Source organism: Neopsephotus bourkii, unplaced genomic scaffold, assembly GCF_033783945.1.
Source record: "Neopsephotus bourkii isolate Nb327-2 ecotype Australia unplaced genomic scaffold, CSIRO-AGI_Nbou_v1 NB_739, whole genome shotgun sequence".
Classification (NCBI taxonomy): Eukaryota; Metazoa; Chordata; class Aves; order Psittaciformes; family Psittacidae; genus Neopsephotus; species Neopsephotus bourkii.
Genome location: NW_026901237.1, coordinates 1,140,053 through 1,210,356, shown reverse-complemented (window position 1 = coordinate 1,210,356; position 70,304 = coordinate 1,140,053). Strand labels below are relative to the sequence as shown.

General features: G+C 46.0%; 3 protein-coding genes and 1 long non-coding RNA gene across 6 annotated transcripts; 2 read left to right on the top strand and 2 right to left on the bottom strand.

Annotated features, from left to right (window-relative positions):
• Positions 1–24,819: 24,819 nt before the first annotated feature.
• On the top strand, positions 24,820–30,903 carry A4GNT (alpha-1,4-N-acetylglucosaminyltransferase). Its single transcript, XM_061354383.1, has 4 exons — positions 24,820–24,908; positions 27,483–27,703; positions 28,509–28,958; positions 29,905–30,903. Exons 2-4 carry the CDS (start codon positions 27,587–27,589, stop codon positions 30,520–30,522), a joined length of 1,185 nt encoding a protein of 394 aa, XP_061210367.1. The 5' UTR covers positions 24,820–24,908; positions 27,483–27,586; the 3' UTR covers positions 30,523–30,903.
• On the bottom strand, positions 24,849–32,756 carry LOC133212700 (uncharacterized). The gene is made up of 3 exons (XR_009725577.1): positions 32,572–32,756; positions 28,785–28,965; positions 24,849–27,392 (listed from the first exon to the last, which is right to left on the bottom strand). It is a non-coding gene; the product is annotated as an uncharacterized LOC133212700 (long non-coding RNA).
• A 1,591-nt stretch (positions 32,757–34,347) lies between these two features.
• On the top strand, positions 34,348–45,729 carry DZIP1L (DAZ interacting zinc finger protein 1 like). 2 transcript variants are annotated; one of them, XM_061354446.1, is made up of 13 exons: positions 34,348–35,330; positions 35,976–36,509; positions 37,342–37,426; positions 38,074–38,198; positions 38,583–38,744; positions 38,962–39,087; positions 40,142–40,276; positions 40,794–40,824; positions 41,605–41,649; positions 42,109–42,245; positions 43,393–43,585; positions 43,963–44,155; positions 44,921–45,729. In XM_061354446.1, the coding sequence occupies exons 1-13, from the start codon at positions 35,328–35,330 to the stop codon at positions 45,288–45,290; spliced, it is 2,139 nt and encodes a 712-aa protein (XP_061210430.1). In that variant the 5' UTR covers positions 34,348–35,327; the 3' UTR covers positions 45,291–45,729. The 2 variants fall into 2 exon arrangements, with proteins under 2 accessions (XP_061210430.1, XP_061210431.1); XM_061354447.1 differs by lacking the exon at positions 34,348–35,330 and having other exon boundaries at positions 35,388–36,509.
• A 6,751-nt stretch (positions 45,730–52,480) lies between these two features.
• On the bottom strand, positions 52,481–69,620 carry CLDN18 (claudin 18). Of its 2 annotated transcripts, none has more exons than XM_061354445.1 (5): positions 69,340–69,620; positions 57,147–57,311; positions 55,852–55,960; positions 55,376–55,486; positions 52,481–54,772 (listed from the first exon to the last, which is right to left on the bottom strand). In XM_061354445.1, exons 1-5 carry the CDS (start codon positions 69,557–69,559, stop codon positions 54,595–54,597), a joined length of 783 nt encoding a protein of 260 aa, XP_061210429.1. In that variant the 5' UTR covers positions 69,560–69,620; the 3' UTR covers positions 52,481–54,594. The 2 variants fall into 2 exon arrangements, with proteins under 2 accessions (XP_061210429.1, XP_061210428.1); XM_061354444.1 differs by lacking the exon at positions 69,340–69,620 and adding an exon at positions 61,036–61,401.
• Between the last annotated feature and the right edge of the window lie 684 nt (positions 69,621–70,304).

Here is a 70,304-nt window from a genome sequence, read left to right as displayed (position 1 = left end):
CCTGATAGCCCTGCTGCTCAGGAACCCATTTCCTTGTTTATCTAATCAATTGGATTTGTTTGGTGAGAAGTCCACTTTTCCTCATACTGATGCAGGCATAGGCTTTGCAGAGGCATGAGTTCCTCAGTTTTCCAATGAAACTGCACTTCCAGAGAGACTCAGGAGCCTCTTGAAGGCTCTCCAGAAGGAATGGTGTCAAAACCCAGGTTTAATGTAATGTAACTGAAGTCATTTCTCTCCCAGGTTTTCTGTCTCTTATGCACAGAAAGCTGGCACGTAAGCCCAAATACCACTTGAAGGCAGAGCACTTCAAGTGAAATAAAGCATTTGCACTTCTCTGCTGTAATTCCATGTAACTCTTGTTGGGGAGATGAGAATGAGAAGTCCTTTGCTCTAAATGCTTTTCCTCCTCCACTTCACAGCCCTGTTCCTTCACTGAGGAACACCAAAATCCGTACTGAGTGCAGTAGGAATAAATGGAACATCACATCCCCCTTCTCAAAAATCTAATGAGGACTCAGCATCAGCAGGACCAGCCAAAGGGTCTATTGCAATGCAACCACCAGAGCCCTACCACAAAGAGAAGACACACATGTCCCTGGTGCAGCCCAGCCCCATAGCAAGACCTTTGCACGATGCCATCAGAAGCTAAAATAATGTCCATCCCAAGCAGCAGCAGCATGTTGATCCTTACACCCAAGTGTATTCAACAGGAAGTTTTCTCTCCTGGGCCACTAGCATGCTCTAATAACTACAAGCCATCCATAGCAGAGCATTCCCAAAAGTGTCATTTCTCAACCCAGATATCTGAAAAACCTGTCACACTTTGAAAAGGGATCAAGGCCACTTTCCCCAGAAAAGATCTGAGGTAATACAGGCTATAATGCACCTTCTGATACTTCTGAGGTGCTATAGGAATGCCAAGTCCAGACAAGCTCAGGGAGGACAAGATTGTGGGGCTCACCAGAAGATACTAATTCTCTCTCTAGTTCTGGAAAATATTTTGTGAGCATTTCTTCTCCTTACAAGCAAGTTGCAAGCATGGATTCCTGTGTCTGGTGTGAGGCTTCATTAAGAAAAATTCATGATGCAAGAAGTGCTACTCAGAAGAGACCTTGAAGCTGAACAGCTTTTAAACTTCAGCAAAACCAAAGCACGATAACAAGCTGTGTCATTCATATATCCCATGTAAAGTTTTCAGCACATATCCTAGTCCCTTTCCAGCTTTCTTCTCCTGTCTGTATTCAAAGACAGAAACTGTTGCACAGCAGCCCCCCAACCCTCCAATTCCTGACTGTTGGTGCTTGCCCCCACCCAAATAAGTGCAGCAGATCAGAGTTTCCTACAGAAGAAATACAGCTAATAACATTTCACACGATGCACTGGGTGATAACAGCACCATTTTAAAAGGTGAGAAAGTGCTGAAGTGTTTGAGAAAGAGAAAAAAGGCCTTTTAGGAGCATTTGCTGTTACCCTGCAGGCTCATGGCTAGAAGCTAAACTGGAGCCTTCCATCCTCCTCCCTATGACACATTTCTTGGCACACAGCACTGGGGGCATGCCTTTCTTTTCCCCAGCAGCATTAGGAGCCACTGCCTGACTTTGTCAGCACATCACTCACATAGCACACTCACCATTTGACTTTCCTGAGAGCTCCTTCCAAGCCTCCCTCCCAGTTCCACATCACTGGCATCCATACCCACATCTCCATTACCCTGACACCCACTTTTCTTCCTCAACAAACACCACCAGACCTCCTCTCCCACTCAATCAGAACAGTGCAGTAAGACCAACCCTCATCCCCTTATTTTTTCTCTCTTTTTCAAAAGATTCTAGGACCTCTGCTGCTTTTTATTTATTGCTGTGTTATTTGCCATCTATGCTAACTCTTTTGAGGAAGTTCTGTATAGGAGCAACTGATTTCTCATGACAGCTGTCTCTGTACCCACTACTTGCACCACACTGAGGGGAGGGGAGCAATGCTTCTTCTCTAAAAGACTGGGGGTCCTGGAGACCCCCTTAGACTAGAGAAAGGTTTTTCACAGAAGCTGAAGTAACTCTCAGAACCTCCCTGCTCCCCTACTCACCATCCCAGTGCTACTCAGGAATTCCAGAGCTGCCTGCCTCTATCCTTTTCATTTTTACTGCAGCTCTTTCCAATTATCTGATCAGGCACACCTGCATTTGCAAATGAGCCCCCCCCATCATTAACTCCTTCAGGGCTGCTGGTGCCTGAGATCCAGCTTCTTCATTACAAGCCCCTGTAGAAGATTTAACCTAACTCTTTCCTCTTTTTTCAAAGGTAATATTTGCTTTCAAGGCAAAATGAAGCACTTTCAGGAGTACAGACATTCAGTAAACCTAATTTTGCACTGCTTATCAGGGGTAACACAGAGCATCTTTCCTTCATGGGTATCAGCTATGCCCCTTTGAATAGAGCCCTCGAAGGTGTTTGCTGACCATGTGTTTTTCTCAGAGCTGATGGACAGCTGTGCACAGGTGTCACCTTTTGTTCTTACTGTAACTGATCTCGGAGAAAAAAATAGTTGTCTTTTGTCAGACATGTTGCCAAAACATCACTGCAGTGACCCTTTGGAAATGTGAAGGCTGTGCTCCACCTCTATCCCTCATTCCCTGGAGAAGGTGTTTCAGAGCTGGCCAGTACCATGAGTATACAATTATACTCGTCCCCTTGGCAGATAATGGTTTAGTTGTTCTCCATGTCCTGAAATTTCAGGTTTGCTACTGACTCCATCTAGGCTTTTCTTCTGGCTTCAGGCCAGCTTTAAAGTGACAGGTCAAAGCTGAGTACTCCTGGAGGTCTGCTTGTGTGCAGCCTGGAGAGCCCATGCTGTGCTGCATGGGGATGATCTTAGTCTCTAAAGCATCATTGTGTAACAATTGACAGCCCTAAGTGGGCTTCACCCATTGATTAGTGAAATCTCTTCAGGATGATCTCTCTTTATGAGTCCTGCCCTTCTGCACCCTGGGGAGAGGCAAAAACGGAAGCAGGAATCAGCAAAAAAGAGTCTCCAAAAATGCAAGACAAATTTCTGAGGGCAGTCCATGGAGGCTGGTTTCAGCTGTAACCTCCTGGAGTTTGTCTGACCAAAAAGACACCCAGACATTTGCCCATCAATCCTGCAGATCCTGCTCCGGGTGGGGGTGGTGGATATGGGAGCCCTGGGGAAGTAATAATCTTTGGTGGCTTCCCATCACTTCTCACAGGTTCAACTTGCATCAACTCCTTTGAGGTGGTCTGCAGAACACATTTTCAATGCTTGCTGCTGCTCCCTCAGCCAACGTGTGATGGGATGCCCATCCTGCTTGCATTCAGACATCCCATGTCTTACCTTACCCTTTCATGTCTGCTCTGGGGGGGGTAATCTTTCAGTGACCATTTGGGGATTGCATCCAAAAAAAAACTCATTGTTATGCAGAAGCACCAGAAGTGCTTCTAGAATTAGCAGCTACTCCAGGTTACCCTGTTCATTTTGAAATGTGCCACTTCAAAGCCCTTCAACGGCTTGATTTGGGAAGTAAATGGGATTCAGAGCAGGTGAAACATTAAGTAATTACAAATTATTGGAACACTTCATGTTATGAAAGCTCTTAAAATAATTTTAAATTACTTTGTACTAATTGTGATCAGTGCTCCATTCATTTCCAAAGCCCTCTTCAAATGACAAACTGTGGTGTATTTTGGGAGCTGGAATCCAGTGCTTGGTTTAAAAAAAAAAACAAAACCAAAAAACCCCACAAAAAAAATCTTTTGGGAATAATAAGCTCCTGAAAAAGATGTGAAAAATGCACTTACCAGTTGCCTTTCAGAGATACTTCCACGTTGCCTGGAGCAGCATACCAAAGCCAATTCAAGGCCAGTGTGTACAGCTGTTATCCCTTGAGCAGAGGATATTCCCCAATTACACCACTTGAGGATAATTCAAAATATGAAATGGAGGATTACAGTAGAGAAGACGACCAGACAACCATGCTCCTGGCAAGAAACAGAGGCATTACTGGAGTGTGGGAGAGCGCAAATGGGATCCTTCCTAATTTCCAGGAATCCTTCATCCAATTTTCATCCAGAAAAAGCTTTTTCATCATCCAGTCCAGCACCAGACCATTCGCCATTGTCATAAACCTGCCTATGGGAACTGCTCTGGGCTTCCCCATAGGCCTCTGCAAATGGGGGTTCTGGCAAGACTTGTATATAAACCTTTGATACTGATAGGAACACTGTGGTTTGGTTTGGCTGGAGGTCTAAGCACCCTGTTGTTGTAAGAGTTGTAATGGGTCATTTCACAGCTGTCTGAGGTCTCCTTGTCTTACAGTGGGATGAATCATCCTTTAGGGGTGTTTTTCTTACACAAAAACATCAAAATCGCCCCCAATGATACATCCAATCAGATGAGACCCACAGCCTGTGTGAAGCTGGTTTAGAATTTGTCTGTGAAAGTTGTTTAATGACCCCTTAAGTTGATAACACATCTTATTTGCACTATCTTAGCTGTACAAAAGTGTGTGATGAATCTCTAATAATATTAAACCATCATCATATCTGATGAATGCTTGAGGAATTTTGTCTTTAGGTAAGTATGAAAACAGCTTATGCAAATTCATACCCAAAAGTGTTAAAAACTGGTCCTGTACTGTAATTACTGTTTCCTTCATTGCAGATTGCAAAGTCGTATTACTTTGAGCTTTTTTCAAAATCCATAACAAAGATGACTACACTGGGTGTTTCTGCCTCATTACCAAGCCTTGGATGGTCCCTGACAGACCCTTTATGGCCTGCTGTCCCAAAGGGATGTGAGTCTGTGCCTTGTGCACTGTAGTTTTGATGGTCAGAAAGCACAAGCGTGGTACATTAAGGTAAGCACATTCCTATGCACCTAAAAAATAAGGAAAAACACCCAGCATTTTTTTAAGGTTCTGATAGCTTTTAAGAATGGCCACAGAACAAAAACCTGCAAAATCCCAGTTCCCTGGCTTCTCACCCTGCCTCTCCCACCCCAGCTTCTTCTTGTTAATCTTTTCAGTACCAGATCTCTGGGTCTGACTGTCCACCCGGAGCCAACCCTGCAGTGTCACTGGGATGTTGCTCTTCACTGGAAGGCTTTACAGTAATGAATGCTTATTTTCCTGTTTAGCAGCAAAGGTCTGACTCAGGCAAAAGGGGTATTTATCCCCCTTTTCAGATGTTTTTTGTGGCACTACATGAAATGGGTTATTCATGTCCTGCCTCGCTAGGAGGGCATTTGTTTGAGTGAGAAAGCATCTTTCTGTGTCCACTGAAAATGTTAATGGAAATCACAGTGTTATGGGTCTTTCTACCTCCTTGCACCTGGAGAAACCTCCTCTCCCTCCTGCTGCTGCTCCTCTAGGTGCTTATGCACCTCATTATCCTCTCCTTTCCCAGTGAAAATGCTGAGGGCTTGTGAAGTTGATGGTTTGAAGTACCTTACCATGTCAACAGGCTCCTTACTGTCTTCCTGGGGAGGCTCAGCTCCAGGTCTTATGCCCTAGTGTCTGTCTGTACCCTGATTCAACGTGTAGAAGGGAAACCAACCCGTTTGCTCCTATTTCGAGTGAGGCCTTAAGGGCTGGAAAAGGTTCACCTTGCTAAGCCTGTCCTTGTTGGGCTCTTAATGCAGCAACCACACCATCTACTTTAATAAATAAATAAATAAATAAACAATTTATCTGGATGTTTGTCCCATGATGTGTACCCAGAACAAGTCATACAGTGATGGCACAGGCAAGCTTTGCATGCTGCAAGCTTTCATTTGGCTTCTCCACCAATGGCCCATGGGTCCATGCCAGCTGTAGGCAACAGGTACTGATAAGATAACAACTCTGAGTTTGCAGAAAGCCTGAAGCAACAGCACTGGGGTGTGAACAGTCTTCATCAACCACCTGGAAATATCAACTCTAAAGCATGATGTTGCTTTATATGTCTCCACAACACTCTTTTGGTAGACTAAAGATGCAGAGACAAATAGAAGGGAAGTAGGATGGGATGAAAGACAGCACATCACGGTTCTAAACAAAATGGAGAGAAAAATAAGAAAGCAAAGAAACAAGGAAGAAAGAAAGAAATAGAGGAGAGGAACCAAAAAGCAAACTTAATGTTTCAGAGGGGAACGGATAGGTGGGCAGAGAATGACTTCACTCAAAACATTTGATTGCATCTAACAGCCACCTTCCCATATACCAAAACACACTTCTCCCAGTCAACATTATTTGCAACTCTGCTATGAGTTGAAGGGAGAGGTCTTCATATTTATTATCACCTAAATGCCTCCATTAGAAATCCAGCTGCAGGATGAGCTGGTCAGGTCCAACAGGCTGGTGTGGGCAGCCAGCTTCTGCCAAACCCAATTGCCAAATCCTGCCACCCTTCCCCTTACTGGTGGCAGTGGTTGATGTCCTCCCCTGCCCTACTCAGTAAGCAATTTCCACAGGCTTTCCAGTAACTTAATTATCTTGGAGACATCAGCTGCACACATAAAAGTTGATTGAAATAAGCCACAGTTTAGAAAGGGTTACGGAAGAGCTTGACAGCCAGTGTGCCAACATCACTGCCTTAAGAAACCAAGCTGAAAATGTGGAGGTAAACCAGCACAAAAACAAAAAACAGCTGATTTACTAATTACAATAACAATAAAACTCGGTCATTAAAAAAGCAGTTAAAGCTGCAAATGAACAACTGCTTCAACAATTATCTGTAACAACATTTACAAGGCCTGAGTTCTCAAAACCCATGAAAATAAATAGCTCAAGTTATCATAAATTTTATACTGCTCCCATAGCAAACCTGCACACAGTATACCAGAAAATGCATATTTCATTACCCTTCAACAGCTTTAGCTTCCATGCAGACTGCAGGCATTCTTCTCCGAGTAATTTTATAATATGCACACAACTCAAAGCCTCTTTGTAAAAGCAACATAAAAATGATGCATGCGCATATTAAAGACTCATATTTATCAGTCTCAAATGTAAGTTCACATACATGCTTAATGTTACCATAAATCAGCTGCTCGCTATCTTAAACCTTATATGCAACCTTATTATCGAGAAAACCTATGTATGAACACTAGAACAAATAATCCAACCATCATTTGAAGAAACACTTGTTAAAAATGTTTCCTATCTGGATTAATTACTCAAAGGATACATCATGAAAGCAAAACAAAACCAAAACCAACCAATTAAGAATATGCAATAACTTCTGGCTCAAGGAGATGGTATTAGGTGGAGGAAGCAATCATTTCATATTTAATTAAAGAAGTGCCCTTAGCTAATTGCTCTCCTCAGGTGGGTGTTTGAGACTTTGAGGATCCTCCATAATGTCTGGACAAAAGAAAATAATCCCTGTCAAAAGCAGTTTTGATGATGTTTCAACCAGAACAGCAACTCCTTTTGTTTCTGTTGAAAATCAGTATTTCTTATAAAAAGAAGCAAACAAACAAAAACAATAAAGCCAACACACATGAAAAAGCATCATATGTTGCTTCTTCATGGGGTGAAGAGGAGGCAGGAGTTGCAGCCTGTCCACCTTTGCCCCCAAGGACCCACCTCCTGCTTCTCACACTGCATAAGAAGGACTCTAGCCATGGTGAGAAGAACACGTCTCCCTTCCCAGCCCCAGGCAAAAGCTAATGCGATTTTGGGGCTTACTGAGAGGAAAGAATAGCTCCCCACATTTCCAACCACAGCTTCTTGCTAATACTCTGCAACTGTGTGGCTAACATCTCATTAGTATTGAAATTGGTTCATACATAGTTCACTTGCAATTTAGGCTCCAATAAGCTTCCTATTTAGACCCTGCAATGCTATGAATTTATGCCCAGCTGAAATCTGTTACAATGCTACAGCACAGACATGCAATTTCATAGAGAGATAAGATATAGATCTGCTGTACTCTGGTGATTCTCTTTCAGAAGTGTACCTTGTCAGGCCATAATTTGATATTCTTTTACCATTTCTATAGGGCGGAAAAAGCCCTTTAATTTAAAAAAAGGGAAAAAAATCACATTTTCACCCTTTTGTTCAGTAATGACACAAATAGTAAAATGTTCAGATTACATCAGGGAATGGAAAAGCCCCATGGAGAAAAGACACTGACAAAAGCTTCATTTTCAGGTAAAATTGCATGAAGCTTGGGGCACTGCATACTCTAAGAGATTTTTATTTTTTTTCCCCTTCTGCCTTTCGTCCCTATGCATCCCTCTGAATGTTAATAGATTTTACAATGGGGCATTTAAAAGGACTGCAGAGAAATAGGGTTTTATCCACTCTACTGTCTTCCAGAAAACTCAAAGCAATTTACAACTGTGAATAATACACAAGTAGTTTGGTGAGAGCAGGGGCCAGCAAATCGGATGCTGACTCCAGCTGCAGCTCACATCCTGCTATAAAATCAGTTTTAATCAGGATGCTTTAGTAATATATATATGTATGTGTGTTTTCTTTTTCCTAAAGCTGCTTGATAGTTTTCACTCCTGCCTTGATAACCATCAGAGAAAAAATGAAGGGGGTAATCCAAAGGAAGATGTTCTTACCAGGACTACACCCAAGGAAAGCACAGACTAGGATTTAAGATGTGCCAAGCCAGATTTTATGCATGGGAAGGCCACCTCTGAGGACAGACTCTGCACATCTATGGTGCCTTCAAAGCCAGAAATAGGCTGTACAGAAGGGGTATGTGACTCTTCACTAAAGTCAAGAGACAACCAGTGCCTGGTTATAAAATGGGAGGGTTTTTTCAAAACAGCACTTGCAGGAAATAGCCTCCATGGCCATGGATTGGTAGGGCATCAGCTAAAGCAGAGTGTTCCCAGGCTTGTTTGCATGGTGGATGAGTATTTAGCAGTGGCCCTATGCCCCACACCACTGTGGCCAGCCTTCAGCACCAAAATTCCCATGCTCAAACCCCTTATGTTTTGACAGACAAGGGGGCATTGCAAACAGAGGGTAAATGTACAGCCAGAGTAATTTAGAGCCTGAGATAAAAGAAGGAGGAGGCAGTGTGAAATCATGAGAACAAAACACTGCACTGGGTGTGAAGAGGGGATGGTGAGAAAACTCACCCTGTACAACCTGAATACCACTTTGTTTTCATCTCTCTTGGCAGGGCATGGGGACTGCTTGCTTGCAGTAGTGAAACTTGCTGTATAGGGCTTTTTTCCATTTGCATTTGGCCATAAGGCAAACTACCTTATTTCACTTCAGATCTGCATCTTTTCAAGGAGTTTCCTTCTACCACCTGATGGCCAGGGGAACACAAGGCAGAGGAATGTGGTCTTGCTCATGGAGGCAAAGTAACTGAGAGCTCCTTGATGTCTTTCCAAGGTCATTGTGCAGGTTTGGCTTTGGACTGCAGAGAATTTTGGTTCTGGTTTGTCAGGAGGCTTCTCAATCCTCATGTTAGACTGAATTAGCCAGGATCATCCTGAGATGAGGGATATGGTAAGGGAGCAACAGCCTCTTGACTGTTGCTTGTCCCAGCTACTTTGCATGCACAAACCCTCCTGAACCCCTTCACCTTATTCCATCACAGGGTATAGCTCTAATTGGGCTTAATGAGACCAAGAGGTTATTAGCCTGTCCAAACTGAAGAGAAAAGCACGCCAGGTTATCCAAGCAGTATCTGCCTGCAAGGCCTCGTTGCACCTGAGATATTGCACTGTGGGGACCTCTGTGTTATAAGCAGCTTCTTTTTCTTCTCCATCTAGAACTTGTGATTTAGACCTTATCAATGCTGCTAAACTTTTTAATGTATATCAATTGGATAAAGTTCACAAACAAAGCAGGAATCGATTGGTGGAATCATAAAGTATTGATCATGTTGACGCTAACCGATGAACCTTCAAATCAATAATGAACACAGATCACATTCCTGTAGCGCGTTCAGTTACTGTTCACTCAGTGGCATGCTCCATGGGACGGCAGGTGGGAAAGGAAAACCAATTTATAGCTCCACGTGTCTTGCAAAGCACTGCAGCAGGCACTGCTCAGTGAATATGTTTCTCTAGGCACCAGACACTTTCCAGGCCGGCTCTCCATTTCTGTGATCACCCTCTTAGCCTTCTCCAAGCTTGTTTCTGGCTGGAGTTCTCTCTGAAATGCCGACAGGGAGAAATACTCTGTTGGCAGTTGCCAGTTCAGTGTATGAGTATTTGCCTTCCTCCACCAGGAATCCCACAGCTGATACATTTGAGGACTGCTTGTATGGTTTTGTGGCAGGATCACTTGAAGGGTTTGCTAACCTAAACTGAAAACTTGGCCTTTTGCTTTAAGGTTCCCTGCTTAAAGGAGAAAGTTTGTTTTGGAGTTTCCAAGAGAAGAGGGGCATCACTATTTTTGTCATCATAGTGATTGTACCTATATTAATAGGCACAATTGTGTATAAGCTGGACTCGGAGAGGTTTAAGATAGGAATGAGAAAAAGGTTTCTAACCATGAAGCTCAGAAGGGTTTATCTGCGCCTTTCTGGAGAGAGAAACCTCTTACTTTTGGTGTGGGTTCAGTGCAGTAAGATCCTGCTGTTGCTGGGGTGCACTATGGCTCACCAGAAGCCAGCTGTGCTCAGGAAGTGCAGGGGGACCATATACCATGCACCTCCTGCTGTTCCACAGTCCACATCACCCAGTCAGCACAACAAGGCGAGGCTCTGCTCACAGCCAACCCCCAAAGTACATGAAACTACAGTTTCCATAACTAACAGCTTGATGCTGGAGTTTATGGTCCCTGCAATCTCCGACGCCCCAGTGCAGGAGTGGCAGAGAGAGGAGGTCTACCCCAGCTGACACCCACCGGTGCTCCAGAGAACCAAGGGCATATTTCTCTCTGCCCTCTATTGCTTTGTATGAAAACCATAAGCAATTTTGTTTCCATGCCTCAGAGAAGAAAGCTGACTCCCCTGCCTGGTCCAGACATGGCTGTGATAGCAAATTGTTCTTTTTAGAAGAGAATTTACTGTTTCCAAAGGTTTAAGAGAGCAGGAGGTAGCTCATTCAGTTATTCACTTGGACTCAGAGCTGTTAGACACAGATCTTAATGGATAGTATTGATTGAAAGAAACAAAGCAGCAGTTTTCTTTCTATCAAGGGATTTCTAGCCTAAGATGAGAAGTGTTCTCTGGCTTACACTCTTAACAACAAAATACCATATTACAAGGTCCCCAAAAGTCTCTCAGGATAGCACAGCAGTGAGAGAAAGAAATGTGCAAGGTGTTAATGGAATAACAAATTAATAGAGAATAGGATTAGTGAGAGACACAGACTGGTACCAGGTCTCTGGTGTTGAGCTTTAATCCATTCCTGGCATGTCATCCTTGCTAAGAGATGAACACAATGGGAGCCCAGCTGATTCCTGGTGCCAATGGGATCCCCAATGGCAGCTGGGACAGTAATGGCATTATGAGCAGACGAAAAACAATTTTAGGGGAAATCAGCACCTGCAGTACCTGGAAGACCAGTGTAATTCTGTCCTGTAACATCTGAGAACTGTGGCGAAGCAGCAGGCTCGGAAACAGTTTTAAAATCATTATTTGACCCTCTGCTGTCCCATGCAATTTTTCCATCCATCTGCCAGTATTTTGAAAGGTCAAGAGCAAGGACATGCAAGTTCAGAGGCCTAAGACTCACTGCTGCATCTAATTCCGGTCTGCTGTCATCCACAGGGGGATGGCCCTGGCCACAAAGGCTTCCTGACCAGATCATCTCCACTGGGCAACTGCCTGGGCACTCCAGGCTTGGCCATCAGCCATCCCAGAGGTAACAACTGAACCTAAAACCATTGCCATTGCCACCTTCCTCACTAAAAGACTTCGAGTTCCATCTCCAGCTTCAGTATCCTGGACTTGAAAGAGGCTAGAACAGAGCAACCCATACCCTTTCTCATTGCCCCTGAGGGTACCAATCCCATACTGCATGGGAAAGCATGGGCTTCCTGTTTTATTCAGTTCCAGATTTCCAACCACTTCAACTAGCACTGGGTATACAAATTCCCTAGGCAGCTTTTCATATCTCAGTCGTCTACTCCAGGCACCTTGGGTGCCTTTGAAAGTTCTCCTGATTCTCATAAAACATTGATCTCGAGCCTGTTAAACCAGTGAGAGACCCCAATACTGTTCAGTCCCTACCAACATGAAGGCAAAACCAAAAGGACTTTCATGTCTACTCTGCTTTTGACAGTGAGAAGAGGGATGGGTCACAGGATGAGGCCTTTGTTGCCTTTGTCAATGACGCTGATATTGGATGGGCCATGAAAGTCACAGAATTTTTTGAGGGATAACTGTCTCCCCATTCCCTTTGTCAGCGGTGCTCAAAGTGCAATGCTCTGCAATACTTCATCCAGTGCTGTAACACCTCCTTGACAGTGTTCTGCCTCTCCATCGTGACTTTGTTAAGTCACTTATTATCTCTGCTTTCCTGTTTTCTTAAGGGCCCCCTGTCTTTCCTAGATCATATTAACAAGACAGCTATGGAGAGCTGTGGCCCTAGGGGTCTTCATTAGTTCCGCCCAGATTTATGTTCCCTGCCATTTTAATACAGTGTTTTGGGCATGGTTGCAAAATGATGGAGTAACAGTGAGTTTCCAGAGGTCAAGACCTTGATCTTTTTATTTATAGTTAAATGAAAGTGGAGCTCTATGATTGTTCAGTCATTGCAGGGCCCTAGATAGGAAAATGCTGACAAGGGGAGGGACATTCGCATAACCACATCCAGGATCTAAAGTGCTTTGGGTTTAAGGAAATGCCATAGGATGGAGCTCCAAAGGATTTACAAAGCCAGTGTGTGGTCCTGCAGGAGAACATATAGAAGATGGAGACCAAATACTCAAACTCACATTGCACAACGGTGTGAGATTAGTGTGGTCTTTTTGGTGGATTCCCTTAGAAATTGAGATCCTGGAACAGTGTTACCTCCATCCTGCTTTGCAGGTAAACATGCAGGGTAACACTCACTCCCTATTGGTTATATTCAGTTCGAAGTAAACAGCTGAGCTGGAGACCTGAACATGGTCTCCCACCTAGCTGACATACACCTTCAAGCACTGAGCTGCAAAGCAGGCTGCAATGATAACTTTCATCCTCTCCTCACTTCTTCATTTACCAGTACAGGCAGTTTTGCAGTGCTCATTTCATCACCATCCTCACACTGACTCTCAAGGGCACACTTGATGCCTCCCATCCCCTTCCGTGGTACAGCTGACCCCACCTCTGTGGGGCACTTTTGACACCATCCTTTTATTTTTCATATGTTCTCACTGCTGCTGATAGCAAACTTGCTTTTGGTTAGCAATGGAAATGCTACCACCTTCAGGATTCCCCCATAGCTTTCCTCTCCCATCAGAGCCATGGAAGCTCTAAAGCACTCTCAAACAGCAGGTCTCCTGATGAGCCCAATGGGTGATGAACAGGTGACCAGAAAAAAAGTAATTCATGTCCTGTTCCCCTACGCCAATCAAACACTCAGCTGGGAAAAACAATCATAGCTGCATTCAAATGAATATATCTTGATTTACACCACTGGGTCCACACTAATTTGGAGCAGCTGGGGCCAGGCTTGTGCAAGACTACTATAAAAAGACATTCTGCCTACCAGTCCTTCCTCTCTTGCAGCTCTAACCCATAATTTAGTAAGAGATAGATGACCTAAAGAAATTCCTCTGTAGCTGTAAAATGAGAGAGAGAAAGAAACAATTTTATTGCATAAGCTACAACTGGCAAAGAAGTGATTGCACTGGTACTAAAACCAGGGAGGAAATCGAGAAAGTAAGAAGAATAATGCATGGATTTCAACATTCAGGAGGCATAATGGCTAATGATTGAATTAAGGGTTACAGCTGACTGCTAATGCCCACATTTCTCTGAAAGAGCCTCCTTTGGCAAGTTCAATATTTAAACGCCCCCCCCCCGAAGACTTATTAGAACTGACAGAATTGTTCCAGGTTGGAGGAATAATGAGCTCCTACAAGGGTGGTTTTTTTTCCAAAGTATTAAATAAAATCATGAGTCCTACCCTTGGCTAAATCTGTGGCAGCGCAGGTGAAACTCAGCATCAGTTGTTTCCCTTTAGGTGTCTTCAGAAGCCTCTTGTTTGCTTGATCTTCTCTGTTTTACTTTAGATTAAAACATCTTTAGTATATAGAAAAGGCCTGAATGGGGTGTATTCAGCTCAGCCCGGGCAGAGCAACCCAATGCTGCCTTAATTGGTGAATTCATAAAGATTTAATGTACCTTTCATACCTTCCCATGAGAGGAAGGAGCTGGAGTGATCAGACACGATGTGCAGGGAGAAAAAGTAGCCCAAAGCATTTCTTTGGCCCTCTCCAGTTTCTTGTTTAATACTAATGAGAGCAGTTTATGCTTATGTAAGTTAGATACATGCCAAAGAAATTTGAATCAAGGTGTTAATATTTAACGCAAACACATTCCCTGCTGTTATGCAAGGTTTAAAAAGGTGATGAAGACTTATTAGGATTAAGGGCTCATTTCAGCTGAATTGATAGATGGCATTTGGGTGTAATTTAAGCTAAAAATACAGGGAAGGGATAAGCATATTTTATTTCCATATAAAATTATCTCCTCCTCTCCCTCTTTTTCTGCCATGCACACACGTTTGAACTTACCCTGAGCAACATTGCCTGTTTTGGGGTTGTCGGGGGGGGGGGGGGGGGGGGGGGTGTACACTGGGAAAAGTTATTTGGACTGGATCTGCAGCAAAGACAGCAATGCCTTGTTTCTCATCTGATGGATTTAAACATATTCCAGTCCCATGTCACCTGCACCTTTTCAGTCTCAAGACATGAAGGCTGATTGACCAGAGCCACGTTGCTTGAGCCACATAGACTGATTTAGATTCTACCATCATCGCTGTTTCACAGTTGCAATCACTGATATTTCTTGAAGTGCGTACTGCAATGTGTCCTGACAGTGAAAACCAGAGCTGAAAGAGGAGAGGAGAGGAGAAATATGCTCTTTGGTGGAACAACATTGCCATCTCATGGTGCAGGTGCCTCCCTACAAAGTCCGCAGTGACTCCCATTCACAGCATTCAAGGTCGTGTGATCCAAGCGCACCTGAGTCAGAAAATCCACCTGAGCTGCAGAAAATCCAGGTGAGTAAACAAAGATCACCAGTCTGCTCCCAGACTTAGAGATGGACGGCCTTTACCAGGATCAGTCTCAAGACAGAGGTTTTGGACACTCACCAGCAACTTCTCACCCATTCCATTTCCTCCCTGACAATCCTGCTGCTGTCTCTGCGCCAGCCCCTGCTCTCTCCACTTCAGAACTCTTCTGTTAATTCTAATTTTCTCAAGCTTCACTAATAATTTCCCATGTGGCACCATATCAAATGCTTTATTGAACTCTAGATAGATTAGATCTACCAAATTTCCCTTGTCTGGAAAACCAATTATCTTATCAAAGGAAGATGTCAGCACAGTCTGGCACAAATTGCCTTTGGTAAACCTATGTTGCACTTTATCTCATTTTTCTCAATGCCTTTAATTAATGTTTCCTTCAGAATTTGTCCTACAATCTTGTGTATAACTATAACCAGGTTAATACATCCATAGCTGGCTAGCTCATGCTTTTCATTTTCCTTATCTTCCCTTGTTTTCTTTACAATCCACTTGGTTGTACAGGTTCAAGCAGTGCCATTTGACCCACAAAACTCATTAGAAATCTCTGCTCTCTCCTCTGCACACCATGTGCCCCTTCTCCCCAGATGGGATGGAGATTTCTCCAACCTCTTAGGCTTCATCTTGGTTCCCTACAGGATCCTGCTTTCCTGCTTTCACCACAGATGTGTCTGCCTTCATTCCCCACCTCTTATTCCAGGTAAATATCTGCCTTTATTCCCCAGTCTGCAGCACCTTTGCCATCAAAAACTAATTATCTGATTAATTTAGAGGGAAGGCTTTGATTACCCTTTAGGCTGGTCCTGCTTTTGATGGCTAGATGTCCCTCCTTCTGCTTCCATTTATATTTTTCACTAAGGAAACTTTCAATTAGTTTCTTTTTCCCTTATGTGTGCCTGGTCATGCTCAGCCTTCCCCTCACTTTGAAGGCATACCTTTCTTCTGTCCTGACATTTATGTCCATCCATGCCATCTATCCATCCATTCTCTCTAATCTGGAGATCATAGATTCATGGAACACTTTGGGTTGGAACGGACCTTTAAAGGTCTTGCTGTCCATCCCCCTGCAATGAGCAGGGACATCCTCAACTAGATCAGGTTGCTCAGACCAACCTGACCTTGAAGGTTTCCAGAGATGAGTCATCTACCACCTGTCTGTGCAATCTGTGCCAGTGTTTCACCACCCTCACCATAAACAAAAATAACTTCCTTCTATCTAGTCTGAATCTACCCTTTTTCAGTCCTTTAAACCATTACCCCTTGTTCTATCGCTATGGGCCCTATTAAAAACTCCGCTGCCATCTTTCTTGTAAACATTCCTTCAAGATCTGGAGCTTATCTCAGTCCCTCATATGAACAAATTTCTGAAGAGTGGAAGCAGAAGGCAAGAAGGGATGGGCTGCAAGTTGCCCATGCACAATAGATCTCCATGGCTCAGAGACACCTCTGCTACTCCAAGTAATTGCAGAAATGATCTTTACTCTTGGGATAGAAAAGGTCCTCCTCTAAACATGACACTCCAGAGCGTTGCTCATGGGAAGGTCTCATAACACCTCTGATGTCAGTGGTCAGCAGAGCTAATGAGGGCAGCAAGTTCCCCATGAATTCTAACCACCAAAATGCAACATGGAAGTGACTCATTCCTCTGCTCTGTTCCAACAGACCAAGGGTCTCAACTTAGAATCATAGAATAGTTAGGGTTGGAAAGGACCTTAAGATCATCAAGTTCCAACCCCCTTGCCATGGGCAGGGACACCATATCACCCAAGGCCTCATCCAACCTGGCCTTGAACACTGCCAGGGATGGAGCATTCACAACCTCCTTGGGCAACCCATTCCAGTGCCTCACCACCCTAACAGGAAAGAATTTCCTCCTTATATACAATCTAAACTTCCCCTGTTTAAGTTTTAACCCATTACCCCTTGTCCTATCACTACAGTCCCTAATGAAGAGTCCCTCCCCAGCATCCCTATAGCTCCCCTTCAGATACTGGAAGGCTGCTATGAGGTCACCATGCAGCCTTCTCTTCTCCAGGCTGAACAGCCCCAACTTTCTCAGTCTATTTTCATATGGGAGGTGCTCCAGTGCCCTGATCATTCTTGTGGCCCTCCTCTGGACTTGTTCCAACAGATCCATGTCCTTTTTATGTTGAGGACACCAGAACTGCACACAATACTCCAAGTGAGGTCTCACGAGAGCAGAATAAAGGGGCAGGATCACCTCCTTCGACCTGCTGGTCACACTCCTTTTGATGCAGCCCAGGATATGGTTGGCTTTCTGGGCTGCAAGTGCACACTGAAGCTGGCTCATGTTCATTTTCTCATCGACCAGCACCCCCAAGTCCTTCTCCTCAGGGCTGCTCTGAATCTCTTCTCTGCCCAGCCTGTAGCTGTGCCTGGGATTGCTCCGACCCAGGTGTAGGACCTTGCACTTGGCATGGTTAAACTTCATGAGGTTGGCATCAGCCCACCTCACAAGCGTGTCAAGGTCCCTCTGGATGGCATTCCTTCCCTCCAGCGTATCAACCGAATCACACAGCTTGGTGTCATCAGCAAACTTGCTAAGGGCGCACTCAATCCCACTGTCCATGTCAGCAATGAAGATGTTAAACAAGACCAGTCCCAACACCTATCCCCGAGGGACACCACTCGTTACTGGTCTCCAGCCAGACATTGAGCCATTGACCACAACTCTTTGTGTGCAGCCATTCAGCCAGTTCTTTATCCACCGAGTGGTCCATCCATCAAATTGATGTCTCTCAAATTTAGAGACAAGGATGTCGTGTGGGACAGTGTCGAACGCTTTACACAAGTCCAGGTAGATGACATCAACTGCTCTACCCCTGTCCATCAGTTCTGTAGCCCCATCATAGAAGGCCACCAGATTGGTCTCAGGCAGGATTTCCCCTTAGTGAAGCCATGCTGGCTGTCACCAAGCACTTTGTTGATTTTCACGTGCCTTAGCATGCCTTCCAGGAGAATCTGCTCCAAGATTTTGCCAGGCACAGAGGTGAGACTGACAGGTCTGTAATTGCCTGGGTCATCCATTTTCCCTTTCTTGAAAATGGGGGTTATATTTCCCTTTTTCCAGTCGTCGGGAACTTCACCTGACTGCCATGATTTTTCAAATATGATGGCCAGCGGCTTAGCAGCTTCATTTGCCAGCTCCTTCAGGACCCATGGACTTGTGTACATTCAGAGATTATTCCATGCTAATGCAGGGGAAAATCCTGAATTCTGGATAGGAATATGCTGAGATTATTATAGTGTGGCGGCAGAGCAATTTGTCATCACACAGCAGCCTTAAATTTAAATTTTGCCTAGCATTTGTGATCCAGCTATCAATGGGTATTTGTTCACATAGGCTGGGGAGCTGAAGATGTCCACAGTGATCCTCTTTACTATTGTGCATGCCTAAAAAAGAACCCCTGGAAAGGCTGCATTTTCCTTTCCAGCAGTCTGCTAGTTTTGTTTTGGCAGATGCTCAACCAAATGTTGTGTTTTGGCACAGTGGGATCCCATCTTTTTTGAATCCATCCTGTTGGCCTCATGTCAAAATCTGCTGACAACTAGATTTGGCCTCTTGGAAAGTCTCATATTTTTCTAATTTTCTATATTACAATGCCGTGGTAGCTCTCTGGATGGGGGCAAAATGTTGGTCACATGAAAAGGGAGGTCAGGATGGAGCCTGACAGAGGTAGTGAGGGGACTTGCTGATCGCAATGGGACAAAAATAACTAGAGTGAAGATGGACTCATTATTTCTACAATAAACCATTCTGTGTGGCAGGGAAGACCAGACCATGCTAGCATAGTCACTGAAGTGCCTCCCAGGCAACTCTATGGCCCCTTCTGCCTTCTTTCCACTCTCCAGACTGTCAGCTAGCTGGAAGAAATCTATCACAGCCCATCCACTCTATTCACAAGTTATCTCGATTTAGCTTGCAAGTGCATAATTTATGGTCAGTTGATTTGTCTCCCCTGCTCTTTGTCAATACACAGCATTCTATGGACAAGTTTGTGAGAATAAAAGCTGCAGAGCTGAAGGTGCCCACAAACAGGGAAAGCCCCACCTCCGAAGTACATGAGCCAAAGAGGCACACATGGGCCATGGGAACAAATGGGCTCAGAGGTGTCGATAAGGGGTTTGAAGCAAACAGCCTTGTCGTCCTCCTTTGCAATCTTTGGATCAGGAAGTCATTCTGCTGAGATTTGTTTTGCTTTCCTTCTTCTGTACATAGGATAAAGCAAGCAGAAAGTGTGAAGCTCTTATTAGAGGCAGAGCTCCAAGAAATCAAGACAAATCTCACAGAAGTGTGAGTCATGTGCCCCAGACTAAATTTACCTGAAAAAACCTGGCAGTGTTATACACAACCTTATAATGACTTTATTTCTGTTATGATCGTTGCCCTTGTTCTGGTTAATACCTTTCTCACTTAAAAAAAACCTAACACAACCCTGTAGCAATCACTACAGAAATATTATTTGCTTGTACTATTCTTCAGATGGCTCCAGTGCTGGAGGCAATAAGTAGTTACAATCACTCAGTACATGCCAGAGAAATTCATTCCAATAATAATAATAATAACATTTATTATTTTTGAAATATGAATTGGATGAATTCATGAATATAGAAAGCTGTTGTTGCTGGCTGTCCACCAAATGGTAATAAAATCAAGCAGGATTTTCTGATAGACTTTTCTTGTAGATTTCTAATGCACTTACTCCAGACATGCATCTATCACTGTTCAGCCATCAGCTCCTGGCCCTGCTTTGTATTTGGATCCACTTTCCCTCAATGACAGCAGTGGGATTGGGCATGCCTCCTCACCCTGTGATGCAGGCAGCATTTTCCTTCTGGTATTGTCCAGGGTACGGCATCAGCTGCTCCGTCTACCATTGAGTAGAGCATGGGGAAGGCAGGGATCAACATGGAGCAGATCAACCTGCTCAGGGCACTGTGATAACACAGTATTTACAAACATTTGTTGTGTTATAAAACCACCTATTTTTAGAGGTAAAGCAACCACTTCTCTGGAGTTTTACCATTCTACAGCATTTCTCTTTTTTAGGATCTTGGATCTCTGTGGGGTCCAGCAAAACCAGGCTTGCAGCAGTGGGTAGGACCTGACCTGCTCACATATAAACAGCCGGCAAGTTGCTGACGGGCTCAGTTTGGTGGGGGTTTTTGCCTGCAGGACTGACACAGTCTGAATCTCGGTGGTTGGAATATAATCTGTAGCATGTATACTGGTAGTTTACACTGGCTCTGGCCAGAGGAAACAGAGCTGTTTCTAACAGGAGGAGACTTTTAGAAAGTGTTTTTGCCAGGTGAGGCCCCCAAGGCCTAATGGTGTTTGCACACTGATATACCAGCACAAAAGGCCTTCGTGATGTAAATGCGGATTTAGAAGCACCCCCAACCAAGCCATCTCCTTCTATTCTGTACCAACATCATGTCTTCAGTTAACAGCCCCTCATAAAAAAAGCAAAGGTTAACCAATGCATAAAACCCTTAAAATTAGTCAGTTCCCCGAAGTCCTGATATTACCATTTATAAAGTAATATCACAAAGGCTGACAAATTAAAGCAGAGGGAGGCTACAATAATGCCCATGTGTTTGCAGGGAGTGATGATGTCACAAGCTGGGAAGTTACAAAAGGCTTAACAAAGTAAAATGAAGCACATGAAAGTAAACTCTTCTCATAGTGCAGATATGGTGGCCTCCTTTTTAGTCTTACGCTTGCTTTATCTCTAAAGCTGTATGGACATTGCAAGTGTTGGAAATACAAATACGGAAACCTGACATGGTTTAAACCCAGAACAGAGGAGGTGAAGGGGGTCTAGTTGCTGTCTTTCCCTATTTAAAAGTTTATAAGAAAGGCTGAAGAGATTATAGGAAAGTGCACAGCAAAACTGTGAAAGGAGATAGTGAAAGCAGGGCTGTACCCAGGGCACCAGCCACAGCTCCTCAGTGCCAGGCACCTGAGTTTCATTGCTGTAACTTCCTGAGATGGTTGTCAGATGGGCTGAAACTTCCTAGAAAGAGGTCTTTGGAGCTACTTCATCAAACAACAGCATCAGCTGCCTTATTTGGAAGAAGTGTCTGTGCTTCAGAAGGGAGATACGGTAAGTGTGAGAGGGTGATAAGCCCTGGGGAACTTATTTAACCCCTGTGCTTGGCAGTGGTCACAGGCACAGACCTGAGCAGACCTTTGGTAAGGTTTAAAAAATGAGATACTCTTTAATATTATTCAATAACCTGTTATGGGTGATGTTGAGAGTATGTCCAGAAATATTACAATGTGTTATGCTTCTAGGGGAATGACAGTGCCTGCAGGGAATGCTTACCTTCAGACCCTGGCTTCTCTTCTGAATGGTTGAGAAATCATCCTTTTGAATGTTACTGGAGCCAAATCCAGACCAGCAGCTGGTAGGATTCATGGAAAGCAGCGCTCAGCCATTGCTGGAAGCATCCTTGAGCAGCCACATCAATGCACCTCCATTTTTTGAGATCTCCAGAATAGAACAAACCATGTTTATCCTTTCATGGAGCAAATTCCCAAGTTCACGAATAAGATGAACCTCATCTCTGAGTGGAGCAAGGGTGATATTGTAGGGTTACTGTCTCTAAGGTTATTCAGGATAAAGAGAAATCTAGATCAGGTCTCTGCTATGGAGAAAATGAAGGCTTGGGTGGACTCTAGATTAGAAAGCCAGGCTGTCCCAGTGAGCGCTGTCCCAGTGAGCGCTGTCCCAGTGGGCACTCTCCCTGCTGCAAATCATCAGGCAAAACGAACATCTGTATTGGATGTGCCACTAGAAGGGGCCAGCTTTTCATGTGAACCAAACCTAAGCAGGCAGACCAGGGGTCAAAGCTAGTGCAACACCTCAATTACGACCATAATGAGTCTCCCGACGTATTTAAGGTACAGATTCTGACTGCAGACTCCCATTTATTTGGGCTCCCCATTCAGCGAAGCAGAAAACAAGCTCCTGTAGAGGGCAATGCAGAGCATCACCGGGATTTTCGCTACTCCCCGTACTTCATTTTCTTTCTGGTGCGGGTGTGAAGCACGGAGCCGTCTCAGCCCAAGTGATGTGTCAGTGGCCCATCCACCAGCTCAACCCCGAGCTCCATGCACACCAAGCTCACTGGTAAGTGTGAACATACCTGTTGTTTCACTGCTGCCTTCCCAGCAGGCTTTCAGGAACTCAGACTCATGTGCTGAGTTGGCAGTGCCCAGGCAAGACCATGGCAGTGGCATCTGGCCCATCACACCATGGAGCAGAAGAAGGGAGCAGAGTCCAGGTGAGAAGCTGGCAGCTCATGGCAGCCAGGTGAGGGGCTGAGAAGGTAGAAAGAGGTTTTGCCTCAGTTCATCTGACATATTAAGAAATGGGATGAGTTCAGCCCTCAAAGCATGTTTCTGAGGCACAGATGCTCATGTAGGAGATTAGAACCCAGCCAGATCCTGGGCCTTTGCCTGTAGAAGTGCAGAAGTAGATAGAAGAATCTCCTAAGATAAGTAAACACATTTGTACCTTAAAGTGCTATCCCAAATGCTCCCACCTAACAGCCAGGGTTGTGGGCAGCCTGTATTCTTGTTCACTTTCTGCTGTACCTTAAGCTTGTAATTTTGGCTCATAGTTTCATCATCTCTGCTATATGCTGGTGATACAGGCTGCTCCAGGCTATAACTTTAAACCATCCCTTCCATAGGAGTGGGTTGCATAGAAAACTCTCATCCTAACTCCAGGGCAAAGGTTTCAGTAGCACATCAAGGCAATGGGGGGAGCTGATGCAGGAGGGGGATGCTTTCATGTTGTGCAAGAAAAAAATGTGGGCTGAAACTGTTAATAACAGCTGCTGTCTGTTCCCGTACATGCCCCTGTATTAAAGCACTCTCTAGGCTCAGCAGACACTATGCATGGGAACTGGGAAGGGATGGATGGATGGACAGATAGATGGATATGTTCATCCATGGAGGAGCTCCCTGCTTTGGAGTTGGACACTGGCCATCCTATTTCCTTGCATGTCAAAGTGCTAATGATGGACCTGAGCAAGTGTTTGCCAAAGGAGAGGGTTATTCACAGGGAGGTGTGTGAGGGCATGGGGGCTTCTCACCTACGTCATTGCCCAAGGAATTTCTACAAAATAGGAGCCCTCCTGGCATTTTCACCCAGGATGTTATCTGATGATTAAGCCCTCATTATCTTGATGGTTTTCCTTGGTACTGTTTGCTCTGCCTGGTTGCGGCAAAACTGCTCTTGCATCCTCTGCCAGCTATCCGCAGCAGGAAACACGTACACGGGAGCACAAACAAAGCCAGGGGCAGGCCCCCTGCACCCAGTAGTGGGGTGAGGTGGGGTGCCCCAGAGGTGGCCAGGAGCAAACGGGCACACCCTGCCGTTTTCAGCAGCTAGCTTTTGTGAGCAGGCATGCTGGGTTTTTGCTGCCATCACAAGCTGCGGAGGGGATGAGCTGAGTCCTTTTTTTGGTGGCTTATAAGCACTAAGTGGTTGCTGTTGGTGGAGAGAAGTGGTTTTCTGTGGCCACTGAGTGGTTTTGCCATGCTTGCATGTGAGGAACAGGCAGAGCTGATGGCACATGTTGGCTGAATAGTTTCCAGCCCTGTTGGTAATATACATACAGACCCTTGCCAAAAATCAGGAGAAGAGAAAAAGAGCAGGTGGGGAGCTGATGCTCCGGTCCCCTTGAATGGGCTGAGTGGTGCTGTTTCAGCACAGGTAAGGGTTTCAGGAGGCATCATAGATCCACAGAATGGTTTGGGTAGGAAGGGACCTTAAAGCTCATTCAGTTCCAACCCCCTGCCACAGGCAGAGACACCTTCCACTAGACCAGCTTCTCCAAACCCTATCCAACCTGGCCTTGAACACTGCCATGATGGATGCACTGGGGAGATCTCTCTGGCACTACAGCTCCACCTCTCTCTTACAAATTCTGCTGTCCCAGCACAGGATGGCCACTGAAATTCATACCCCTTAGACTCCAAGGCCAGGAAAGCTCTGGGGTATCCTACTAATTTGAAGTGGATCATCCCAGTTCTAAGGACACCTGATGATGCTCCTGCACCCCTCAAGGCATCCTCCTGGGGACAGGTTGTGAGGACAAGCAGAAGCTCTGATGGATCAGCAAACCTCCCTGCCTAATTGATCTCTAATGGGAAGCTGGTCAGGCAACCAGTTCAGGATATGTCATGTTATTTGGGATGTATAAGAGACCCTGTCATTGCCTTCTTTGGAAGTATTCAGAACATCAATGCCACACAAGCAAAGTTCTTCTTTGCCAGTAAAGTAGCCTCCGTAAGCATGGTTTCCATAGAAAGAGAGAAGACTTAATACACTGCAAACCACCCCCAAAAGATGCAAAGGGGACCCACTTTGCTCGGTCCCACCCATCTCTCATTAGTGGTGGGGCTCATGTTTTGCTGCCCCAAGCACCTTGCACTGCCTGTTCCTCTGTCCCTTACACCTTCGAAAGCACAACCCTAGCTCCTTGCTCAGCCTTATCTCAGTACACCAAGAATGCAAATACCAGAGCTGGTGGAGAACAAGCCATGAGGCTGCTCCAAGACTCAGCAAGGCAGAAGATTGTGGAGAGGCAGTGCAGCTCCTCTGGCACAGGCAAAGGGCTTACCAGCGGCTGTGGATACCTTCCAGTGTGGTTCAGCTTGGTTTTACTTCCCAGCATACTACACACTTTGCCAGCTTTTTGCAGCCAAGAGGTGAGTTTTGCTTTATCTCTAAGCATGTCAGGTTGTAGAATCAAAAAGCAGGCGAGAAGCTGTGCAGTAAGAAGCCGCTTCGTTTGCATGCATTGCTGGAGGTCGGAACGGCTGTTTAATTACAGTCTGCAATGAATGCGATATATTCTTCGACAGGTTTTCCATTTGAAAGAGGTTTCCAAATGTGCCTGGTGTTAAATCCGTAAGGAAGTTGGCTTTGAAGTGCATGCACGTGCACTAACTCGATTTTAGCTGTAATTTACTCAAGTAGATTCTGTAAAGACATGAAAATAAGCCCATGTAGATTCAAGGGATGCTGTGTGTGTTACAAACATGGACTGCCTTGGGGTTATTCCCTTCCAGGAGAAAGAAGGACAGTCACCCAGCTGGATGGGTGCAGACCCAAATGCAAAACCTGCTGGTTCTCAAAGGAAAGATGCAGTGTTTGGAATAGACAGGAGGATGAGAGTCTCTCTTTTAAATCTTGAGGGATGCTCAGGTTGATGCTTCAGGGACCGCAGTGTTAGTAGTGTCAGGCTGTGATATGCAGGGGGTGTCCAGGGCTGCCAGCACCCTGGCACATTGATTTACTCCCTTTGGTGGCATTTACTGAAAAACACCCAGTCGTATCTTCCTGCTGCACTTGTCTCATGAACACCTCAGACGAATCATCACACGACCGTAACAGTACTGTAGTGCACTGGCATTCGTAGTAATCTCTCTTGTAGTCTCCCACCCATTTTCATCCTGCACTTGAAATGCTGAAATTGCCCTGAGAAAAGAAAAATCTTTACAAGATGGGCCATCAAGCCAGCATGCCAGCTGCTGCATCCAGAAGAACAACCCACTCAGCAGGGTAATCTATTCAATGGCTGGGATTTATTTTTAACATTTGGTTCTGCAGTGCTTTTAACTTGAGCGGGGAAGTGAACATTTTGATAACAGCAGCCTCCAGGTCAAATGTGATGAGAATTCATAACCCGCCACATAGGGGTTTTGGAAAACCAACCAAGCAAAACAATTTCCCAGAATGAGACGATGAAGATTCGTGTTTCTCTTCACAATGTCATACACAGAGCTGGGATGTGTTGGAGTGTCTACTCATTCTCTCCCCACAATTTGCAAATAAAATGCCTCCTGGACTATTTTAAATTCGAATGACTATTGTGAGCACAGCTTTGCTGGGCTGCTCATAAAGACATCAGGTCTTTAGGTCATCAAAGGAGAAATATTAATCCAGTAATGGGAATGTCCTGATGGTCTTATTTCTAATCAAAGCAAAGTCTGGGTTTTCTGCTCCAAGCAAACATTGCCAAGAGAGCGGCAGCAAGATATTTAAAATTGCAAGGAAAAGAGGGAGGGAGTGCCAGTCCCTGGGCTGCACTGGAGCAACAGCACAGAACAGCAGCATGTTTAGGTCAGAGCTGAAAACAAGCAAGCTTGAAAATTGGCAAAGCTGAGATTGGTGAGAGAGCTGTGAGGAGGCAACTTTTTCTTTCTGTTTTATCTTCAAATAGCTGGAGTAAGTGAGAAACGTGTCTGAGAAAGAGGCAGGATGGGACTGTAGGAGGAAATGTTCAAGCAATGTAGTTGTTTTTAATCTCACTCCTGCTGGATTCAGCAGCAGCTATTCATGCTGCACCTGAGCATCACTGGGTCTGGTTTATCTTCAGGCTTAGGAACAAGTCGTTCCCCAACTGCTTGTATTTGCTCTCCATTCCCTGCCTTCTGTTCAAATTTGGTATCTACAAAGAGGTCCTGGGCAGAAGGTGCTGCCTCTCACAGCAGGTGCTCCTCTGCAGAGTGCTGAGGCTGATAGAAAGTGGGAAAATGACATAAAAAGTAATAATAATTAAAAAGCAGCATTCCCTTCTCTGCATGCTGCTTTGACCAGCATGACGTACCCAAAGCCACATTGGTACCTGTGGCTACAGCACTGTCACCCATTTCACCCAGGGTGTAATGAGAAGCTTTGTGCAGTGGCAATGGAAAATAACAGAATCTGCTATGCGGCACGGAAAGCTGTACTGATGGGAACAGTCATTGCTTTAATATTTAATTTGATGAGATCTAGTGCTGAGAAATGGATCAGGAGCTGCCACAGCTTCAAGTGCACGCTTAGCGCTTGCAGGGGAATTTCCACAGGGTTTGCAGTGCTGTGGACTTATCTATATTCTGCCTGGGTGATATGATAATGTATCTCATTAATTATCCGAGCACACAGAACTGTTTCCTTCCATTCCCTTTCATTAAGCAGGTTTTAAAGACTTCCTTGGACATTGGGTTGTCATTCCAAGTATCTAGCCTCTGCTGGAGCCCAGCATATGATCTCTGCAAAACCAATGAGGGCTACTCAGATGCAAGCGGGTGGCATTTCAGAAGGGAATTTTCTTGCTTCATGAACCTGTCAAACAGTGCAATGCTTAAGTTCCAGCCTCTCACCAGTAGGAACTCCCCAGTGTTGTAAAGGCTCACCAGGCATTCCTGGCAAGACAAGGAATGAAGAACTAGGCCAGGATGATGTAGGTATAAGACAGGTCTCACCTAAAACCTCTCCCTTCTTTGTACTTTTAGGTGGGTTCCATTGGTACCAAACTGTGTCTGGGACTGAGACTTAGCTTGCAGCACAGCCAGTTTTCCCCTGTGCATCAGTCTTCTGCCTTCAGAAATCCCTATGCATGTTCCAGACAGTTTGGGTGTCTTCACCAAGGAGCTGGGCTTTAAGGCAGCCTGATTACCAGTGTGTTGGCAAAGAAACAAGCTGGACATGTGGGTTTGTCAGAACCATAATCCAGGTAGGTCCTAGTTCCTTGCTTGTACAAAACCATCCACTTTCCATCCTTATACCTACCTCTCTCTGGTCCTTCTCCATCACCCACCCCAGCAGGACCCAAGTCCCTAGTGTCCTTTAGGGTTCAGCTGTGAGCAGAAGGGCCAGACTAGGAAAGAGACGTGGTGCCTACATGCCAGTGTTTTAGCTTTGGCTGACACATCCCGAACTGTAATCATGACCTTCCCCTCACTGGCACTCACAGCGCCCTTGGCCACTTTATTCCACTGGCACATTTCGTTCCTCAGATCCCCTGGACTTCTCCTGCTTGTGAACAAGCACGTGTTGGCATAATGAAGTGCTTGGGAACAGTTTGTTACACCAGCCAGCGCCAGGGATGGGCCCAGGGATCCTTGCTTTGGCATTGGGCAAGGTGATCCTTCTCACTTTGTTCTCCCTGCTCTCTCCCTTAGTTCTTCCATCTCTGCCAATCTAATGAAAGCATATATGTGCCATGAGACATAGCTGCAAGTCCCTTCTCCAAGAGTTCTCCTGATTCCTCCTGTCTGGCTGGGGGTTAGGAGGTGGGACCCCAGCACTTTACCCCAAAGGGAAGAGCCCTGTGCACCCTGGTGCACCATGCACCTCTGCACCAGACCAGATGTCTCATGGTGCACAGGGCTCAATTCCCCAGGATTGTCCTGGGGAAAAGGCATGACTTTCACCAAACTGCCTTTGTGATATGCTGTTCAAAGACATGTCTTGTATTTCCCAGCCCTGTTACCTAATAACACAGGCATATAATTTTGCTGTTCCTTGTCTCTCCTTAGCATTCACGCCCAGTGCATGACCCTAAAGGCCCAGGGAAAGCAAGAATGTTGAAGAAAATACAGATATGCCTCTGCTTCTTCTTTGTCTCGGGCATTTTGTACGAGATCTCCCTGCTGTCCAGCTGCTTTTTCTCCTACATGCCTATGCCCAAGCACTTCTTGACACCTGAGCAGGTCTTGAACCTTGGCAAAAGCATCATTTTCCTGGAGACGACAGAGCGCCTGGAGCCCCCCCCACTGGTGTCCTGCTCAGTGGAGTCTGCTGCCAGGACTTACCAGGACCGGCCCATCATCCTCTTCATGAAGGGACTTACAAATGACACAGCATTAGACTTGAACTCCAGCTATGCAGCCTTCTCGCTTTTGTCTTCTATGAAGAATGTCTTCATTTTTCCTCTCCAGATGGAAACTGTCTTCCAGGAGACTCCTCTGCTCCAGTGGTACAATCAGGTGAGCTCTATAATGAAGGGGAAATAGAAAACATTTACAAATGGGGGAGAGGAAGGGGGAAGGTCTGAAGCAGGCTTCAAATGAATGATAAAAACCAGAACTGGCTTTGTGAAATTAGTCACTTTTATGTTTTGCTTTGGAATAGATACACTCTGGCCGTGTTTTGCAGTGTATTCATTGATTTGTTTATTGAACACATTATCAGCATTTCCCCTCCGCCCTATCTGGAGAATCAGATATTTTGGCAAACGAAACACTGGTAAAAATAGACTGCATACGTGTTTTGATAAAACAGCGCTTAATAATCTGCTTCAACAGAAGCTGGTTAAACAAAACGAGCTGCCTGAGCACTTGTTAATGCTGCCACACACTGACAGAGCCTACAATAGGTAAGATGAGGAAGAGATTTCAGGTTTTGTACTCGCAGTATGCAAACCGAGGTGGGATCTTGCACCCTGGAAAGAAGTTCCTGGGAAACTGCTTGGAAGTAGCTTTTGTCAAGTTAGTTTGGCTCGATCTATGTGCAGGGCAGACACATTTCCTCCAAACTCTTCCTTCTCCTGAGAAAGAATAAATCCAAATACCAACAGTGCAAATGAAAACCCTCCAGCCTGTTTCAAAGAGCTGGGAGTGATGAGGGAGTGTGTTAAGTGGGTTGTGTCCCACTGAAATAGCAGGCAATGAATCATAGTATCATTGATTTAACCTTGTAGGTCCCACAAAATACATGTGAAAAGTTCCTGCATTCATTTCTATTAACAAAGCATTGCTCTGCACTGCCCCCTTATCTTGTACCAATACAATTCAATAGCTGGAGGAAGAGAAGGCAGTGAGCGACATTTGCAGGAGTGCAGGTGCAGTTTTACGGTGACATTTGCAGCCCAATGGATGGATGTGGTCTGTTCTCTGCCAGTGCCATCATTGTCTGACCTTTCCAACTCTGCAGGTAGTCCCAGAGCTGGAGAAGAACTGGGTCCATGTCAGCTCTGACGCCAGCCGACTGGCACTCATTTGGAAGTATGGGGGCATCTACATGGACACAGATGTCATCTCCATCAGGCCCATCCCTGAGGAAAGCTTCCTAGCAGCACAGAAGTCACAGTTCTCCAGCAATGGGATCTTTGGATTCCCTGCCCACCACAAATTTATTTGGGACTGCATGGAGAACTTTGTTCTCAAGTACAATGGGAACATCTGGGGTAACCAGGGGCCCTTTTTAATGACACGGATGCTCAAGGCAATTTGCAATCTCACAGATTTCAAAGGCACTGAGGACCACAGCTGCCAGAACATCTCCTTCCTCAATCCCCAGCGTTTCTACCCGATACCATATCCAGCTTGGGGCCGGTACTATGAGGTGTGGGACAAAAGCCCCAATTTCAGCCACTCCTACGCTCTGCACTTGTGGAACTTCATGAACCACAACCGGAAAGCTGTGATTGCAGGCAGCAACACTTTGGCTGAGAAACTGTATAAAGCCTACTGCCCCACCACATACGAGGACCTGATAGAAAATGCAGAGCTGGAAAATTTCACATTCTATGAGGACACTGACATGGTGTAAGGAGGAAGGGGGATGATCCTTCAAAGTGCTCCCCATCCTGGGGCCGAAACACAGTCACCACTGGTGTCAGCAGCTGGCTTTGTAGGAGAAAGACAGACATTTTCCTAACCACCATCGGTACTCCCTTGGGATACTAAGATGCATGGGCAGAATGGTGATGGATATCTATCAGGCATAGCCTCCAGTGACACTAAGGACAATTTTACCTCAATTCTTTCTCCTTACAGGTGCTCATGAACCAAACCTTCCTGAATCAAATGGACTCACAGGCCTCAGTAGTGAGCTTTTCTAAGGGAAAAGTTCCTAAGGAGGTGCACAGCCTCCTGGGAAGAATTCCATCTCTGCACCTCTCGGCAATATTGGCTACCTACCTATGTCAGAAAAGCTGCAAAGACAACAGGCTTTGGACTGGGCTGAAGCCTCTGAAGCAAATGTAATGCAAATGTAATAGCAGAGGATGAATGACAGCAATTGCTAATGAAGAGAAGCCCAAATCCCTGTCTTTTCATTAACCTGTGTTTTTCTCACACACTTTTCACCCTACGTTTTTGAGAGGGACCATACTAGTGCAAGTGAAAATAAAATGCTTAATAAACCACCACTTCTCTGGGTTTACTTTTCCCTGCATGGCCCTGGAAAATGACTCCAATTCTAGCAATGTCTGTGCTCCTGCAGTTTTATTTGGGTTCCTTACAGTCAGGGGCTGCACTGCCCCATCCTTTGACATCAGTTCAAGCTGCAAAGAGTCACATGTCCCCCTGGAAGGGAGATGCTGAGGCACCAAGAAAGGGTTGGGATGGCTGTTCAGGGCTCCCAAACCCCTCTGAAATAAATGGAGTTCAACTACCCTGGAAATGAGGTGCAGCAGCTCTTGGACCCTTGTCCACCTGTACATCCTCCCACACCCCCCCCAACTGGCCACCTCCTTCTGGAAGGCCAGGCATCCCACTGCATTTACTTTTTTCCCAGGGTAATTCCAGATCCACCCAACCCCCTATAAAGAAAGCCAGCTTGCAAATCTCTTCTGAGCCTGCCTGAACAGCTGTTTTTAGCTCGGAAACAGAAAGGCGGAGGTGTATCGGTCACCCGTCATGGAATGTTTGCCATCTGCACAATGCTATCTTCTGTAAACACTGGAGCTAATGAGCATGCTGCAATCAGCAGCCTATACTCTGCATCTAGAAATGGCAGCAGGATTAATTGGGAGAAGAAAGCCCTCTGCACACAAGGGCATTATGCACTTTGCTGTTCCCTTTCCTCGGGTGAAGCTCTCATGGATCAGCCCGAGGACATCAATTTCACACCTTGGTGCCGTCCACACTGGTTTAGCGTGTCATGTCTGTCCCGTCTCCCCATTACAGGGGTGTTTGCCTGCTTTTCCTCTGACTCTGACTTCCCTGGGCTGAGGGGATTCAGGGGAGGGGTTTAAGTTTTCAGCCCATAAAATCATATAATAATAGAATTGTTTAGCTTGGGGAAGACCTGTAAGATCATTTGAGTCCAACCATTAACCCAGCACTGCCAACTCCACCATAAAACCACATCCTTAAGTGCCACATCTACACGTTTCAGTGACTTCATGAAGTTCTTCCTGTTTCAGCTTCAGACAGCCCCCAGCTGCTCCCAGCCCTTCTCGCAGCACACAGCCATAGCTCCGATCCGGTCCTCACCCCCCTTCTTCAGTTTAGCAGCAAGTGAGTATCGGCCTTTTTCTGCCCCGTGGCTCGACTCTCCATGCACCCCACTCTGGGCACAGGCTGTGTCCGTCGAAGGGAGGGACAGGGCTGGGGGCTGGACAGAGACCTGACCCACTGGAGCTCCCTTTGCAGATGAGCTCAGGCGAGAAGTATTTCCGAGGCTCTGCTGTGTTACATAGCGGCTCCTCTCAGATGAGGTCTGAGCCCTTCCCACTTCTCCCTCCTGCCTGTGTGCACAGCCACGAATTCTAACAAAGCACAGCTTATGGCAGCAAGAACAGCCAACCTCCCCAAAGGTCTTGTATGGGAGCGTTTCTCCTGCACCCACCCCATATGAGCCCCAGGAGCTTACCTTTTAGCAAGAAGAGAAGCTGAAAAAGAGGGAGGTGATGACAGGTTTTGGGAAGGGTCTGGAGGAAGTGGTGAAGCTGCTGAAGCAGCTTGTGAGTCTGAGTCCCCTGAGAACTCTCTCCTTTGTGGTAAGGTGCCTCCCAAAGTCTGCAGGCTCCCAGGTCAGCAGAGAGATGCTGGCACCTGGGGCACCTTTAGATTTGCAGAGTAAAAAAGAAGCCCTTAAAGAGCTCAGAAATGTGAGGAAAGCCCCAGGGTGGCAGTGGGGAAAGGCAGAAGAGAAGGGAATGAGGAGAAATTTCTTTGACAAAGGCTGAGGTTTGCAGAGAAGAGGACCACCCAGCAGCTTGGCCCAGCAGCTGTGAGCTGAGACAGAAAACTCACCATCTTCCAGCCTGGAATGAAATGAAAGCCCGTCATGTTTTCTGAGACCCAGCTCTTCCAGCACTGTGGTGCAGCTGGCTTTTGCACATTAGAGTGGAAACAGTGCAGGTGACCACCTTCAGCTCTAAGCTCTTGCTGGGTGGTACAGGGTGTTCCCTCTGTAATGGACCTGCACCCCTCAAGGCTGATATCTTTGTCACCCAGTGGCAAAATCTCAGTCCTAGTGAAGGAATACTTTGAACATTTCCCTTGTGGGTGACTAAGACAACTTTTGCCAGCCCCTCCATTGCACCAACTGACATTGCATTACAGTACATCATGGAAGTCAAAATACCTTTTACTACTTCACACCAGCGGAGTACTCTCCCAGGCAAACGCAGGCAAAGATTGAAGAGGAAAAACAAAGTCTCCAGAGCTGGCTTCCCAGATTCCCTAATGTAGTGGCTTTACCTTCCAATCAACCTCCTGCTGAAGCCATGGCTATGCTGTCTGAGACCCCATATATATAGCATTTTGTAAGAAAAGGCACCTGAAGGAGGAGATGGGGCAATCACAGCAATGCTATGATTGAAGGCATTGAGTAACTGTGATTGCTGTGATTGATTGGCATTGAGGGCTGGGTGAAACACAGCTGGCTTTGGTGCCTGGAGACCTCGTTAATATTAACAAAGTTGGGCAACAGAGCCCTGGGGGATGCAGTATATCCTTAGGGGAGTTTTAATTAATGGTGCCTGCAAACCCCTCCTTTATAGTTAATTCATGTAACAAAACCTTCCCTGCAGGGGCCATGCACCACTACCCAACAGGTCTATGCAACATGCATCTATGAGTCAGGGCTGTATTTAAACCTGGGCATACACACACATATACACATATATGAATACATGTATATATATGTACACTTCACTTCGCCTGATGCAATGGGTTGGGTTGCTTGACACTGTAGTGCTGCTGCAGTATATGTATATATATATATCATATCAGGGACAACAATGATGATGTTTGCTGGCCATACAAACCTGGAAGGGAAGGGGCTTGCTAAGCTGGTGGTTTTGGGTAGGCACCATAAAAGAAAAATAACTGAGTAACCCCTACAGGGAAACTATGGTTAACTACAATGTCATACTGATACACAACTGTTCCCAGAGGTTTTCATGCTCTGTCTCACTGGTATGTGACCTCTTCCCGAGTTAGCTGCAGCCTCTAAGGCTTTCCTGTCTCCTACCATATTTTGGCAGTGGAATACATGAGAGAAGGTTGAGAAAGAAGAGAGGGTACCATGAAACTGGTGTAGAGCCTAAAAACGTGTTTAAAAGAGCCACCCAAGTTGATCCAGACTGGCTCAGAACAGTCATTGGCCCTTAGTATTTACATGCAGCAGGGAGAAGCCCTGATTGGGGATGGGACTAGAGGCAAAGGTACCAGATGACCTGACAAAGTAGACTAGAGAGAGACAGAGATGTGAACGAGCTTACATAGGGCAGGAGCGGACCCTGTGTCCCTGACAGAGGACTTTGCAGAGTTGCAATAGGTTTGAATGATGCTGAGCTGGACTGAGCAAAACAGCCCTGTAAGAATATAGGAAACACCACACAGATGAAGCAACCCCAGCAGTGAGTGTAGTGAAGATGCTGGGTAGGGGTGGAAAAACAGTCCTGTGGGATGGAAAATGCTCACTGGCTTGCAGACATCACTGGCTGCAGTATCAGCATTAAGCAGCTCCACCCTGTGCAACCCCAGATAACTCCTGGGAAATCCTGTGACTGTTTTAGCATCAAAAGAACTTGGGAACAGGATCATTTTATCCCAGCACATATGCAGGCACCATGGAAAGTGTCTCTGCTGGGCTCTCAGTTGGTAAGCCCATGGAAGGCTGGCTCAGCCTGGTAGCCCTTTGCGCAGCTCTGTTTATGCCACCATCACCCTGTGTGCCTGGTAGGGCCAAGCCTTGGAGAAAAGCTGGCAAGTGGAAGCCTTGAAGCCTCCCACTTGCAAACAGCATTTTGAGGACTGAAATTAGGGGAAAAAAAGCTGGGTTTGGGCACTCTTCCTGCTGCGAACAGGCAGTGACAGCCACTGCCCCTTCTTCCTCTGACTCAGCAGAGCACAGCCTATGAAAGCTTGCCTTTCTTGCACCATGCACGCAGTTATTCGGCACCTCCTTGGGTTGACTGACCCTGTTTGTTTGGAAGCACAGCAGTAGCTGCAGGCTGGGCAGGATGCGTGTTGCAGCTCAGTAGGCTGGCTGGGACTCCTGTTACCATTGTACACAGCACACCCAGCAACACACCAATACACCAACACTACCCTGGCTGCTTGCTCAACATCCTGGGGCACTCAGGCTGTGTAGGTACCCCATCTGCACCCAAAAATATGGTAAGTGGCCCTTCAGCAATAAAAAATGAACTATCTTAAATGTGGTAGGGGGGTGTAGCAGAGCAGAAATAGAAACAGCAGCAGCAAATCTCTGCCTAGAGACTAAGAACAACATAGGTCTATTTCACAGATTTAAAATTATGTATTTTAACTATATTTGTTTAATTATTATTTAGGATACTACTAGGAAAATGAGCAAACGCTGCTTCTTGCAGTGATTTAGGTTTAGGTCAGAGCAAGGCACCACAGAACGCAGCAGACTGTTGTGATACTAAAGCATATCCAGTTTTCATTGTGTATTTTTTTCAAAACAGGCTAATTCTGTTTCCCTAAAACAGGTACCCTCATGGGGGATTTACAGCTTCCTTCAGAATGGGTTATTGTAAAGAGTTCCAATCTGGCAGTTTTAGAAGTCTCCCTTACCAAAAGCAGATGGTGAACAAACTGGCAGGGTTTCTGTATTTCACAATTTGGCAAGGCAGCAGGTAGTAAGGATGGGAATAGAAAAGGAAAAGGATTTTTGTTTGTTGCTACATAAGGTACGCTCCAACCCTCTCCCCAGTTCCCACACTGGGTGCAGGCTGGTGGGGGCTGCTGTGGACCTGGGGAGTCAGCCCTAACCAAACCTTCCCTTTTGCCTTCCAGCACTTTTCTACAGACTTTTACCACCCACTCCACCAGCTCATGACTGGGGCTGCAGGGATGCTGGGGGCATCTCCAGGGCTCACCATCCCAGTGGACATCCCCCCCTTCCACTTCCAGCCCCGCCGGATCAGTGTGGACTGGCGTCGCTTCAGTGCCATTGATGTGGAGCGGGTGGCCAGGGAGGTGGACGTGGCTGTGCTGCAGGAGCACATTGCCAGCATCACCTTCTGTAACCTGGATGGGGAGCGGTGCCCCCACTGTGGGCAGCCGGCAGACCCCGTCCTGCTCAAGGTGCTCAGGATGGCCCAGCTGAGCATCGAGTACCTCCTGCACTGCCAGGAGCGCCTGGGGACCAGCCTGGCCGTGCACACCCAGCGCCTGGAAGCTGCCCGTGCAGAGCTGGTTTCCACCCAGCAGCGGGCAGCAGAGCAGGCAGTGCAGCTCCAAGTGTCAAAAGAGGAGAGCAGAAGATGGAAGAAGTTGCTTGCCATACAGCAGCCCCTTTTGCAAGCTGGCCCCAACATCTATTGCAAGGTGTGTGATGGAAAGGTGTAAGGGATGTAGAACACGTCCCCGTACAGGATGCTCGTTGTTGTATGCTGTATTTGTACCCTTCTGTGGTTACACCTTGGCCCCAGAGGAGCTGCTCTCCCTGGCCTTGCTACCTTCCCTGGTGCTGGTTCATCTCCTTCATGGCAATTGCAAAGTCACTGCCAGCTGAGAGGGAACCTCTCCTTTCATGAGGGGACAGCTACAGGTAGTCAGAGTTGCACAGAATGCAGGACAAGAGGTCTGTATAGGGAGATTTCGGGAGATCCCTGTGTCCTGGAGGATACCTCGTGCTAGGGAGACTTTAAGAATTCTCCAGTGAAAGATTTCTGGATGCTCCTGCATTTGGTGATGATTTTGCTCTTAACCCCCACCAGCTTTTCCCACCCTTTCAGCAGGGAGCCTGCTGGATGTGCCTTTTGTGTCCACTGCTTCGCCTTCACCAAATCAATCTGCTCGCTCTTGGAGAGTTAAAGCACCCAAACCACATGATTTAGGTTCATACAGCCCAATAATCCTTGCAAGCAAATGACCCCATTATAACCAGGGCCTTGGTGATTGCAATTATTGCACTATTCTGTTGGGGAAAACAGCCGTTTTCCCTGGACCATCTTGGCTTCCGCCTTCTCCTTTGGTTTCAGACAGAAGAAACTCCTAATACCCTCCGTCCATCTATGTGCTTCCAACACAACAGCCACGTCTCTTGAGGCCCTCCCTTTTGCTTTAAAGCAGCAAAGCTTTGCCTGCCTTGGAGGGACATGGGGAGTGCCCTTTTCTGCAGATTACAGTCCCTCCACTGACTTCTCCCCTTCTTCAGTGCCACCTTTGTGATAAAGCCTTCATGAACAGCTCCTTCCTGCAAGCCCATGTGCAGCGACGGCACGCAGAGACCACCGAGAAGGGTGAGCACTGGAACAAAGTCTCCCCTCTCTTTTCCAGGCAGGTTTTTCCACCAGAGTGACCATAGGATGTTACAGATAACTTCTTATAACTCCTTTCTTCTGCATTTCTGTGAACACTGACTAAATGCTTTCTGCTTACGGCATTTCCCTCAAGCATAGGTAGGACATACAGTCAAATACAAAACTGCGGTGCATTTACATCTCTATGCCCCGGTTTCCCTAAGGATCTTCTACACCCAAATATTCCATGGGATAGAGCTCCTTTGGGGAGCTTGGGAGTGTGTTTTTCTGGAATGGGAGAGGGGTTCACCTTTCCCATGCCCCTCTTTTGCAAGAAATCGATGCTTCCTTTGCAAAACACATCGAAAACTGCAAGTGCAACACGATGTTTGGGAGGCAAGGGGCCTGTTACAGCTTCACCTGCATCCAACACTTGAACTTGGCAGACAAAAAAGCTGCTTTTGCTATTTGCTGGCCACAGGGTCACATTTGTCATGGTCACTTCTGCAGCTCAGTTACCTGCTTCTCCACTTTGAAACCCTATACTGCTTCAGTAGGACTCTCCACCTTACCCAAACCAAAACCCTAGTAGGAGCTGACAGATCACACCCTTGCTCACAGCATCTCTGTTCCCCTGAGCTTTGCAGAGAGGAGGAAGATGAAAGAAGTGGAGCAAATGGAGGAAGAGGTGGAGGAGCTGAAGGCAAAATTGAGGGAGATGCAGCAGCAGCTGGAAGCAGAGAGGAAAGTGGAGAAGCTGCACAGGGAGCAGGTATGGGGAAAGGGCACTGCTGACTATCTGGAAAAGATGGGGTGGGAAGAGGAGTGATGAAATGCAAGACATTTTTAAATCACAGGTGAAAAAAACTGCTGCAAAATATTTTATGGCGGGTCTTGTGTTTATTTCTTTGGAAAATTTGCTCCCTTCCCCCCAGTTCCTAGGGGAAATGTTACATGGAAATAAGGACAGTGTAAGCATGCCTGCCCAGGAGGCTGTACTGCCTCGAACTCCCCTTGGCGTGCAGGCAGGTTCTGAGCAGCGATGGGAGTGATGAAAGCATTGGTGCTCATACCACTGGCACCAGGGCAAAAGCTCCAGCCTCTGGTACTTCTGCTCTGCAGCCAAGACATGTCCTGCCCTGATTTTTCCCTTTAGGAAACAGAGAGAGCTTGCCAGCGAGAAGAAGAAGGCAGGAAATACCTGGAAAGGTGGAAGGAGGAGGAGAGGACAAAGCTGCATGAAGAGATAGATGGCCTGAAGCAGCTCTTCCTCACAGCATTCAAAGACATGGCAAGCAAGAGCAGCGTCATGGAGGGGGTAAGCAAGCACAAGCAGGCGAGGGGACATCCAAGACTTCTGCTTCATCTGGTCTAGGTGGCATCACAGGTTCACAACCCAAAGAGGCTTCATTTCCTAGTTCCTGGGGTACATAAGTATTTTGGGGTCAGAAGCAGTGGCTGGCCAAGTTTGGGCTCCCCAGGAGGAAAGTGAAGCCTCCTGTGCAACACACAGCTCCTTGCTCTCTCCACTCCAGAAACTGCAGGAGATTCATGCCAGAGAGGTGTTGGAGTCCAACCTGGGAACCCTGAGGGATGATGACACCGAGGAGGCATGGTGGCAGGCATCAGGCCGGGCAGAGAGGGAGAGGATGGCGGTGCAGGTGAGTAGTGCTGTACCTGTGTCCTTACTGCGCATCCCAGGAGGTGCATTTGGATGGAGAGGGACCCACATCCATGCACCTCTGTGCGTCTGCTTTGTCTGGTCTTAGCTCAGATTCAGGTAGCAACGGCCTCACACGGGTGTACAGCATGGACAGTCTGAGTCCAGAAATGGGTCCTGAAGGGTGCAGATGTCATGTCACAGTCCCAGGTCAGCCCTGTTTATTGCAAGGAAACCCATCCTCACCAGAACACTGCAGAAGTTCACCATATAGAAAAGCACTTAAATAAACAAAATACATTTATTTACTTAAATAGGAGCAATCAGCCTCCTTCTCAATGTCTAAAAAGATCTGAAGAAGCCTTTATTGTACATGGTACCCCTGAGCATGGAGTGAGTTAGGAACAGCACTGCCATTATGGTGCCAACCTTCTTTCAGTACCCAAAGGGAAGCTGAATTTCTCTGAGCGTGGATGCCCCCAGTCCACAAGCCAAGGAGCAAAAAGCCCATGTATTTCATTTGGCAGAGGGCAGAGCAGAAGTAGGAACTGAAGGACTTGCACAGGAAAAACAGCACACAGGAAGTCCAGACAGGTGCCAGATGTCCTTGCCAGCTCCCAAGCACCTCACTCAGAAAAGGCTTCATTTTCTTTATGGTTCAAATCCAGAGATTTTAGGTCTTTTCAGAAGAACTGGAGATGCTCTCTCCGCAAGACCACCCCAGTAAGTGGTAGGAAGAAAAAGCAGGGCTACACACTTCCAATAAGCCTTGGCTGGACTTCAAAGCCATGTTATGAAGGGAAAGAATAAAAGAAATGCAGTGAGACCAAAGCCACGTCCTGTCACAGCTGATGAGAAGACATAAGCTTGCCACCAGCAGACTTTGAAGGTGGCCATACCTCTTCTGCAAAGCCAGATCTGTCTCTTGGAAGGCATCTTAATAATGAATAAAAAATCCAGAGAGCTGCCCTTGCTGGAGAAGGGAAGAGGTGGCTCCAGACCTATTTTTACCATGTTCAGTCTCCTTGTTAATTTTTTGCCCCTTTTAATTGAAGAAAAAGAACAAGACACCCTGTGACACCCCATCCCAGGACCAGTGGGCAGTTATGGACCGTGTCCATCAGCAAATGGATGCCCTCAGCACCCACCTCAGGGAGCAGCCCAGACTCACCAAGTCCCAGGAGAAGAAGGAAAGTGAAAATAAAAAAGAACAAGGTCTCGGTTCATCAGGAAGGTTTAAGCAGGTATTTAAGCAACCTTAAAACATTTACTGAATCAAGACTAAGCCTAATTTCAACCCTATTCTGTAATGCTTTGCTACATTTGGCTATTTTTGCACTCATTAAACATGAAGTATGACATGAGTATCATTGGCACAAATCATGCTCACCAGGGTGTAGGTCACCAGAGCAACACTTTGCATTGCAATTGCATCAGATCTGCAGATAACACATATATGTAACAGAATGGCATCTGATGTGCTAGCAATCATATTACGGAAGGGAAAGTCCCTAAGCTGACCTCTTACATGGTCTCCTTAATGGAAATAGCTCTTGGGGAGTGTATCTGCCCACTTTAGGCTCTTGCTATTTTCTGCTGCTTTTTTGAATGCATTTAATGATAATACTTTCTAGAGAGAGGAAAAATTACCCAAAATTATAGACAAAGAAATGATCTTTGAATGATGCACAGTCTATTTTTTTACAGATCAAGCTGCTCTCTGCCAGAAAACCTGAAGGTAATGACTGCATTTTTAAAGTGAATCAATTTCTGTCTACCTAAGTTTTCCATAGCTAACAGCCCTTCAGACCACAATTTCTTCTCTGTCTCTCTCTACAAAAGCATGCCATGAAGTCTTCTCCAGGGAGCTGGCTGTCTGCCCTCTCATGGAGTGGACACTTTTCAGTCCCTTGATGACCTGCTGCAACAGCATACAGCACAGCTCTGATTGCTTGCACAAAACTAACTTGTCTCTTAGGTGGGTTTTGCATTATAACTATACCCCAAAGGAATGAGCTTTCAATCAAGTACTCACAGCAGATGACCTTGCTTCCTCCAAAATTAAGCCAGTGGTTATTTGCATAAAAACAAGGAGCTGAAGCATGTTGTGGTTTCTTCCTTACAGTCTGGGTTTTCTATAATCAAGTGCCAGGGAAAGAAAGTGGGGACTTCTCATCTTCCTCATGCCTGCAGCACAGCTGGAGATCCAGCCAGGTGATGCTGCTCAGAAAACATAAACCAGGGATGGCTCTTAGCAAATACTCAAGGGGTACATCACTGACCTGAGCCCTGAAGATGGCTGTTTGCCCACTGACATAATCCAGTCAGCAGTCTTGGTGAGAAAGCGCCCTGGGTTTTCCCTTGGAAATGGTATCCAAGGGATGGTGCCAGACCTGAGCTGAAGGAACACTTGTGTCCATACTTTCTGTATAGGAAAAGCAGGTGGCAGTCAAGACTTGCTTCTGTGCTGGGGCCTCAGCTCCTCTTTGACTCTCTCAGTCTGCTTTCTTCCCTGCAGTGACCCAGGAGGTGACCGAAGTGGAAGCTGATGAAAAGTCAGCAGGTGGGTACCAGAGTTTGAACCATGCCTATTCTGAGAGCAACAGGATGAAACTGGTGTTTGGCTTCAGGTGTTGTGCAGGGAGGACAAGCAGTGCTGTGCAAAGCTGGCTGTGTTGAGGTGATGGGCTGGGGGCAGACAGGGTGAGTTTACTGTTCTCCTCTTTGTTGTACAGACTACAACAGCACCATGACCAGCCCTGCTGCCAATGGGAAAACTGTCCCAGGCAGCTACTTGGACATAGGTGGGATTTTAGAGAAGTTGTGGACAGGGATTAATCAAATTAGGGGAGAAAGTTCCCCCTTTTCAGAGGGATGTAGTTTGCTGAGAGCAAACAGTTGCTTGCTCTGGGGCTGGTGGGACCTGCGTCTGCAAAGAGGAGAAAGATCCCACCAGCCCCATTCCCAGGGCACAGCCAGTGCATCACTGCACTAGTACCAGCACCACCTGCCTTTATTCCAGGCAGCGAGGAGGCCATCCAGGATGTGAAGCATAGGCTGCGGGAAGCCCTGCGGAGAAACCCAAATCTCCTGAAGCAGTTTCGCCACATCCTGGAAGGAGTGCTGGAGGAAAAGCTGGAGAGCATGGGTGTCAAGAGGGTAAGTCTGCCCTTTCTGTGCCAGCGTTTGCAGTGCCAGCCCAGTGCAGGAACACAACAACTGCTCTGAACTGATTAATTTTTTCAAGGGGGAGAGCAACCGAGATATTAACAGTCAGTAAAAGAAGAAAAGTAATCCCCATCTGGAGCAATGACACTCTGAGAGGCAAATGGGAGGGTGGAGGCAGAATCACACAGTAGCACAGGGAATAAACCACCGTGCTCCCATCTCTGAGGCTGGTTATTAGTATCTCTCCAGCAAATCTTTCTCACAAGCAGCCTTTCATATGCTAAATTACCCAGGCCTCCCTCTGTTCTAGGGAAGGAGGGTGTTTGAGGGCACAGCAGCCCCTGTCATGGGGATTTCAAGGGGACTTTCACTGCCCAAGTACTTTTCATGCCAAGCATATTAAATAGTACTTACTTCCCGAGCTCCTGGCAATGCAACACCACCACCTAGCACCTTGCAGAGTCGGTGCAAGGGCAGGGAGCAGGCAGGCAGCAGGGATCCACATTAATCCATCGACCCATATTTCTGATCAAGGCAGCATTTCTGGGTTTAGGTCCTGAAGGCACAAAGACAAAGAGGTTATTGAATGACTTCCCGTGTGATTGCTTTCTGGAGGTGCTTTTAAGGAGCACTCCTGGGTTCATTTCATGTAGGCTGGAGCCCTGGCATGTCCCCCATTTCCCTAGCATGTTATCTGGGAGAACTGATGCAGTGGCATCTAAAGCAGCGGAGGTGCCCAAAGCCAGACTCACTAACACCCCCATTCACCCTTCTCATCATTTCACACCTCTAGAAGCCCAGGACATTTATGGCCACAGAACCTCCTTGAGATACAAATACATGCTAAGAGAAAATGCTGCACTTACTTACCTTGTAGCCTAGAAATTGCCCCAAATAACTGAGATTTACTCTTCAGCAGTCTTTCACCAAAGCAGGTGAGGGCTTTGCAAATGTGGGCTACATTGTGCCAGCGAAATGATAGGTGTCAGGGCTGGTGAGAGGGTCCTTGGGTTTTAGACAGGGCCCGGAGCTTGCAGGATGCTCTTGAGATATGGGTAATTCTGCCAAGGTCTTGTTCCCCCCCACCCTGGTGCTGTGGGAGGACAATGCCAGGCTCTTCAGCTGCCCTCTGCTTTAGGTTGCAATGGGAATCTCCACTCGGACCTACAAAAGACTCCAGGCTCTGGTCAGGCTTCAGCAGCAACAGAAGGCTGTGAAATTTCCTGGTCTCCTCCACCTGAGGGATGAGTTGGTCCAAGCACTGATGGAGAAAGTCAAGCGATGCAAGAAGTCCAGCAGTGCTTTGCCTCAGCAGCTCTCTGCCACCCCAGGTACAGTGACCTCCTGTCCCCTCTAGGTACCAACAGTGGGGATCTGTGGCCACCCACTGATGGCCATGGGATGCTGTCTTCTTGCAACATGACAGAGAAAGGCAGGAAAAGGCATTCTGGGTGATGCAAGTCTCTGCAATTTCTCTCTGTATACTGACCTATGTGGGTTGTTCTGACATATTCAGGAAAAAATATCAGCTGTCCCCAAAAGCCCCAGCAGAGTGAAACACAGGTCTGGCAGAGCTTGCAAATCCCTTTTGCCCTCTTTTTCTATACAGCCCCATGTTGGGTAGGCTGCATGGCTCCTCCAAGGGCAGCCTCCAAGGACTATCAGGAAATGGGTGGTGATTCTCCCTGCTCTCAATATTGCTTTCCAGCTCAAAGCCTGAAGACCCCCAGGTCCCTTCGTGGGTCAAAGCCCATGAGTATACCAGCTGCAGTAGAGCCTGAAGCCACAGTGATCCCTCACCCTGCGTCTTGGAGCAGAGCCCTCTCCAAGTACAGCCCCTCAAGGACTCCTTGGGGCACTATGGGGACCAGCAGACCCCACCGAGTTGTCCCACGAAGTAGGTGAGTCCCACCATCTCTTTTTGATGCCCAGGCAGGCAGTGCCCAAGGACCCTAAATCTGGCCCTAAGGTATGCTGCATGCTTCCCAAACAGCAGTGCCTTTGGAAAGTGCTGAGTGATGGGTGATGTGGCACCACAGAGGCTTTTGCTTGGAAACAAACTGGAGTCTCCCTGATTGTTTGGGCTGACTCAAACAACTCAGCAAAGTCAGACCTGAGGGCTTGTACTCACCATGTGGTGCTGGACACAAACAAGGGGCATTTCCCTCTGGTGTTTGGCTCCTTCTTCCCCCCTCAGAACCTGTGCAAGGGGATGAACAAACTCTCTTGGTGTTTTGGAGCAAAAATAATAAAGTTGTAAAATAAAAGCTTGCAGACGATGCACAGAAGACACACTGTAAGAGGATATGAGTTGGCAGCAGAGAACAGGAGCTCACCTGTGACCAAGAGCAGGTAAAGAAAAGAAGTTACTTATTTGCTCCAAGAGCAAGAGAAAGCCAGATTGAGGTTTTAAACTCAAGCAAAGCAATAACAAACACAGACAAGGTATGGGTGTATTTGTTGAGATGCTAGCAGCAATGTGTTTGCAGTCCGTGGGTGTGATGGACCTGTCCAAGTCCATGGGGACCATGAGGTTTCTCCACGGGATGCCCTCCTCAGGGCTGGATCATGGTCCAGAACATCACAGAGCTTCCTTGCCTCTGCTTCAAGAGTGGGGAAGAGGGATGCCAAAGCAACCCTGCATCTGACCCATCTCTGCATTCCAGCTCAGAAGTGATGCTGAGAGGGAAGCAGCTCAGCCTGCTCCCTGTGAAGCCAACGCTCTCTACAGTGATGCTGGGTGATGAGACTGATGGGTCAGACCTGGACTCGCTGGAGGAAATGGCTGGTTCAGGTACCGCCTGTTCTTGTAGCAACTGCTGTGGGTCAGTGAAGGGATGGGAACAACCCAGGTTAGTACCACCAGTGTCACTGTGTCACTTTCTTCCTGGGGTTGAAGTGGAACAAGTTGTACTCCACCCATACCCAGCCAGGCAACAGGGCACTGATGGCTTTATCTATCAACAACTTTTGTACCTGACCCTGCCAGAGTATTTTATAGGATCTTATAATAGTTTGGGTTGGAAGGGACCTTAAAGCTCATCCAGTTTCAACCCCCTGCCATGGGCAGGGACATCTTCCACTAGACCAGGTTGCTCCAAGCTCCGACCAGCCTGGCCTTGAACACTGCCAGGGATGGGGCAGCCACAGCTTCTCTGGGCAACCTGTGCCAACCCCTCACCACCCTCACAGGGAAGAACTTCTTCCTAATATCTAATCTAAATCTCCCCTCTTTCATTTTAAAGCCCTTACCTCTTTTCCTGTCACTATATGCCGTTGTAGTGACAAAAGCCCCCTTCACGCATTGGTATCAACCCCTTTTTCCTAGGGCACAGTAGAGCTTCATCTCTTCCTCTGCACAGGGGGAAAGCGGACTGTCTAGAGGATTCAGGGAACCCCACAAGACCCAAAGGGCTGACAAACATAAGAAGGAAAGCTTGTTTTAACAGTTTGCTTTATGCTGTAAAACCTGTTGGGAACCACTTGCAGGAGATGATGTGGGGACTCTCCTGTGGCCCCTCAGGGAACTGAGGAGCAGTGGCAGGCACCTCTCACCTATGCATTAACCATAAACATCAGCAAGTATTCCTTGCACATGGCTGTGGTGTGCTCTAGGCCAAAAAAGAGATGTTGGTGTTGTGTCACACATTGCTGACCTGGGCTGCGTGTGCGGAGATTTCCTCCAGCATCCCCTCTCACACAGGGGTGTTATTCACCCAGTGCTTGCTCAGGGAGGGAAACCCCCCATGCTTCATCCTACCCACAAAACATCTGCTTCCTGAAACAGCACCAATGGGATGGGTCCAGGCAGTGCTAGCGAGTTTAAGCTATTTAGAAAGCAGCTCACCCTGGGATGCCTGGTGGCCCCCTCCCTTCTCATCCGCGTGTGCCATTACCTTACCTTGGTGCTCCCTGTTTATCTGGCTCTGCCCTGCATAGGGACAGCCACATCCAGGATGGTGAGGCTTTTGGAGAGACACCTGGATGCAGTGGCACAGGGACCGCCCAGCAGGGTGAAACTCTTCCCAGATGGGAGCTTGGCATCCCCCAGCACTGGCCAGCCCACCAAGAAACTCCAGGTATCTTGCCCAAATGGCTATGGGGACAATTTTCCTTATGTTGAGGACACCAGAACTGCACACAATACTCCAGGTGAGGTCTCACAGGAGCAGAGTAGAGGGGCAGGATCACCTCCTTCGACCTGCTGGTCATGCTCCTTTTGATGCAGCCCAGGTTACAGTTGGCTTTCTGGGCTGTGAGCGCACACTGAAGCCAGCCCATGTTCATTTTCTCATCGACCAGCACACCCAAGTCCTTCTCCTTAGGGCTGCTCTGAATCTCTTCTCTGCCCAACCTGTAGCTGTGCCTGGGATTGCTCCTACCCAGGTGTAGGACCTTGCACTCGGCTTGGTTGGGGCTCCCTTGGTGGCTCTTGCTGCTCTGAATTGAGGCTCCTGGACACTGTGTTTCCTCTTGCTCTGATGTTGAAGGCATCCTTTCTGGTGCTACTCACCCTGACAAATGTTTTTTCACTCACCCCCTTTGTAGAGAGAGAACTCAGGATTCACGTAATTGGGAGCAAAACAGTAAGAGCCAGAGAATCAAATTGAGAGAAGGTCTCTGGAACAAATCTAGTGATAATTGGAGTGATGCAATGGCAATTAAATTGATGCAATTAAATTACTAAAACGGGACTTAAACATAACCTCAATTTATGAGGCAGAGCTGATGTAATTAAATTGATGGCAGTGTTAGAATCACACTGTTTTTTTTAGGAAGAAAAAAAAAAAGGTCTTCCTTCCTGCAGGGCCCAGCCAAGCCATCACTGATATTTTGGGAACCACCTCGGTCCCCAAGGCCCCGCAGAGGCAGGCTGCAAGGGGGGACAATACGTGGCGACCAGAAAGTGACAATGTTTTGCCAGCTGCCACTGGATGGTGCCACAAGACCAGAAACGGGCAGGAGCTGCTGTGCAGCCTTCCCAGGGCTGCCCCTCTTTTTGGCAATATCCCAACGCTGAGGCTTTCCTAGACAGCACAGGGAGTTGTGTCGTCCCTGGAGAGCCGCTGTGGGTCGTAGCAAGAAGGACAAATGCTGCGTGGTGTGAAAAGCAGTGATTTCTCCTCTCCCTTCATCATGCACGTTAAGCAGTAACACAATGTCTGACAGTGCCAGGAGGTTTTTTGAGCCCCAAAAGCCGTAAGTTTCGCATCCCACAGGCTGGGTCCAGCTCTCTGCACCAGACACGGCCTAACATTTCTGTGTGGCTTTTTTATTCTTTAAAGCAGTCCAGAAAACAGAGTCAGGAAGAGAAGAAAGCAGCTTTCCTTCTTGCTGCATCTCTCTTTGCTGGTGCTTTTTGAGGGTGATGAAAAGGGTCTTGTTTTCTGCTCTAGGAGGAACCTGGCCTGAATGCACTTGGACAGACAGAATAGCAAGCCACAAGTTGCTGATTCCTTCTTCCTTTCCTTCTTGAATAGATGGAAACTCCAACCCAAAGGACCATTTTTTGCACTCTAAAACTGACCTCATACACTAAACTCTGCTGATAGTGCTCATCTATGTAGATTTAGTTCATTTTCCTACTCCTCTGTATTTTGTGCATTTGGAGCAGTGCATTTACGATCCTGACCCCTTAAAAGTATGACGTTTTGGAAAACACAACAGGAAAAACTGTCACTTCTCAATTTATCTTCTCTTTTCTAACCCATTCCACTGCTGGTTCAGACTTCTACTATTCCCTATTTCTAACATTTGCATGTGGGTTTTAATGCTAGGGAGCAGAAAGCCCAGCCAGAGCTAAGCAGAACACTGTATATTAACATGATTTCAGCAAACTGTTCACAAACATCCAGACCCATTTCCTCCCCATATTTTACAAATTCCCGTGTCTCCTGGTATGTGCTTATACACACCCACAGGGCATGCCTCTGTAGCTCCATACCTTGAAAATAATTACTTTCCATTTTAATAATTCAAGTTTTTACCTGGCTTGTGTTTATTGTTGCTTACAATGTTATTGCCAGATGTGTCACTTCATGCTAAATTTAACAGCTGTTCTTTTCGGTGAGTGGTGATCACAACGAACACTGCTTTTAATGAATTAAATAAAGGAGGGATGTTTTCCCAAACCAAGGGGGAAAGAAGTTTCTGTCCAAACCAGCAAGCAGGTAGTGAAATGGCAAAGCAGAAGCTCTTTTGCCTTGACTACGTGGCAAACTCAGTGCCAAGGCAGGTGCCCTGCCCAGCACTAAAATCTAAATCACACCCATCCTGCCAGCTGCTGATCAAACCCTGCCAGCCCCAGGTCTGGCTGCTTTTGCTGCTCCTGCACATATTCTCCTGCTGACCAGCGCATGAATTGCTCTTTTTACCAACAATTTTCACGCCTGAGGTGCTTTTGAGTCATTGCAGTGAGCTTCATGTGCTCAACACCAAGTCCAGACGGTGACAGAAATTTGGGGAAAAGTGTCCCCTGAGTTTGGGAAACTCCAAAAATAGGTGAGAGCCTTGTGCTAAAAGAAAGGTGACACTCATGCTCTTGCAAGTAAATAAATATAGACACAGACAAAGCCAAATAGCAGAGAATGCACAGTGGACATAGAAGAACCTGAAGATTCACCTTGGGTTATCACAGGTGGTGGGCTCTGAGAAGAGAAAGTGAAAGGGAGAAGCAACTCTGAGATGAGCTCCATCATCAGTGTGCCTTGTTCAGAAAAGAATGTTTTTTTTCAATATTTTTTAAATTTTTCAATTTTTTTCCGCTATTGCTTCATGGACTCCTTCTGAGATAAAGCAACTGCTTGTGTACCCCTTTTTAGGATATTTTTTTGATGCCATCAAATTGGACCACATTGTTATCACTGCTGGGCTGCACGATACCGAACCAGCGGAGAACAGCTGAGATGCTCCCCAATCAGGTGTATTGCTGCATCCTGAATGCAAAAGAAAGCAGAATAAAACAAAACCGACAGAAAAAGCACAGTGGAAAACAAAGTCAGAAGTGCAAGTGGGGACTCTTGCTCGCAGTCGAGGTTAAATAGGCAGATGGGTGTCCTGGTATTCCCTTTGCACAAAGATTTCTTTGTGACTGAATTAAGGAAATGAACTTGGCTTTTCCTGCAGGAAAACAACAATGGAACAACAGCCACCTCCAAAATTCATTTGCCTCAACCTGTGAGGATACTGCAATGCCATAAGACAGCAAGACTTTGTTAGCAGTGAAAGCAGGCAAACCACAGGCATCCTGTCCTCATGCTGCCAGTGCTTCTCAGAGCCTGATAACATATCCCCTTACCTCTCAAGTCTTCACTGCTGTTCCTCAGTTCAAATCCAGCCCACCAGCCTGCCCTGCTCATGGGTAGTGAAGAAGGTGGTGGCGCAGGCTTGGTCCATGGGCTGCAGCACACATGCCTGTCCACGCTGCAAGGTCAGGCCCTTGCCAAGAATTTAATGCCATTAGAGTGTCATGGTCTTTAAAATATCATGCTTTGTGTTTTGTCTTTATCAATGACATTTGTCTTTGCGGGGCTCTAGTTATTGGTAATAGTTCTATAAAGCATGGATATATATGGGGCAATTAGTAGATATTCAAACCACAGCACTAACGATCTCTGAATGCAGTGCAACAATCCCAAATAATACCAAGCTGGAAAAAAAAAAAAAAAAAAAAGAAAAGAAAAATCATGTCAAATTTATTCAGCTAGAATATCTCACCCAGAGAGCTATTCTCCCATCATATTTGGGGCAAGCACAGTGTCATAAATCTTGGTGCTATTAATCAGTAGGCTCATTCATCTCTGTTGAGCTATATAAAAGCAATAACCTTGTCACTATAGGAAGGAAGATTGGGCTTTTAATTGCATATAGATTTCAGGAGAGTTCTTATCCATAGTCCAATTTGCAGCTTCAGACACGTGTCTTTGCTTCCCTTGGTCAAAGTCCACACAAATCTACAGTGCTCTTACATACTTATAAATGTTGCAGAAGCTCAGAAAGAATCTATATAGAGCTCTTCTGGCAGATAATGCACACAGCCTTTTCAGAACTTGCTCTAGTAGACAAGCCTATATTTAATTAGTTCCTCTGAAACAGGATATACATTTTTCAGAAGACAATCAAATTTATGGAAAGAAACCCATTTCTGAGTGCAGGCACACATACACCCGCATGCTTCACCAGTCACAGTTTCCCTGACTCATCTCCCTTGGCTCTGTAAGAGCTACCATATGCATCCTTTGCCCCACAGTTTATTATCAATAAAGGCAAAATAATTGACAGGAGAGGGAGGGTCTTTCCTTCCTCACCATCAGCAAGAGCAAGAGGAAATACTGGATTTATTCATGGGGCCAAGGGATCTCCATATCTGCCTTCCAATAGTTATTTCCAGGTTTTACTCAGATGAAGACTTCTAGAGGCACAGACCTCCTGTTGCTGTGTGATGGGTCAAGCCAGCAAGCCCAGTCCAGCACAGCAAATATTTAATTGCTCTACCAAAACTCCAATCAGGCAGCAAAGCAGGATGGCATTCCTCTGCATGCTTGGAATGGCACTGTACCCTCCAGGAGTTTCTGCCTGCAGGGTGAGCTGGTGAGAGCAGCATGCTGCTCCTTTCAGCAGCGTAGTTAAGCATTTGGTGCTGAGTTTCTAAGCCTAATTTCATCCCTAAATGCCTCCCTGCAGTACACAGCATAGGGTACAGAGACTGTGTGTTGGGTGAGTGACCCCAGGGAGTACCCCAAGCCAGCATATAGATTGGGCATCCCACCTCCCTGTGCAACTGGCCGTTAGCACTGTGGGCTGTGGATGTGGCGTATGGTTTTGTGTCCTTTGCAAGTGTGCATTGGCACATAACAGCACTGGGACACAGCGAGCTGTCTCCAAGTCAATGCTGAGTCATCCTGGGGTGCTTTTTGAGCTGCTTTTTTCCTAAAGTCCAATAAATTATTAGAGTATCCGCATATATTTTTTGGCCTGCAGAAGAAAGCTTGGTTCTCAGTAAAGACCCAGAGCTTTGTCTAAGCTGGTGGTTTCAGCTGCAGGGCTTTCAGATCACAGCTCAGTGCAGCTGAAAATGAGATATTTGGGCCCATGTCCCAAGATAGGGAAACACCACATGCTTTCTGCAGCAGGAACTCAGTGACTGCAGATGCTGGTTCTCCCCACACTGTCATTCCCCCGGTGCATGATGCTCACCACTCATGGTACTCACCACAAGATAAGGTCCAGTATGGCCACAAACAGGGGGGAGCAGGTGTTGTTATACTGCAAACAGGCTCATAAATTATCCTCTGCTTTGGAATCTGATTTATTATTTTTTCAGTAAAGTTCATTGCATTATATATTTTATACTGCAGGATTTCGGCAGAGGTAAGGAAATGAAAACTGATGCTGGAAGATCAGAAATCAACTGAGGGCAAGAATTCCTGCTACAGCTCTGTTTCAGGTCTCTGCCGCCCTCCATAATGCTCCTGCCTGCAATCTTGTCATCTACACACTTGCACACATCAAAGGGAAACCGAGAGATAGTTAACTCGGTGAGTTTGTCAGAGCATTTGTGTTGCATATAAAATAAATGTAACATTCAAAGGTGCTTACTTGTGATTTTATGCGTGCACCCTTTTTTGTTCTAATGCAGTTGGAAACCTGATTTCCATTTCTTCTGGGGTTTTTTTCTGTATTTTTCATTGCCCTGTGTACCTTTACCTAATCACCACTTACGTGTTTCCTATCTAAATTAAACATTCCTGTGCTTTTCAGCCCCTTTTCAGTGGAGACTGTCAGGATTGAGAGCATACCAGCAATTTTTCTGCCCTCCTAAGAACAATGAAGTACTTACACGTGTTTAAAAAGCTACATTGAAAGTTGGGTGGATGCTGGCCTGGCCAAAGTGGCCTCAAACCCCAAAAGAACCATGTACTTGCTGAACTGTATTCCTCAGCAAGCCTAGGGTCTCAGCAAGGACTTCTGATTTCATTGCATCAGCGGGTTGGGGTCCCCTGATGCTTATTCATCTGCTTCTCTGATATCTTGTCTCAGCATATAACTATGTCTCACAAAGAAGAACAAATAATTGTCGTCTATTTTTTATCTCAACCACACATACTTGCTTATACTGCTCCAAAGAACCTGCAGAGCCCAAAGCTGGGGTGAGTTTAGCTGAGTGGGAAGGTCAATAGCTGCTGCTTGTGACAAGGAAAGAACCAGAGAAAACAGTGATTTTGGTGTTAAAGGCTTTTTCAGTTTTAATATTAATGTAAAAAAAGAAAAAAATAACTAACAACAACAACAACAAAAAAAATCCAGCATGCAAAAAAAGACAAAAAAAGCTATGTCTATACTGAGAGATGGGGACAAAACCATTGTACAGAATATCAGTGTTTTTAAAATAGGACAGGATTTACCTCTGCAAAACTAAACTGTTCTTTAAAAACACATCCTTAAGACAAGTCTCTCACTAATATGAAAGGGAGAGTCAGCACTGACATCCAGGAGAGATTTCCATATGTTGGCAGCAGGAGCCAACATCCAGCCTGAGACAGGACCAAGAGTTTCTGTTGAATGGAAACTCTTCTCACCATGGCGGCCATCTCCTCCAGCTATCAGCCCCTGGTGATGCACCTTACCAGGCATTGCCTTCTCCTTTCACTGACCTGCCCGAAGTGCAGTCAATCCACATCTCCTGGACCTGCGCTGGTGACATGCATCTTAGTGGATCTGGAGAGTTGATGGTTAGGGAGAGCTGGTATGGTTTATGTTCACCCTCACCGAGAGCACTGATGTTCAGTGAGACAGCCTGCCCGCCTTATTCATACAAGCCACCAGAGATGCCAGGTAGACTGGTAGCTTGACCTACCAAAGGTTCAGCTCTGAAGAAATGTTCAGCTCTACCTCTGATTCCTCCAGAACATGAAACCACTCAAGGGATTATCAGCATTTCACCAAAACAATTTTGCTGATGAACTCCTACAGAGAATATATAATTATTATAATTGTAACTAAAACTTATTGCAGATAGCTATCAAAAATGGCTGCTTTGGAGGTTTTGGACCTCTTCTTTCTCTCCATCTTATCCCTTAGTACCCTTTGATCTGCTCATAGGCACTTTTCAGAACTTCACTAAAAACTACTTGGGAGCTACATGGGAGGACATGCTAAAGGCACACAGTTCTCCCTTCCCACATAAGCTCCTGTGTTTCTTCCTCTGACCCTTTCAAATAAACTTCCTCTGATGGATTGGTTAGAAGAGGCAATGTCCCACTAAGGAGTTAATCTTCACATCACTGGGGGAAGAATTAACACAAGAAAGTCATGATGTCAGTGTGCAGTTACACATCTAATGCTCCCTGGGATTTCTGCTCCAAATGTAACTCTAATTAATTCTAAATGAGAAATTCTTCTGGCTTCATTAAAGATGACATCTGCAGGAACACCGGTCGCACACAGAGGTTTTCAGCTATTACAGCAAATATCTAGCATAAGAATAACAATGGATTATACATATTCCCTGGAGAGATCAGAAGAAATAAATACACTTCGGTATCACAGGTTATAGCAAATGTCTAAGTAACATAAATCAGATTAAATATCACAGCAGATCAGCATTGTAGTACAACCAGCAAAGCAAAGGTGTGTCTGAGTAGAAAGAGTCACCGGGGAGGAAAATGCCTTGACTATGGGGTCTGTATGCATTTGCCACAGCCAGAGGGATACAACTGAATATAAATACACAGCAGAATAATATAGGAGATTACTAGATTGTAGTTTTTGCTTTTCAAACTGCTAAAAAACCTTCATACAAAAGCCAAAACCTCAAGTGTCAAAACCAGATCAGAGTATTCTATCACTTCAACAATACACTGGTTTTTCTGATGATTGGAGAACACTGAGGTCACAGGATACTGTTCATCTCTCCAGACTCTGAGAAAGTAGAGGATGACACTGCAAAACTGCATGAAAGCCTGATCAAAGGGGTAGCATCACTTTTACATCTGGGCTATTATTAAATGGGAATTTTAACCTATTAGAGGAATTAGAAAAGATCACAAGGCATAATCCTGGTACTGGATATCAGAGTTTATACATAAAATACGAGCAAACTGTTCTACTCTGACAGCATTAAAAGGCATTACTTTTTGTATAGACCTCCTTATGGTAGGCAAACTAGCAGGCAGTCAAATAAAACTGATGCTCATAACAAGCTAGAATAAAACCTCAGAGTAGTGAAAACGTGATAGAAAACACAATCCTATTTACAAACTGCTTAGTTTGCATGTACTTTTTGCTTCTGAAGTTAAAAATATTTTATGAAAGATAGAGCAAATCAAGCTCAGAAAGTCTACTAGACATAGTCATATTTTGAAGGGTACGAGCGTCTTCCATCCTCACTTCGAGCAGCTTCTTCATACCCTGCACCTTTCTTAGTCTTCGTTTCAGGTTCATACCCTGAAGCAACCTTATACGGCCCCGTTCTGTAGGAGATATTCCGTCCCGAAGCATTGTAGGATACTGCTTTGTAACTAAAAGAGACACGAAGGATGGGATCAGCCATCTGGAGGGCCTGTGACTACCCAGTGTTTCATCCTCTGTTCCTGTTCGCCACTGGATTTTAGGCAGCTTTGTACTGTGTCATAACTTGGAGACACTCAATGAGCTCAGAGCAAACCATCCATGGCAGTCTGCAAATCTAAGTATTTTAATAAACTTATGCTTTCTTTCCCATGAGTAAACCCTTGATTGAAATACCCACCCACAATAACAAGCTACATAGGTGTACAAAGCCCTACCTGATGTAAATCACAGCTCAGATGATGCGATCTATACCTGCTGGTGACATGCTATGCAATTTACAACCAAAGCTGCAATTAATGGGCCTGAATAAGCCAGCACACTGCACATTTTGATTTTAAGGTTGATCTCTCCTGCCCTCTCTATTTGTTCACAAGTCATGCAGTCAGGGAAAGGAAATGGTTACTTTTGACCTGATACAGAGCTATCATCATGGTGACTCTTGCAGCAGGGGTATTATGCATAGCTATATCCTGTGGCATGCTGGCTGTCTGCAATCTGGACACCCAAGGTGTCCTGCGATGCGTTCCCATGTCTACCACAAATAAGCTTACCGGGATTCTTCTGGAATCAGCCCTCTGCAAGCCAGGCACATCATGATGCCTCCTACGAGGGCCAGACCACCTGCCACCCAGCCAACAAAGAGGGCTGAGCCAAAGGTATACCTGCAAAACACAAAGACATTGCTGGTGAGGGCTGTTGACAGTGGGCTAGTCTGCTTCTTCTGAAATGCACTGAGTATAATCATTCTCCCTTCGGCCCTTCAGAAGTTCCTGTGAGCACCATCCCACTTGCCAGCTCATCCTCAATGGACTCTACCTCCTTCTTGAGCTGTGTGAACAGAGAAATCCCAGCCAATTTTCTGGGAAAAATTATCTCCAGCTCAGATAATAAAGAGACTCAATAAATCTTCCGAGTCCTGAGACCGGACTAATATGCAACCAGAGTTTGCTTTTCCTTAAGCTGCAGCCTACCCTGGCCCTGAAGGAAATCTGCACTGTGGAGCACCCTGAGCTAGTTGACCACCTACCTGTTCTGGACATTCTGATACATTCCTTGGTACATGTTGGCTGTGGACATCCAGAAGTTTGTGACCAGCATATTGGCAAACACGGACACTCCAGTGATGGCACAAAGACCTGAGATCAGACAAAGAGACCGACTGAGACCCATGTAGTTTAAGCAGTCACCTTTGGACTTGGGGAAACAGCTTAAAGCTCTGGAAGGGCGGTTGAGATGCTGGTTTGTGTCTCAGCATGTTCAGAATAAGTGCGGACCCACAATGTGTTTTCTCACAGAAAATGAGTTAAACAAACAGATCATTTTAGCTGCTGAAAGTACCCATTAGTTCAGTTCTAGAAAATTGTTTTACAGTGAAAAACATGGCCAAAAGATTCCATAACAGAAATTAGATTTTGCATGGGAAAACACCCTCTCTCTCTCACATGGAAGAGGAGATACATTTGTTTCATCACTAGGTAATGATGCCTCCAGGCAGCAGACAGCCTGGAAGACCAGAATGAAGAGGCAGGAACTTCTTCCACTTATGCAAAGGTGATCATTGTGATGCCCAGCCCAGCAGCAATGGCATTATTATTTCATATTTCACTATTATTTTCTTTATTCTTTTTATTTTTTATTATTCTAGTTTCCTCTATCAAACTTGTGCTTATTGCACATCTTAAAGTTGTATTGTCTCATATCCCAACAAAAGTTAATAGCCATTCAACTATAAGGATTTCAAATAGGGACATTCTCCTTCCCTTAACTAGGATACAGATTTGATTACTCATCTGCAAAAAATTGTGGGAAAACCTGTAAGTGATATATTAAGCATTTTGCAATTTCAAGGTAGTTGGGCAGCACTGGACATTCCTACAGCCTTCCTGATAACCCAAGGTATTTAAAAACTGCAAGTTAAGCTACTGCAACTCTGAGAATCTTCATAAAATTGCTATGTATAAAGCCTGAAACTCTTCAAAAAACATTATGTATAAATTAAAGATATATTAGTACATAACGGTACACATACAACAAAAAAAAAAAAAAGATTTTCTTTTTTATATGTCGTCTGTTTTTTCAACCTTCTACATTGTGTCACATACAAAATTCTGGTTTTCTTTTACTAAACAGAGGTAGAAACCACTTGACCCCAGGAGGTCAGGCTGGAAGACAAATGCCAATAACTTCATGCAAGCATCAGTGCTCTGGGTTGCTCCGGAGCATCTGCTACCTATGACCAGAAATGTGTAAAGACTTGGCCAGTCCTCAATTCCAGGCAACTGCAATGCTTCATACATGAAGGACACAACACCATCCACTTACCAGCAACAATAAACATGATGCCAGAGGTCAGAGTCATGCTGGCTTTTGCAGAATCCTCCATATTGCCAATACGAATGCATTTCAGAGCAAAAATGCACACAAGGAGGCCAAGGATGCCCAGGACAATACCCACGATCATGAGGGCCCTCACAGCCTGGAACATTGCTGCAAAACAAATCAACAAGGATCACACTGAGTGCCTGAAATGACATTTGTCAGAGCCTAGGAGGTTTTTGAACATTGTTTCTGTCTAAAAATAAAAATATTAAAGAAGAAAACCTTGGGAAATGGGCATTGGGTCTACTCTTTGATTTGTCTGGGACACCTCTGGAAATGTTGCTCTTTGTCAAGAGTTTGATGGCTTAGACATAAATTTTTGTAAATGCTTATTAGCAACAGTTGTGATTTATTCAGCTGAAATTCATGGAGAGCAGTTTGTATACATTTGGGATAAGAATGGTTTCATAAACAAATTAATTGAGAAAGCTTCCTTTTTTTATTCTCCCCAAGCAGTGATGAAAGCAGGCAGCTCCACCCAGCTATCCATGATATTTCCAACTAATGCGTGACTCGAAATGGAGTCCTGTAAGTTCCTGCTTTACAGTAAAACACATTGCACAGAGGAAGAGGAATATTACCTTGACAAACATTACACATACACCAAGAAACAGCAACAAAGCTTTGGCAATGACCTGCCCCAGCATATCATTTCCATGTAATTTGTAATATCAGTCCTGTATAAATCTGTCTACATTCACTAATACAACATGTAAATACTCTAGCCCCAAATTCGTTTAGTAGCCTGCCACCAAGGTGGGAATGCTTTGTTGGAGGCAGGCTGTGATGTTGGTGGGTCATGCCCATGGGAACTGAGAGCTGCTGTCAGCCAGCAGAAGGTGGCAAAAGCCCCCCAGACTCCCTTTGGATAGAGAAAAGAAGAGGGAAAAGCGTGGGGAAACTTGCCCCTTTTGAAATGAAGAAGTGAACAGGGAAGGCCATGTACTTGAATACCAAGGTGATTTTCTAATAAGATGGCACACATCCCATCTTGCCTGAAATTCAGTGCTGGCCCCAGACATTTCTCCTCCCTGCCTGCGCACGTGTACCTGGCAGAGACAGAAGGCACAGTGTTGGCAGAACACTAGGAGAAGGTGGTCAAAGGTATTTCAAGGGCTGTTGCGATTTGACTGGGATACTTTGCAGCCTCTTCTTGCTGTTTGATGAGCACTAGCAACCCTGAGTTTGGCTTTGATGCTCCCCACATGACTGACCATCTTCAGGGAAGATAATGTGGGGTAGTGTCCAACTGAGAAAGGCAGGCAACATATTCTACAGCCCCAGGGACTTCATTCAACCTGCCTGTCACCTGTTTTTATGGGATAGCCAGGATCATCATGGTGCTCAAGGGTCCAAATGGCCCAACTGCAGCAGGAGGCATTGGAGCTGTATAGAGCAGGGAGCAGACCCCTCTGGGCTTGCACAGATAGAGAGAACGGTCTATAAGCCCTTCCAGGAGGGCAAGGGTGGGTGCTGGGGTGCCCATGTGGGTCTCCTTGCCTGTGAGGTACCATAAACTTGAGCAGAACCATGCTGGCACCATGATGCATGAAGAAGCAGGCAGTCTGCCATCCCACAGGCTGGGAATATACCACCTTCTCCCATCTGGCAGTCCCACTGGGGCTGCTGTTCTTATGACTCAATTTGTCCTTATCAGCTGATAACAAGTGCTAACGAGCCTAGGGTTTTCAATCTCCCATTCATCAGCCCCCAGGTGCAAGCTCATTAGTTATTCATCAGAGAACAAGAAGCTGGTGGATACATCTTATCAGCCCTCAAAGGTTGTTCACACAGCACCTGATGCAAAGCAGAAAGCTGCAAAGAAATGAAAATCACAACATTCATTTGTCTTTACAGTCACTTAAGTTTTCTTTGCAACCGCTTCTGTTTCAGGCAGGCAGGAGAGGCTGATACTCCAAGCCAGCATAAGACACTAGAGATCACGATGGAAGGTCCTTGTCCCCAAGACAGTCCTTCATTCTTGAGATACCTCCTACAGACATCACTGTGATGGTCTCAACCAATTAAGAAATGACCCTAAGCTAAGACCTCACAGAGATACTGTGGGTTCCCAGGAGAGATGTTCCCAGTGCCTTAAGTACCCGTGGAAGGACACAACAGACAGGCCAAGCCAAACAGCTCCTGGGACATTGTTCTTCTCCTGGAGCACTGAAGTCCCAGTGTGGTGAATCTCCATTGAAAAGGAGCAATGCTGTTGGGGAGAGGGACGAACTCAGCAGGACACAATAGAAAAAAGGCAAAATAGCCATCATCAGCAATTCCTCTCTCCGTGAAGCTGACTTATGCACCCCATGTCCACAAAGGAACAGAAAGGAGAAGAAACTGCTCCCAGGTCTGCTGTGATATAAAGACCTCTTCACTTGGCTCATGGGAATGAAAGTGAGAGCTGTTTAGAAAGAGAGCACTGCATTTTCAAGTGAATTTTGTCATCCATCAAAAGTCCTCTGAATAGAGAGGCTTTCCAAAGGTGAATGACCTCCCCTAGAAGGAAGGAGTGGAAGGGCTTAGACAAACAAAATGGAAGACTAAAGGGAAAAAAACGTGTCAGGAATCAGGAGCACTAGGTAGCAAACAGCCCTATAGTTAAAAGCAAGCACAGAAACTACTTGCTATTGTTGCATACACACTTTGCATACTGTACGACAGCTTTGCTTCTACCTGCACACATGGGGGTGCTCTTTTGCACAACTGATTTCCATACAAAAGGATGATGTGCACAGAAATTCATAAAAATGCAAGCTTATTCACCAAAATAGATGTCAGTGATCTGAAACCACAGTTTGCATCACTGTGCTTGTCTGATCGAAGTGAAACTGAAAAGCTGTATTTTTCTTCACTGTTGATGTGAGTAGTGAGAAGTGGGCGAAGTAAAACAATTTAAAGTCATCACATGCATTTCTGTCACTAATACAAAATACAAAAGTGGAAATCAAACTTTATGACTAGTTATGATTTATGGAATATAAAAGGTTTAGGGGGAAAATTAGGGTTTAACCAGATTCAAGCAAGGGCATTCCATCTTTATGTTTGAAGGTACTCATCAACTAAACAGACACATAAAGATAACAAAACTGAAAGACGATCTCTCAAACACAACAGAAAATGTCTGCGACTGCTTTACACATTTCCCTATTGCTATATTATCCAAAAATAAAATTAAAAATAAAATCTTGATTATGATAAATTGGCTTCAAAATATGGTTACCATTATTTCATTGCTCTTTTAAAACACAATCACTTATGTATGGTATTATAAAGACATATCTATATGCTGATCAACATTTGCATATATAGTTTAATAAATATATTTTCTAGCCTTCAGAACAAGTGGTCCCAAAGAAGAAGTGATCTCAATCATCAGTTTTGCCCTTCCAAATGAAACAGGACTCAACTAGCAATCTTGAAGCTGGCTACATGGAAACACATTTACTTCATCACACCCCTCAGGACGGTCAAAAAGCAACCACTGCAGATAACACAGGGGTCTTCGGCAAAACTCTCCCTCCTGCCTCACAGTTGGGAAGCAAGGTTGGCATCACTAAGGATGCAGTGCTGTAAGCCCCCACCATGCTCTTATCATACAAGGGGGCTGAAACTATGATGCTCATCCAGAGCTCACCTACACACACTCCCAAGTGGTAAACTCCACTGAATAAAGGTATTATTTTGGTAAAACCTATGCACGGATCTGGGAAGCTTGGAAATTTTATTCCCTGCAAACTGCTTTAAGATATCTGCTCCTACTTTTGGATGAAAACTGTGCAGAGCTACAGGATAGCTGGGTTAAACCTAGTGGATCTTTTGACCCTACCTGGCAGCCCAAGAATGGTGAAATATGGCCGGCACTCTGTAAAGCCGGAGCTCTGCCTCACGCAGCTCCTCCACAGTCCCTGATACTGGAAGACGGCTGTGACCGGGTTGTCATACAAGTCCTGTGTGCTCCACATATCCATGGCAGTGGCCACCATGCACCCCGCAACACCCAGCGACGAAATGATGAACCCCATCACTTGGCAGATGGTCGTGGACATGATGGGTCCCTCGGAGAGAGGAGGCGAGACGGCCCTGATGAAGCCGCAGAACTAATGGGAGCACCAAGTCCTCCTGACTGAGCCACCAGAAACGCAGCAGCTCTTATCAGATGCTTTCCATTGAGCGGTGTGTTTACCCAAAGTGTTTTTGCAAGATAGTCCAGTTTCACTCTCACCAGGTAGGTCTGTGCTGGCAGGGCCCGAGGTATTAGCTTTTGTCCTTTAGAAGTGCTTGTCCTTCCCCCACTAAGCAGCCATGCTCCGCTGAGTGTTGGGCAACCCACTTGGAACATGTGCTGTCCCTCCACCGAAACCTTTTGCCATCTATTGGGCTTCTACGTGCTTGGCGCAGTGCAAACATGCTAAGAGGGGCAAAGGGAAGGACCATGTTTCCCAGGTGAACTCAGCACCTAGCCCAAGTCACCACCTCCATGGCCCTCTGCTTACGCAAAGAAGAGTAGATCTACCATCAGACCAAGACAGTGATACCTCTGCACCTGGCCACCCTTGCAGTTACCCTCACAAGAGGCACGGAGATAGAGAAGGATGGCAGTGGTGGACTATATGGGGCCACCAGCTTCACCCAGAGAACAAACAGGGACGTGGGACATGGCCACTCCTTGCAGTCATTTCAAGCATCACTGAGGTTGCCTTGGATGTTGACCATGGCACAACCCAGGACACCAAGCCAAGAGCCCCACACTCATCCAGCAAAGCTCCTGCTACCTTGTTCTTCCCTTGCCCACATCCCAACCACCTGTCATGTGGCCCCACTGAAACCTGCATGGGGACAAGGAGAGAGAGAGCTCAGGGACCATTTGGAAAGTGTATTTTTACAGGTGATTGTCTCTACTGGTTGGGGGAATGGTCCTGGAAAAAGGGGTGGGGAATACAAAAATGAGGAAATTAATTATCTCTTTGCACAGAAGAGAAGTGTTGCACTCAGGGGAGCAATATAAATTCACTGTGCCACTCTGCCAATGGACTGCAGTGTATTACAAGGACCTTCTAGACTTAATGCTCATCTAATACCCTACTCAGACTGGTTTACTTCAGCCCTGACCTAGAAACAAGTTCCTGATTTAACCTGTCCCCGTGCATTCTGTGCCGCAGGCACTATCAAATCATTGCCTAGTTGTGAACAGTGTAAAAGCCACCAGGGAGAGTGTGTGATTTCTGTGTCTGGTTGAGTTACAGTGAGGTTCTGCCTTCTGAAGAATGACCACCCAGGATCCCCTTCTGCTTTTGTAGCTGGGCTAGCAAGCTGTTGGGCAGCAGAGAGATTCGCTTTTGCACTGGACTCTGCTGTAGCAGCCAGAGCACAATCCTATGCCTAGTGGCCAGAAAACACAGCCACCAAAGCCCTCCTGGGGCAGGCACGAGATGTCTTTGCTTCCAGAAATTTTGTTCTAATTTAGTAATTTTCACTGACTTTGACAAGTTTATATCAAAAACCAACACATCTCCAACACATCTAAAGGTCACAGATTGATGGCAAAAATAATAGCATGAGTAAAAACCACAGAATTAAGCCTTCTGGAACCAGAGGTGGTAAGAGCTGCTCATCCTCAGTGAAGGAGAGAGCATGCTGACTAACATTCTTTTATCTTGGAAAATTCTTTGTGATAAATCAAGGCTGGAGAGGACCCAGAAGCTGAGAGGACAGTAAGTGCTAAAACAAGTACTGTGGCCAGCTCTCCACCCTAACCTTCACTACCCCACAGCCAGAACTGTGTCCCAGTCCTGAAAAGCTGATTGCGCTCAAGCCCAGTTGCTCCTTTGCAGCTCTCCAGAGCTCCTGTTCTTCATGCCCAGGACTTGCCGCCTTCTTGCCATCTAGTGGCAGGAGACCAGATCACTTTTTCTAGGGTAGATCATTTCCCATGGATACGTATTCCTCTGGGACACTACCCCTATGCCAAAGGGTTGTGTGCCCCTTCATCATTAGCGTATAAGAACTTGCAGGGCTAAAGATAAGCCATGGGGAGGAAAAAGAAAAGGAAGGTGGAGAATACAGAGGGGAAACATTCTTTTCCTATGTTTTTTCCCCAAAAAAAACCTTATCACTATTTAAATTACTGGGGGGGGGGGGGGTTCTGCTAATTGGGTGGTTGCATGAATACCACTGGACGTGGCCCTCCCATACACCATGCTCACGTGTTTGCTTTGCCAGGAGGGGAGCCACCACTCCTTCCTCTAACCCTTTCTTCTGGTTTCAGCTACAAAGCAGCAAAAGCAGCTCTTTAAGCCAATAGGGACCTTCTCCTTCACCACCATTCACATCCCAAAACCCTATTGCTCCTCCACGCACATCTATTGGAAAGAAGGCTAACCCCTGGAGTGCTCTTCGTTGTACCCTGAGCCGGAGTCTAACACCCAGGTAGTGCTGCTTCGCTAACCTTTCCTTGGAGATACAGTTTTCTCCTGCTGACGGGGGATGTCAGTTCTCATTATCAACCCTCTCACTCAGGGGCATCAAAACCTCAGAGCAATGATAGAGCAATCAAAAAACATCATAGACAGCCTCCAGGTATGCAAGAAAGCCCAGGTGCATCAGTCTGTCTTTGATTTGAGGGGCCAGATTGAATCATACCTCTGAAAAGGGATAAATCAGTGCAGGGCTGCATATTACCCCCTGAAACCTTATGCATGCTCCCCTCTCCCCTCCCCCCCCCCCCAAATGGAGCTGAGAAAGCAATTTCAGTGATGAGGGTCATGTTACGGTCTTAGATAAGAGGCAAACAAATACCCAACCATGCTCTACACTCCAGATGTCCTCTTTGAAGCATTATTGTGTTTTGGAGAATTGTATTTGCTCAGCCCTAAGAATATTGCCTAAGGTGCTATCCGGGCACCCCAGCACTAGCTGCTTGCCATTTCTCATGCTCTGATTAGTAGCACACTAGTAAACACTTGGAACTCAAAGCTTCCACAGATACCGTCCTTTGTGGTTTGTCAAAGCAAAGTTCTGGAGAAAAAACAAACTTGCTTCCATCCCAAATCCTTCCCCCAGCCCATTTTCTCTGCCTTTCTGAAATGTTCTTATTTTTAATGGTTGTCTCTGAGCCACTCATAACAGGGGAAAACATGTTTCCCTTTGCAAAAAAACTCATCACCTCATTTTCCCAGCACAAGATCACCTGGGAGTTTTTATCTGAACTGTTGGCTCGGAACACAACCTGAAAAGTGTTTGGGTAATAGCTGTAGAATACATCTAAGCATCTTTGCCACAACCAGATGCTCATCTCCAGCCACCCCTGGGAGAGGCCTACAGCCAGGATTGCTTGAAGGATGCCAATCTCTCTCCAAGCACATTCCTGTTGTTCAGTCTCCAGCAAGGTGGCTGAATACTGGGACCAGAGGGCTAAGCAGTATATAAGGAAGGGATATAGTGGGGAGACAGCTCTTGAAAAGGCTAAGCTTCCTCACCAAGAGGCAGAGCACAGGTATCCCATTCTGAGTATTAGGACATTTCCAGTGGTTCACCCCACTGGGAAAAGGAAGTGACTGCTCCCTTCTGCAACCTGTATTTCAGCTCATACTTGCTTTATCTACGCAGGCGTTGACTCTATATTATCTCAAAACGGTTCACTGGGCCCATTGCAATTCCTGAATGTTATCACCACCTCTCCCAGAAAAAATCACCTACAGCTCATGTTTACTTTAAAATTTGCAAATATAGCTCACACCCTGACAGCCAATTCCAGCTTGTTTAGACTGAAACAAAGCAAACCCACCCTTCTCTTTCTGTCCCTCCATTGCTGTGGTGACCACAGCCTCCAAGAGTGTGGCCTATTAGTCCATAGCATGAGAACCACAGAATCAGCTCAGACCCACTCCATTGGACTTCAGATGGTCCAGAGGGGCCTTCAAGGTCCCTCAGCAAAGCTGGGGTACATGAAGCTGCATCCTTCCCAAGGTGCGTATGAGCTGTAGCCCAGCTCCAAATCTCCACAGTCTCTTGTCATTTCCCTTGCCTTGCTTCTCCTATGGCCCCCAGCCCACATCCTTTAGGAATATTTCCTTGTTGCTCACCCTTTTATGTTGTAAAGGCACAAGACAGTAGCAGGGATGCAATTCCTGACATCTGCTCGGCTCTCTGCCACCTCTCTCCACCTTGAGTGTCACTGGGAGGGGGGTGCCCAAGACCTCTTTAAGAGTTTCACATTAGCTCTATCCCCACCTCACGTATGTTCTTGGTAGGTTATATCAAGTCTCCAGCCACATGGGCCACCTAAATCCTTCTATGCACAAAAGTTTTAAGCAGGTTACAGCAGTTGCCTGCAGACATTCCAGAATGTGGAGCTGAACTGACTGGGTTGAAGGATTTCAAGCAGCAAGCTGAACTTGGAAGAGAGAGGCTTTGCCATGTCCATCACTAGTGGGGGATCATGATGTGGCAATTAGCAGTCCCCTTACAAGCTTCAGGCATAAAACAGTTCCAGAGAACAGAAATGCTGCTTCCTCAGCCAGTGGGCTGCCCTGTCTCCACAAACCCCAAAGCAAGGGTTTTACTAGGGTTATGCCACAAAATACATGTTGATCATATGAAATAAAAGAAAACCTTGGCCAGAACTGATACAGAAGAGAAAAAAATCCAGATATGCCAACATTAAGACTTCCCTCAGGGAAAATGTATGCATCTCTGCTACCCTGCGCCAGCAAAACTGAAAGCAGTTGGTTTTATGCAAAAGTCTGGACAGTCATAATTACGTTCCCATGGGCTATATTTACTCTGATCCCTCTAGCAACATACAACCTTTTAATAGTTGTAGAAGATTAACAGGGTGCTCTCAGACTTTCAAAGTTTGCTGTTGGAAAAGCAACAATATTCCTGTATTTCATCTACCAGCCTTTTGTTCTAGAGCAGAGAGATGCCTCAGCCTTTCCAAAAGGGTCAAAAAAGGGTTTGACTTGAGAACAAAATGTCCTTTCAAAAATGGCTGAAGAGGGCCGGAAATAAAGAGACCAATACAGACAACAGGAAAAATTACTGCCCAAGTTATTGTAGTTTAGCAAACGTATAAGCAACAGAAAAATGCTTCTTTTAGCATAAAGTGCCTTGTGACTTCCGCACTAGGTGAAACTACCAGCCTTGCCAGACCTCAGCTATTGCTATTTGTCTATTATTTGCGTGTTCAAATTCAGATTGCGTTCTCCAGACAACCACGGTAAAGTGTGCCGAGACACCAAAGCAAGGAGCAAAAAATAATAAGAGAAAGCAAAATCAGAACAAACAGGCTTAGTTCTCAAGTGGCATATTTCACCAGAGACAGGCTGTTTATAGCTGAAGAGCAAGGGCAAGAGCCATCAGCTACCTGTATTATTTCCCATTTTCATCTATTATCTTGATTTTTCCTCATTCTATTTGAAATTAAAATTCACAACTAAATTGAAGATCGATGATGGGTAAGACAAGTTTAATCTTTGCTATGGGAACAAGGGATTGAGAAAAAAAGTCCTCAGAAACCAGAACTCCATTGATGCACTCAGGTCACCTCTCTGCTTTGCTAGAGTCTTATTATTTTTATTCACTCTGGCACTATTGTTCCCAATATAAATTGCCATTGTCAGAATAATAAATAGGGGTTTATAATGGAAATGCTGACAAACCATTAACTATAGTGTGGTTAGCAAGGTGGGGTTTAATGGAGATCAAGGTGCAGCACCCTTGAAATAAAGGCTGGGATGATCCACTTTAATAATGTCTTTAGCAAATTAATAATTTGGTATTTTTTTAGCACTGTTCCTCCCCCAATAGGGATACAGGTGCCTTTTGCTGGTGGCAGGTGGGAAGAAATGCCCATAGGAGCACACGAATTCAGGAGACAGAGCCAATCTATAAAGCACAGCAGCAGGGCACTTGGTTTTGCACCAGCTTCTCCAGAGAGTGGAAGTGTCAGACAATATATAACAGGAGTGAAAAGCAGGAGGGAGAACAAAGGGGCAACTTCAGAAGAGCAAGCCCTGTTCATTAAAAAGAAAAGGAAAGAAAATCCGGCTTACTTTGTAGGGCAGTGCTGATAGCACCAGTCACAAAACACATCTCACTAGGACAAAAGTATGTAAATATTCATATACCTACACACCAGCAGGGAAGGCACTGACTCTCCAACACCACTGAGGATAAGGGCAGCAACTTTGAGCAGTCAGCATCCCACCCACTTTTATTTCTAAAAGTTGTGCTTTATTCTTTGGGTTGTTTGTTTTTTTTTAATCCTTTTTTTTTTTTTTTTTGCATAGGAGACAGCAATAAACCCAACAAACACTCATGGTAATTCCACTCCAAGGTGACAGGCCTGTTAGAAATCCTACCGTTTAGGATAGTATGCTTTCCTTCATCTGCAACTGGGAGGGAGACAGAGTTTGCTGGGTGTAGCTGAAGAGGGTAAACCACCCATCTCCCACAGCCCACCTGCTAAAAGAAGGAAATTAATCCCCCCAAAATTGCTGTCTATTTCCATTTTAGGAAATAAATGCCTACTTGATAGACACCAATCTGGAGGTTTGGGAACTGCAATTGGCCTTTTTTTTTCCCCTGTGATGCTGAAGTTGGTGGTGGAGGTGTTTTGAGAGAACAAAATAACTCCAAGATCTGGTTTCTTCAAATATTAAAAGTAGTTCCCAGAGCTGAAGTCTTGAAAAGTTTAATTGCTTCTTCTACAGAGTTACATATTCTGTAATTTTAAGCTTTTAGAGCTGAAGAATTGAGGGAGTCCTGTATTGTGTTATGGGTGTATGTGTCCATGGAGAGGGTTTGCTTTTTAACCCCTATTTGTTCTTCATGTGGCAACATTAATCTCTTTCCCTGTAAGCAATTAGCCTGCTGGAATCAAGTTTTACCAATCTGTTCTGCCCCTTGCTGCACACATTTCCCCTTGGTGAAACTGCTCAGCTTTCGGACTGTGGCAGCAGTGTGTGAATACAAGCCCTGCACAACCATCCTTCCTTGGATGTCATCCTTCGTTCACTCATAGAGCACACCGCTTGTGTCGGGGACTGTATAATTGGATGCCCAGGCAGAATCAGGCTCCTTCTAGAAAAGGATGTATGTCTGCAGCCAGGAGTGTGTGTGAACAAACAAGGCCATTCAAAGCCCTGTGAGTATCTCCAACAAGGAGATGCTCACAGGCATCCCTGGCACCTGCATGACGATGCTGCAGCACAGCTAATGCTAGACACCATTTGGGAACAAGGATCCAGAGATAAGTGACATGGAAATACAGCTCAGGAGATTAATCACTTTTCCTGGTGGTGTCTCAGGCCAGGTTATACTGTTTTGATTTGTGCAGAGATAGGCTAGTGGTGAAAGAAGCAGGTTTTGCATACAATGCTTATTTATGTGCGCTTTGGGAATACCATTTTGCAGGCTTTCTGCAATGATTTGCTGATACAATTGGCTTCTTCCCTCCGTTCTTGCTGTGCCAGAGCTCAGAGGCTGGATGGATATAATAGTCTAAGTGCCTTTTTTCTCTCACTGTATTAAGGCAAGAAGAGAACCCAGATAATCCTGTTGTAACCTAATTGTTTGCACCCCTAGACAGCCTGTACACAGCCAGGACAGGAATGATACTCATGGAAGTAAAAAGTGGAACCAAAGGAGAATTAGGGAGAAATCCAGCCTGGTGGTATTAGCCTACACAAGAAATACAGTGAGCTGAACTGTGACATATCCTCTTAGAAAAGGATCTTCTCTGATGCCAAGAATATTAGTGGTTTCTGGTGGGAAGCCACACACAGTCATGCAGCTGAGGTAGGAGTATGTACCCAAGTCATTCAGAGCATGGGGGAAGATCACCCCGCAGAGCAGCCACTGCCCCAGTGTATTACCTGGACAACACCTCAGGAGCATGATGCATAATCAGATGCAATGAGTTTTGCTGAACCTTGGCAAAAGGGGGATTTCAGGTTGAAATACCTCCAAGGGACCTGTCATCCAAACAGGGTGAGGTCCCTCTCAGCTAAGATTTGAGTTCCCACCCTGCACCAAAAACCACCCATTGCCACCACTTATGCATGGCTACGGGCACATGCCTGTGGCTCTGTCCTCCCACCTCTCTGCCCTAGTGGCCAGCAAGCCCTACCTGGTAGCCCCAGGATGGTGAAGTAGCCACGGCATTCGGTGAAGCCAGAGCTCTCCCGGACGCACGTGCGCCAGAGGCCCTGGTAGTTGAACACTGCAGTCACCGGGTTATTGTACAGGTCTTGGGTGCTCCACTGGTCCATGCACGTTGATGCAATGATACCTCCTATTCCTAAAGCAGACACCACAAAGCCCATGGACTGGCATATTGTCACCGACATGGCACCAAGCAATCGGTAAGCAAATCCTCAGTGTGCACAAGCCTCTACAAGTCAGGTCTGGGGTAGGCAGCCAGACTAGAAGGGACTTTTAGCTGGAGGCACAGCCTACGTCATGGGCAGGAGTCAGGAGAGGTCTGGTCCGCACCATTCAAACCTACCCTTTCCCTTTATCCGTTTCGGTGAGATAATTTGCCTCTCTCGGTACCAAGAGCCGTTTGTTACGCACAGTGTGAACGCCTCGCTCTCTGTTTACCTTCTCCCTCCAGGCAGAGGTGCAGCTGGCACAGGTCAGATGGGGACCAGCAGGTCCCTCTGAAACAGAGTGGGGAGAGCTCCTGCAGAAGTGACTGCATGCTCTGGGAGACCAAGCTTAGACATGCTTAAATTGGATGAAACAGAAATTATGGGGACCCTAATCCTTTCCTAGCAGGGATGATGCTTTTGAGCCAAATGGAGAGGCATTTATTAGCATACCTCTATCTGAGGTTGCTTGCTCAACCAAAACATTTAAGGAAAGGATAAGTGTATAAAAGAGGATATTGTATAGCAAAGGACAGTGCACCAATGTTCAAATGGACCTTGCTGCTTGGTGAGGTCAGGCTGGCAGCCCATAAGAAAGCCAAGCTGCTGAAGAGTGAAAGGTGCCAACCTGCAGTTTGCTGTGGGAGGACCAAGTCTGGCAGGCAGATGGGGGGGGGGGGGGGGGAAGGGGGGGGAATTAATAGAAGCAAAGATCCTCATTTGA

Bases quoted from the DNA above. Each gene is read 5' to 3' on its own strand.
- A4GNT (XM_061354383.1), top strand. From the start codon at position 27,587: ATGTTCCAGACAGTTTGGGTGTCTTCACCAAGGAGCTGGGCTTTAAGG. The intron at 27,704-28,508 runs GTAGGTCCTAGT...GTCTCTCCTTAG, and splicing joins TTGTCAGAACCATAATCCAG to CATTCACGCCCAGTGCATGA. The intron at 28,959-29,904 runs GTGAGCTCTATA...CCAACTCTGCAG, and splicing joins TGCTCCAGTGGTACAATCAG to GTAGTCCCAGAGCTGGAGAA.
- DZIP1L (XM_061354446.1), top strand. The intron at 38,199-38,582 runs GTATGGGGAAAG...TTTTCCCTTTAG, and splicing joins AGAAGCTGCACAGGGAGCAG to GAAACAGAGAGAGCTTGCCA. The intron at 43,586-43,962 runs GTACAGTGACCT...ATTGCTTTCCAG, and splicing joins GCAGCTCTCTGCCACCCCAG to CTCAAAGCCTGAAGACCCCC.
- CLDN18 (XM_061354445.1), bottom strand. From the start codon at position 69,559: ATGTCGGTGACAATATGCCAGTCCATGGGCTTTGTGGTGTCTGCTTTA. The intron at 57,312-69,339 runs GTAGGGCTTGCT...TTTGTTTTGCAG, and splicing joins CACCATCCTGGGGCTACCAG to CAATGTTCCAGGCTGTGAGG. The intron at 55,961-57,146 runs GTAAGTGGATGG...GTCTGATCTCAG, and splicing joins CATCATGTTTATTGTTGCTG to GTCTTTGTGCCATCACTGGA.